Below are 72,089 nucleotides of genomic sequence, written 5' to 3'. Positions count from 1 at the left end.
TGTAAGCTTATTAAGCCTAGTGCTTAATCTCTTTATTTTCTTCTTCTTATAGTACTTATCTAGCCACTCGGGGATCGAAGGAAACGCGTCGGAGGCCGATCACACTATCAAAGAAATAACTCGGTATAATTAGACGTTTTGTTTTGTGTATGGCATGTATAGAAACTTAGCCACTTTTGGTATAATATGAACAATGAATGATGTGTAAATACTTGCTAGTGATTAGCTAATAAAATGGCCGATGATATGCATGTTTATTAATATGTATGATTGAATGGTGATTATCACATGAAAATTATGAAAAAGGTGAAAGTAACCTAAAACAGATTCAAGTAACAGCAATGACGTAACTTTGAAAAATCACTAAAATTTCATAAACATAGTTTGAATATGAATAATATATGAAATTAAATCTTATTATGTCTATTTTCTTATGGAATAATAAAAATAGGTAAAGGTATTATATTTCATGATATATCTGAGTTTTAGTGAAACAGGGTCAGAGCGATTTCTGGAACCCCTGTTTCAACTTTGGAAATTCACCATAAATTTTACAAAACTAATTAGAAGGTATAATTTATATGGTTATAATCCTTGTTGAGTCTAGTTTTAAGAGAAATAAACGGCTTAGTGATATGAATTTTGTACAGGAAGAAACATGGTTCGTAGTAACAAGAGGTTAGTGCAGTCGAGTTTTGAAACAGGGGAAACTTTAACTAATAAACTGTACTAATTGGCCAAGTCAAAAATCTATGAAAAAATTTAGTAGATATATATATGAGTCTAGTTTCAGGAAAAATTTACGGATCTTAATTTCGAGTTTGAACTCAAGATATGAATTTTAGACGACTCACGACGCAGAATGGCAGTACATTCGAAATGCTTAAATAAACAATTTAAACCTATTTAAGGGATAGAATAAGTTTAGTAATGCCTCGTGCTCGATTCGCAACAGTCTCGGGTAAGGAGTGTTACATTTATTGGTATCGAGCAGGTTTAGTCGGTTCTCAAACAGTTAGTGTGAGAAAAGTCTAGCTATACATGCCATACTTGTATTTTGATAGTGTGACGACTCTCGACGATTTTTTTAAATATTTTGTTTTATAGTAATGGATCCAAGCAGCCGGTGATGATGATGTAGAAAGTAATGCTTTGCTTCCACAGATGGGGCAGCGCCATCCGAGAATAGGCCAATAATAGTTGATCGGGAGGAGTGACTCGAGAAGCTCTCTTAGAGCTTTGAATGATTTGTTTGCCGAGTTCGTTCGCATTTAATCCGGCAGCTAGACCTCCACCCCTCATGATTCTCGGGCTACCCATGTAGCTCAAGCTTCCCGATCCAGTACAAAGGGTAAGAGAAAACCACCGGTTGATAGAATCAGAAACAAGGGCGAAGAGTTCCGAGCAACAAAAGATGATGATGCGAAAGAGCGAATTTTGGTTAGAAAATACTATCGAGTCTTTGACGAATTATCTTGTACACCCGAGGAATGTATGAAATGTGTAGTATCACTTCTTAGAGACTCAGCCTACTACTGGTGGAAGACACTTGTATCAGTTGTACCGAAAGAGAGGGTCACTTGGGATTTCTTTCAGGAAGAATTTCGTAAAAAGTACATCAGTCAGAGGTTTATTGACCAAAAGAGAAAGGAATTCCTGGAATTGAAACAAGGCAATATGACGGTGACCGATTATGAGCGTGAATTTGTCAGGCTCAGTAAATATGCTTAAGAATGTGTGTCCACAGAGGCTATCCTGTGTAAAAGGTTTGAGGATGGGTTAAATGATGATATCCGATTGTCGTGGGTGTCCTAGAAATAAAAGAGTTCGTTATTTTAGTTGAGAGAGCCTGTAAGCGAGGAGCTATTAAAAGAAAAGGCAAAGTTGAGACAGAGACACAAGATACAAAGAAGAGACAGATGAGCGAGATCATTTCGTGCTACATCCAAGAGGCCCAGAGAGTTTTCTACCGGATCTAGCTTTTCGGCAGGCAATCTAGTCGAGAATAGAGGTAGCAGATTTAAGGATCCGAAAGCTCGACCACCTCGACTACGAGTGTAGGTAATGTCGAACAGGGTAGATCGTGGTGTCCACGGTGTGGTAGACTTCATTATGGTCCTTGTCGGGCAAAGAAAATGTTTGCTATAAATGTGGTGCTCCAGATCATTTTGTACGAGAATGTCCGAAGTGGCTAGCCGAGAGGTAACACAGAGTGCTAGATCCTAAATGCTCCTACTAGAGGCGATCACCGAGGCAACCGGGAGTAGGAGCAAATGTGAGGTACCTCTAGAGATTCGGTGTGGGACCGGATGTTAGAGCCCTGCAAGGACTTATGCTATTCGTGCACGCGAAGAGGCATCCTCCCCCGATGTGATTACGGGTACATTTTCTCTACATGATATTAATGTCATTGCTCTGATTGATCCGGGTTCAACTCATTCTTATGTTTGTATGAAATTGATGCCTAGTATAAGTATGCCTATAGAATCTACAGAATTTGTGATTAAAGTATCGAATCCATTAGGCAAGCATGTATTAGTAGATAAGGTATGTAGAAATTGTCCTTTAATGATTAGAGGCTACTGTTTTTCGGCCGATCTCAATGCTATTACCATTTGATGAGTTTGATGTGATTCTTGGTATGGATTGGTTGACTACACATGATGTGATAGTGAATTGTGGAAAGAAATTCATTGAGTTGAAGTGTGAAAATGGTGAAATTCTTGGGTTAATTCGTAAGAGTCGATAGTTCATTTCCTATAATTTCGTTATGTCCTTTCGTAAATACTTGAGAAAAGGGTATGAAGCTTATCTTGCTTTTGTGTTGAACACTAAAGATCCAGAATTGAAAATTGAATCAGTGCCTGTGGTATGTGAGTTTCCCGATGTGTTTCCGGAAGAACTACCAGGTTTGCCTCTTGTTAGAGAAGTTGAGTTTGGTATTGAGTTGATTCCAGGTACCACGCCCATTTCTATTGCTCCTTATAGAATGGCTCTATTGGAATTGAAAGCTCGATTGCGAGAATTAATGATAAAGGCTTTGTAAGACCCAGAGTTCACCATGGGTGCACCAGTGCTATTTGTGAAAAAAAAGACGGATCGATGAGATTGTGCATAGATTATCGGCAACTTAACAAGGTAACAGTAAAGAACAAGTATCCATTGCCTAGAATTGGTGATTTGTTTGATCAATTGAAGGGAGCTACTGTGTTTTCCAAGATAGATTTGAGATCCGGATACTATCAGTTGTGAGTTAAAGAGTCAGATGTCCTGAAGACTGCTTTCCGGACTAGGTATGGTCATTATGAGTTCCTTGTGATGCCATTTGGCTTGACTAATGCTCCTGCCATTTTTATGGACTTAATGAACCGAATTTTTAGACCATACTTAGATAAGTTTGTAGTTGTGTTCATTGATGATATTTTGATTTATTCTCATGATGAGACTGAGCATGCAGAGCATTTGAGAACAGTTTTACAAATTCTGAGAGATAATCAGTTGTATGCCAAGTTCAGCAAAAGTGAGTTCTGGTTACGAGAAGTTGGTTTTCTTGGACATATTGTCTCAGGTGAAGGTATTAAGGTTGATACGTGTAAGATTTCAACCATTGTTGATTGGAAGCCTCCTAGAAATGTATCGGTTAGAAGTTTTCTTGGTCTTGCCGGATATTATAGACAATTTGTGGAGGGATTTTCCATGATAGCTACCCCGTTGACGAGACTGCTACGGAAGGATGTTAAGTTTGAATGGACTGAGAAGTGCCAACAAAGTTTTGACAAGTTAAAGGCATTGTTGACGGAAGCTCCTATCTTAGTACAGCCGGAACCGGGTAAAGAATTTGTGATTTACAGTGATGCATCCTTGAATGGGCTCGGTTGTGTACTCATGCAGGAAGGAAAGGTAATTGCTTATGCCTCTAGACAATTGAAGCCACATGAGAAAAATTATCCGACACATGATTTAGAGCTAGCTGCTATTGTATTTGCATTGAAGATTTGGAGACATTATTTGTATGGTGAAAGGTGCCGGATATTTACCGATCATAAAAGCTTGAAATACTTGATGACTCAAAAAGATTTGAATTTGAGGCAAAGAAGATGGTTGGAATTGCTTAAAGATTATGAGTTAGTGATTGATTATCACCTAGGTAAGGCAAATGTAGTTCTTGACGCTTTAAGCGAAACTTTTATTTACATTGCGAGCTTTGAATACCAATTTAGCTATGTCGATGATGGTTCTATTTTAGCTGAATTTAGAGCTAAACCGGTATTTCTTGAAGAGATTTGTGAAGCTCGAAAGATGATAATGAGTTACAAGCTAAAAGAGTTCAATGTGAGTCGCATAGAATCGATTTCGGATTGGTTCGATGGTTGTTTGATGTTTAGAGACGTAATTTGTGTACCAAAGAATGATGAGCTTATTCGGAAGATTTTACGGAAGCACATAGCGCTTCTTTATCTATTCATCCAGCAGTACAAAATGTATAATGATTTGAAGAAATTGTATTGGTGGGTAGGAATGAAAAGAGATATTTGAGTTTGTTTCTAGATGCTTGATTTGTCAACGGTAAAGGCCGAACATCGGTACCCTCGGGATTATTGCAACTTTGTGCTAGTTCCGAATGGAAATGGGACAGAGTTACTATGGATTTTGTGACGGATTACCGTTAACACTGAAAAAGAAAGATGCAATATGGGTTGTGATTGATAAGCTAACTAAGTCACTCATTTTATCCCAATCCGTATGGATTATTCACTTGACAAGTTGGCGAGTTATACATTTCGAGATAGTTAGACTACATGGAGTGCCATTATCGATCATTTCGCATGAGATCCAAGATTTACTTCACGGTTCGGAAGAAGTTACAAGAGGCTTTAGGTACGGTTGAGTTTTAGTACGGCTTTTCACCCTCAGACCGATGGTCAGTCAGAGAGAGTTATTCAGGTACTTGAAGATATGCTTAGATGTTGTGTATTAGAATTTCAAGGTAGTTGGGAAAAATACTTACCATTGGTAGAGTTTGCCTACAATAATAGTTATCAGTCAAGTTTGAAGATGGCACCTTATGAAGCTTTGTATGGACGTAAATGCCGCACACCTTTATATTGGACAGAGCTTAAAGAAAGCCAGATTTACGGGTTGATCTAGTTAAAGAAACGGAAGAAAAAGTGAAAGTTATCAGAAATTGTTTAAAAGCAGCTTCAGACAGGCAGAAGTCGTATGCAGATTTAAAAAGAAAAGAGATCGAATATCAAGTTGGTGACAAAGTTTTTTTGAAAGTATCCCCGTGGAAGAAAGTTCTCAGATTTGGCAAGAAAGGCAAACTAAGTCCACGTTTTATTGGACCGTTTGAAGTGATTGAGAGAGTCGGACCATTAGCATATCGGTTAGCTTTACCGATTGAGTTAGAGAAGATTCATAATGTATTTCATGTGTCTATGCTACGTCGTTATCGTTCAGATCCGTCACATGTGATTTCTCAAACAGAGGTTGAGATTCAGCCAGACATGACTTACGGTGAAGAACCCAGTAAAGATTCTAGCTCGAGAAGTAAAGCAATTAAGGAACAAAAGTATTGTACTTGTGAAAGTACTATGGAATAGACATGGGGTAGACGAGGCTACATGGGAACCCGAAGAGGCTATGCAAAAACAGTACCCATATCTCTTCACAGGTAAGATTTTCGGGACGAAAATCCCTAAAGGGGGGGAGAAATGTAACATTCCGAAATAGGGCCTAAACGGAACAGTGGTTGCGAAACCACAAATTCAGGGTAAAAAAAATATATATATATATATATATTATTATTTTGAGGTTCATGGTATGATTACATGATTGTGTGAAAATTTCGTGATAAAATTCTATGCATAAAGTGCTTAAATTGAGGTTAGGGACTAAATAGAATAATTTGCAAAACTTGCATTCTAGAAGTTTTAGTATGAAATTATTTTGGAATATTAATTAGGAGATCTTAAATGGTAATTTGACCAATTTTAAGTTCATGGACAAAATTAGGACATGGAAGGAATTTTGAAAGTTTAGTAAGGAGGGGCATTTTGGTCATTTGGTTATTAACATTAATAAAAAGTAAAAAAAAGATGATAAAATTGTATCATCTTCTTCAAGTTACCAGCAGAACCTTACCTCTCTCCATAGCTGGGGTTTCTTCAACTTTCAAGCTTCATAGTAAGTGATTCCAAGCCCGCTTTTAATGATCTTTACGTTTTGAAGTCCCTAGCTCGATAAAGCTTATGCTAGCAATAATTTAAGTTAGAATCAAATTTGGAAAAATACCCATAGGTGAAATTTGTGTATTTTGATGTTTTATGATGGAATATGAGGTTTTAAATTATGTTAGACAACTTGTGCTACTTGGTTTTAAGTGAAAACGAGTAAAAGGCTTAATCGGTAAAAATACCTAATAGTCATAAGTACATGTTAGTGTGTGAATTTGATGTTTCCATAGAAGGAAAAATGATCAGCATGTCATAAAACATAAGAAAATAGGATGAAGTTTAATTTACGAGCCTTGGGGCAAAAGTGCAAATATGTGAAAGTTTAGGGCAAAATGTAATTTTGCCAAAGTTTGAGTAAAGGGTTGTTTTGATAAATGTTGATATTAAATAAGCTAAATTTGCTATTATAGATCAAGAAGAGCGAAATTCGAGAGTAGATCGGGGAAAAGAAAAAGTAAAGGACTAAATTGTAAAGTTTAGTCACATTTTGTATCGAGGTAAGTTTACAGTAAATAAATGCAATATTCTTTTATTTTACATTATTATTGTCAATTTCAGCATTTATATATTTATGTTATAAAAATATTTAAAGTCGAATTTAAGGTGAAGTGACAGAGGAAAAGTGTTAGAAAGCCGGTTGAACCCTAGGAATGTTAGGATATTAGGGTTGACAGACGTAACGAAATGAACCATGTAAGTCCATATTAGAAATATGGCTTTGGAGACAGGATTGAGCCATGTAAGTCCATATTATATATGGCATTGGAGACAGAATAATTCATGTAAGTCCATGTCAAAGACATGGCATTGGCGAGATATTGATAGACAGGAACGACCCTAGTATCCTTAGTATTCCGAGTGGTTCAACGGGTCAGGATACGAGTTAAATTACAGTGAATTAACAGCAAAGGAAAAGTAGATTATACTTATGTAAAAGGAAAGGTCAGGTAAGAAAGAAGGTAAGGGAATAAAGAAGAAGATAGAAATTGAGAAGTAAAGAAATTTATGATGTTAGATGATATTATGCATAATTATCCATTATGTTGAATGTTGTGATTTATTTGCTTGTAAGCTTATTAAGCCTAGTGCTTAATCTCTTTATTTTCTTCTTCTTATAGTACTTATCTAGCCACTCGGGGATCGAAGGAAACGTCGGAGGCCGATCACACTATCAAAGAAATAACTCAAGATAATTAGACGTTTTGTTTTGTGTATGGCATGTATAGAAACTTAGCCACTTTTGGTATAATATGAACAATGAATGATGTGTAAATACTTGCTAGTGATTAGCTAATAAAATGGCCGATGATATGCATGTTTATTAATATGTATGATTGAATGGTGATTATCACATGAAAATTATGAAAAGGTGAAAGTAACCTAAAAACAGATTCAAGTAACAGCAATGACGTAACTTTGAAAAATCACTAAAAATTTCATAAACATAGTTTGAAGATGAATAATATATGAAATTAAATCTTATTATGTCTATTTTCTTATGGAATAAGAAAAATAGGTAAAGGTATTATATTTCATGATATATCTGAGTTTTAGTGAAACAGGGTTAGAGCAATTTCTGGAACCCCTGTTTCAACTTTGGAAATTCACCATAAATTGTACAAAACTAATTAGAAGGTATACTTTATATGGTTATAATCCTTGTTGAGTCTAGTTTTAATAGAAATAAACGGCTTAGTGATATGAATTTTGTACAGGAAGAAACATGGTTTGTAGTAACAAGAGGTTAGTGCAGTCGAGTTTTGAAACAGGGGAAACTTTAACTAATAAACTATACTAATTGGCCAAGTCAAAAATCTATGAAAAAATTTAGTAGATAGATATATGAGTCTAGTTTCAGGAAAAATTTACGGATCTTAATTTCGAGTTTCGGAACTCAAGATATGAATTTTTAGACGACTACGACGCAGAATGGCAGTACATTCCGAAATGCTTAAATAAACAATTTAAACCTATTTAAGGGATAGAATAAGTTTAGTAATGCCTCGTGCTCGATTCTGGCAACAGTCTCGGGTAAGGAGTGTTACATTTCTCAAATCCAAATTGAGCCAAACACACTCACCTACCGCAATCAGACCTGTTTAATCACACAAAGCAGACCGTTGAAGTGAAACTACTATTCACTATCGTCCTCTACATAACAAATTACAGAATTTCAATATTCAGAAATAAAAAACTAAACGAACACAATGATCCCACTTACCTGAATAGTGTGAAACACCAAAATAATAAGATGAAAGAACTACAATACGAAAGATCAAAATCGATGGAGGAAAAGGAAAAAAAAGTAGGAAGAGGGAGATGAAACGTCAGATTTTCAGAAGAAAAGAGAGAGAACCGAAGTTTTATAACTTCCTCCCCCCTAAATCCCTTAATTATATCCACTACTCAGAATTCCTATTTGACCGAAACTCTCTCGGTCAAATGAGCAAAAATAGACTCCCACGCTCGCATAGGGATTCAAACACAAGACCTCCAGCCAACTAACACTCCACTTACATACTCACCAGATCAGCAGACCCATTTTGATATGGTTTTATAAATAAATTAATATAAGCCCACTGCTCAAGTATAAAGCTTAAGTCAGAAAAATACCAAAATTTGCCAAATGCAAGGCTTGAACTTGGGACCTCACACACATACCTAAAACACTTAACCACTGAAGCAAATACCCAGTTGTGTCACATTTCCACAAAAGTCAAAATAGAAATTTTGGGGCATTACACGCCCCGAGGACTGCCACTACCAACTACTCTGCCACCACTGTTGACCTCACTCTATGCCACCATCACCTGCAAAGAAGAACAAACACGCAACAGCAAACAGTAGAGAAATAGATAAAAATAATATGTAAAAATTAGCTATAAATGCCGAATGAAAAATGTAATCTTTTTTTACAGAGAAATATACACAAAAAAAAATCAATCAGAAGAAATATAAAAAAAAACCTCTAGTTTTTAAGCGAAAGATTATTTTTCTGCATATTTATTTTTCAAATACATTATATATATTTAAAAGAGAGAAGAACACGAGAGGTTTTACCTTTGTTTCTGACATGGTAGAGATCAATTTAAAAATCAAAAGACTCTTCTTTCGTTGTCAGGTTTTGGCCGGATCTAGGAGTTTTTAACCCCATATCTGAATTCCCTATAGAGTGAAAAAAAAGCCTTTTTTACGATCTCCAGCCACCTAGAACGGCAGAGCTGTCGCCGATGACCAGTGGCTACCACGGCGAACGATCGACAGCCTTCATGGCCGGATTCTGGATTATACCCAGAGAGAAAATGAAAGAAAGAAAGAAATTTTTTTTAGAATGCTGTTGAAATCTTTTTTTGTTCTATTTTTTTTTTTTATTTATATAAGGTCCAATATGTCGTCGTTTTGGGCCTAAGCTTCAGGCGCCAAAACGGCGTCGTTTTAAAACTAACCCAAAAAACCGACTCGACCCAACTTAGGATCCATGTGTTTTTTAGCGGAATAGTCTATTTGCGCTTTTGGCCCTTCTGCTTTTTGAACGATTTACAATATAATCCTTTTTACTCTTTGTATTTTTACCACTTAATTTTATTTCTTCTTCATTTTGGTCCCTGGGCCATTTTTGGGAATAGGCTTCTGAAACGGCATCATTTTGACATTTTAGCCTAATAACCCGATCCGAACTGTGTGGGACCCGCGTGTTTAGATATGGGTGGGGTCTATTTATTTTCCTGTCCCTCTGTTTTTTAATTGTTTTCAAATCGAGACCTATTTCTTTTCCTTTTTTAATTTTTACCATGTAATTTTATTTTTATTTCATTTTAGTTCCTATGGAACGGTGTGTTTAAGGAATTTGGGATAATTTCATGTTTAGTCCCTATCTCTTTTCGCGCGTTTCATTTTAATCCTTTATTCTGTTTTGTGAATTATTTTTTATTATTTACAAATTATCCTTTTAATTTCATTCTGATTTCTATTTAACCCTTAAGCTATTTAATTTCGACCTTTGCACAATTTATTTTATTTTATTTATTTATTTATCTATTTACTTCTTATTATTTCTTTATCTTTTACAATTGAAAAGATAAATTATTCACTCTTTTACTTGTGCATTATTATTATTATCGTTATTATTTTATTTTAATGTTTTTCATTATTCTCATTACTTTATTATTTCTTTTATTATTTTGATACTTTCATGTCATGTTTACTTATCTTTATTATCATGCATTTTCCATTTTACTTTATTTTAAGATTACATTATTTATTTTATTAATATTATGATTTGATCACTAATATTATTATTATTAGAATTACATTTTTATTATTGTAGTAATCCTCTACTTGTTTATTCTAACGTTCTACCCATATAGCTATTATATATTATTCCATTTATCACTATATTATACATTAAGTTTAGATATATTTATCTATTGATGTATTGTATCCAAATAAGATAAATACACATCGTTTTAAATACTACTTTTATTAGTATTAAAAAAAAAAGAAATTTTTAAAAATAAGGCAATGTTCCGTATTTGGAGATTCGAGAAGTCATGTCCTAACTTACGGGGTTCGACTTTCTCGTTGAACCTAAATGACCGAACATCCTTTTAAAATTGAAATACATGAGGTTTAATTAAATAATAAAATAAAAAGCAAGCTTATTTTCAAGGATTCGAGATGTCGTGTCCTAATTTATGGGATGTGACATTTTATTACCTTGAGATAAAAGGCCCTTTTACATACATTTTGATTGAAAATAATATTATGCAAAGTGGGATCGTGTTTTAATCTCTTCAAATTTTCAATTTTCGACACTAAAGACATTAAGTAATCAACTAGGTACCAATTTTGGGCGTCGCGAGGGTGCTAATATTTTCTCGTGCTTAACTGACTCCCGAACCCATTTCTTGGATTTTGTAGACCAAAAATCATTGTTTTAGTAAATCAAACCTTTCATTAAAACAATCAAATTACAAGGTGATTCGATTACACCTCATAAAAAAGGATTGGTGGCGACTCCCAGCTTCGTTTTCAAAATAAAAAGTCGATTTTCAAAAAAAAAAAAAAAGGTTTCAACATAAAAAAATGAAATCCTAGCCAAGACTTTTCAGATGTCATGTCCAGTTCTTAACCTGGTAGGTTATCTGTAAAGATGGAAAAAAATGTGGGAGTGAGCTTAAGAAGCTTAATGTGAGTCCTATCACAAGTAAACTAGTGCAAACAGTAGATGACTCATATAACATAGTAATTCTCAGAAAAATCACACTCATATAGAGATTCAGAGTATTGATTCTTTAGATCAACACATTAATAACATAATATTTCAAAATTCACATTTATGTATGTACATGCTTATGAATGGTGATGCAATTTCAATTTATCAAAAAATATCCTACCCAACTCCGCTACACACCACAGTAGGAGTTCCTAGAACTCCTTTACCTTTACATCACATTGTGGATAAACCACTGATCGTTGCAGATGAACTGCTAACGATAAAAATATTGGTGGATGAACCATCCATCGATGTAGATAAAAGTTGCTAATAGGTATGGATAAACCACTACTCAGTGCAAACAAGCTGCTAATACGGTGTAGATAAACAACTAATCGGTGCAAGCAAGTTGCTAATACTTCCTTCATTTATATTGTCTCACCCCATGCAGTGCAATATGATATGCTTATAATAGACCAATAAGGTAGCAAGGAACATGCTTATTATAGATCAATACGATATCAATAGATATGCTATAACAGATCAGTATGGTAGCAAAATTCATGCTTATCGAGTATTTGGATTAATGGTATCATAAGATATGTCGAACATGCAATCAATAATATAGTGGTAGGAGTAATAGTAACAGTTCATCAGAAATACAGTGACAATAGACATGTAACATTCACAGATCATGCATATACAATAACAAGTCAATCAATCAGATCATGGATTCCAACATTATTCATATTATCAGGGACTCAATTGAATGAAATAAAACACTAAAAATAGTTTGGAGGCTATTTAAGGACTAAACTAAACAATTCATAAAATTCTGGGCAAAACTATAAAAAAAAGGACACACGGTCGTGTGGCTAGGCCTTATGGGATGCTATAAGCCATGTAACAGACTCTGATTGTGTGGCAAATGCAAAAATTAACCTACAAGAGAGACACGGTCGTGTGGCAGGCCGTGTAAAAGGTTCTTGGTCGTGTGGTTCACGAACTAGCCTAGGGTTTCCAGGGCACATGGCCGTGTAGAGGGTCATGTGGTCCACCTGTGTGGTCCATACACCTGTGTGGCCCTAATCCTAGACACGGTTTTGCCCCGATTCACTTGAAAAAGAACACACACCTTTCACTGGGAGTCTAATCGATGTTCCTCATGATCAATTAAATCCGATTCACCTAAATCAAGTCCTTTAACGACAAATTTGCATGAATTAACATTGGGTATCAAGATTAAACAAGATCAATGAAAGATTTTGACAAGAACAATAAAAGATCGTTTAATCGATTGCAAGATTAACGTTGGATAGGAATTCTACAAAGATTTAGGATCTAAGCTTCGAGATTTACTTACTATTTCTTGGAAAAGATCGGAATACTATTGATGGAAATTACGAAATCGGTTGAAAAATAACGATTGAATGGAGGATTGGTTTATTATGGGAAAGCAAAATATTTAGCAACAAAAAGATGTAAAATATGATGTAAATAAGAGGGAAGAAAAAAAAGGGGGAAGAAATAAAGAAGGTGAAGAGCAATTCTATTTAGGATTTGAAAAGATGGAAAGTAAAGACCAAATAAGAATTAAATTGATTAAATACCTATGGTTCCTAGGGCCAGCATGGCAATTTACCAAAAATTGGCCAGATTTGGAAAAAAATGAAAAAGGAAGAATATGGCTTGAACTTGGGTTAATGAGAAGGGCAGCAAATTCTTAACCCTTAAGCCTAAGGTCTATTTCTTATTTAATTTTTAATCCTAAAAGTCTTTATTTTAGTATGATTTTTATCCTAGGTTGTTGAAAATTAAAAGGGAGAGAAATCAGAGAGGTAGTTCAAACCTAGAATCTTTAAATAGGGCACTAAATACTTAACTATCAAGCATAATTCATTTATTGATTAATTATTTCAATTAACCCTCTATATTTTGAGGCATGACAAGCACCATAAAAAAAAAAAAAACAAAACAGAGAAAAAAATTTCAAATCTTTTGGCATATTTGAAAATTTTCATTAAAATAGAAAAAATAAACACACAAAACAAACAAAAGTAAAGTCTATGTACACCCCCACACTCACACTTAAGTTACATATTATCCTTAATATGTTCCCTAACTAAAGATAAGTTTGAGAAACTCCCTCGATACTTAGTGAGCACAACAAAACAGTGAAGTAATTCTCAAACTTCATTGAAGATCTTAATGTTGTGTAGCTTTCAGTGAATGGACCTATATAGAAAAACAAAACAAAAAAAAAAAAAAAAACCTCATCAACTTTTGCACAATCCGTATTGCCTCCATAGAAGAACTTTTAAACAATCATCGACACTTTGAATCGATATTTGTTCTTGATGACCAGAATAAAGACCCCACATTGCTTCCATCTTATTATCGATTAGCCACATTCACGTAATGAGCCACTTCTCTCTAAAATCTAACCAACTGCACAAATCATTTTGAGTTAGTATAGCTTCGGTAATATTTCATCATACAAGAATTAATGGAGATCAACGGCTTGAATCATTGCTTGCCACTAATGTAGGTTCTATCATGGCCTAATTTGCTTTATGGTCCTTTGTTATGTTGCATAATAAGGCCCTACTTAAAGCTTTAAATCTTATTTTCTTCATTTAATGTTCAATTTAATCCTTAAATATTAACTCAATTAATTTAATTATCAACTAATCCTATTTCTTAATTCAGTATTAGACTCGTAATTTCTTTGTTAAAATTTTCGAACAGATCAATTTAATAAATTCAATCACGAAATTAACTTTTTTCGATATCGAGCAAAAATCAGATCATTACACTATTATTATATGAATAAAAGTAGATAATATTGTTATTAATAATGGTTCAAATAGTATTATGAATTAAACCCTTATGAGCATAAATACTATTATTAATAATCTATAATGATATACGGGTTGTACTATATAATAGTTTTTATTTAAATAATATTAACACATTTTATGCTTGTTCAAACTTAACCCGCCCGGTATGAAATATAGACATAAGATTTTATTCAAGTCCACCCATATTTGTAAGTGACTAACCAAAGTCTATTTTAAGCCCACACATACTATTTTTTTAAAAATAAAAATATATTTATATTATTTTAATTTTATATTTAATAATTTAATATATTTTTTATTTATTAAAATTTTATATATAATTATCATAACATTTTTTTATGTTTAATATTACTATAAATTTAATATTTATGTGTTATAAATTACATAATATATAAAAAAAACATAATATAAAATATTACAAACATAAAAAAAGGGTCAAGTCGAATTCGGGCTTGAATTCAAGCCTAAGCTCGACCAATATTTTAAACGGTGTAAAAACTGAACTTCAATAATGATAATATAGAACGATCGCAAAACAAAAAGAAAAAAAAAAATAAGAACACACAGATTTTATGTAGAAACCTTTTCGAGAAAAATCATGGGTAGAGGAGAAGAAAATTTACTAATGTTGAAATTCGAATGATACAAGAGGAGTTTCGACTACTTCTATTTATAGGTTGAAAATACTTATTCTAATCAATGTCAAATAGAAAAAAAGAAGTTCTATGCGGATTTTACTTGTACAATCAATATTAAATAGAAGAAGTATACTTCTATACATATTCCACTTGTGCAGCCTGTACCATATTCGGCCCTTGACCTTTGCCTCCACATATCTCCCTATTTTGCCGTTGTATTTTATTTCTTTACTAGGAATTTGGGTCACACAACTCTAACAAACAGGCTTAATTTTGTTTGTCCAAATCTATTTTTCGCCTAATATTTTTTCCAACCCTTTCAATTTCGAGTAAACCTTCAAATTTTAGTGAGTAGCCCAACTCATAAATAAATCTAGTTGTAAGATTTTAAATTATTATATGGTTTCAATAATAATGCACATTATATTTCTAAATATTTAAATAAATATTATATATTACAAACCCGTATAAAAATAAAAATTTTATGATAAAAATATTTAATATTTTTGCAATTTATAATATATTACATTATAAAATATTCAAATTAATATTGTAAAAGAACATAACTCTAACATTTTAAAATTTTAGTAGAATTTCAAAGTAAAAATATAATAATATAATAATTTTATGTTTATATTGAAAACTTAATTTATCTTAATAATTTTCAAATTAAATTTAAAAATACTTGCATGCATTTTCTGTATTTTTCTAATTCGTGCATCAATTTTATTATTATATTTTATTTTTAAAATAATAATTTAAGTATTTAATAAATTATTTAATGAAATTAAAATAATTATAAAAATAAATAAAAATAAAATATCAATACTGTATTTTAGCATTCCAAAGTAACATTTAATATAATAATATTTATTTTCATTAACTAAAATAATATAATATTAAAATGTATAAACATATAAAATAAAATTTTATTATAAAAATTATTAAATAATTTTAATATATTTTAATGAATACAAACTAAGAAACCATGCAGTGAAACAAACTAATTTTTTAATTAATTCGAAAAAATAAACAACTCAATTCAATTAACTAAAAACCCAGAAAAAGTAAGAAGCTGGAATGTATAAAGTGAGGCATTCAATATAGTGTTGGCAATGGTGCATATGTTATGTTTCTTCTAGGCCCCTGTATAAGTAAACTTTTCACAGATGCACCCCATATTTTCTTCACATTCTCCCAATATTTAATTTTGATCCACCTCACTCACTGTTTTTGGATATTGCCACTAATTCCAGTACAAGTTGCTGACAATGAAAATATGCCAAAACAATCAAAATATAGTCCCAAACTGAAGGTTGCCTAAAACCCAAACTCTAGAGAAAATAGCAAACAATTAATAATCATGATTACTACACAAACTTACCCCATTATTCTTTGGTTAAATTCTACTACTAGTCCTTGTATTTTATGAACGTTGTAGGTTTAGTTTCTATATTTTAATTTTATCATTTTTAGTCTACACTTTTGATATGTTCAATTTTAATTTTTGTTTAAATTCAATTACTAATCATATATTATATGTACAGTTGTAGATTTAATTCATATTTTCAATTAAATCATTCTATGTCCTTATTTTTTTTGAATTTTGAAATCCCAATCTTGGCACAAAAGACAGTTTTTAATCCATTAAGTGAAATTTTAGTTAGTAATACTTGAAAATAACAATCTGATATGGCATTACACATATGTCTGTTGCATCAAATTTGAAATAATAGAACTTAACTTAAAGAATTTAACAATTCTCGTTTAGTGAGGACTGAAATTTCAAATTTTGAAAAGTATAAGGACTAAGAATGACCAAATTAAAGTATAAGAACTAAATCTACAACTTATACAAAGTACAATGACTAATATTAGAATTTAACCTTATTCTTTTTCTTCATATATACCCTTGTTTCTCTGCTTTTCCTACACTTAAACATCCTCCCCTCTATCTCACAGAACAAAACACCTTCCCTTTTGGCTTCACTGCCTTGGCCTTCTTTCTTTGTTTCTGCAATGCCTCTTGGTCCTTGTCCTTTTGTGACCTTTTAAACATAACACAAATTACCCCTTTTTAAACATCTAGCTTTGGAGAATTTCACTCACACTCCACCAGGAATCTATATATTTGGAGATCATCTTTTCTTTTTTTTCACAGCAGTCGATGCCAACTTTTCACCTTAAGGAGTTGATTTTGGAAGAATTTCAGCTGGTTGTGCCACCAATGGTAGAACAGCTGCGGGTTTTATTAGTACATTGGTGACTCAACCGGTTGGAACTCTTCCAAAATCAACTCCGGGCAAACAAGTTTGCCTTAGCTGTTGTAAAAAGATGGTTCCTTTTGGGGGTCTAGGTCCTCAAAATTTTGGGAAATCTTGAATTTTTTTTTTATCTCACAAAAATTTCAATTAAACCCCAAAGCTTTTTAAAAACTTAGTTCCAGAATCCACTACTGATTATTGTTACCAGCATCTATGAATGAGTTCCCATACACATAGATTGCTGGCAGACTATGGGTTAAATTCTCCAAAGCCAGATATTTAAGAAGGGCAGTTTCAATGGTGGGGTAGTAAAGGTTGAGAATTAAGATGAACCAAGGGACAGAGCAGAAACAAAGAAAGAAGGCAAAGGCAGTGTTTCCTTTCACTGCTGTGACATAATACCTTTGCCTCTTATTGCAGTACAAATATCTGCAAGTTTTGTGGTTTAAGCAATCATCAGTAGTTCTTTTTGAGACAAATGAGAGATTTGAGATTAGAGATTAATGTTAATTTGGTTTAATTACATTTCTGGTTAGCAATGTTAATGAAATCGAATAATTTGCTGGTTTTTTAATGCAGGTTTTACCAATGTCAATGGTTCTTGCTGCATTGATGAAGCTGATGGCTCACCTTGTTCCCCTTTTTACCTTAGCTCAATTAATTCATCTTTAAGCGTATATACAACTGTAAATAGAAAAATTAACTATCTATAAACTATATATAAAAGGAAGGATTTAATGACACCTACACACCCACTAATTTTTTTCTTTACCATTAAAGATAAATGGTCAAATTTCATTTTTAATCTCTATACTATGATGATATTTGAGATTTAATCCTTATATGTTATTTACATTTGAATTGGTTCTCTACTTTTACTATTTATACTACTATATATAAAAGGAAGGCTTTAAGGCCTTCCATGTTTGACACCTGTCTTGAAACAATCAGTTTTTTAGTGGTATTGAAAACAGTGGTTTCTAAACTCTTTTTTGATGACTAAGCTCATAAATATTATTAATTAATATAAGTTTTTCTATGAATTTTACTTATTATTTTAAATTGATACTTTATTCAATTATTTATATTTAAATAATTTAATAAAAAAATGTATATTAGTAAAAAAATATGTAATGGTAATCTAATATTAAAAGGATTATTAAATTAATTTATATGATACATGTAAAATTATCGGATCAAAGTTCAAAAAATGAGAATTTATTATTATTGTTGTTGAATCAATTAAACCGGTTGACTATAGTAGAAAAAGAACTTAATATTAAATAATTTTTAATTATAAATTAAATTTTTTACTAGTTTTTTCAAATTTTCTTTTTATTTTTTTAACAATTTTGACCAAATCAATGATTTTTTTTATTTAATTTGGATGACAATTTTCTCAACCTCCTCAGAGTGGGCTCTGGAATTTGGGCTTATCTACTAGGAATATATTAGAACCATTTGTGAATATTTTATTTAATGTTGACAATGATAGGAGATCTTTTTGGTAAGATGCACTTAATTATGAGGCTTTCATTCTCTGCTTTTAACTCATTTTCAAAACTACATCTATTTTCTTTTTATATTTTTTATTTTTTTTAATATTTTTCATGTCAGTTTTACGATTGAGTTGCCTTTTTCAAGAGCATCGCCTCCAAGATTTAAATTTGGATACTTACTTTAGAAATCTAATATATCTTATCGATACACTCAAACACTTACTAGTAAAACTACACCCACTTTTATCTTACAAATACATTTGTTCTTTTTAAACAAAAGAAATAATCACTCATTTAACCCTCTAATTTAAAAATATATATTTTAATCTTTTATTTAATTTTCACATCTTTTAATTTTTAAACTTGTGTTATTTGTCAAATTATCCAAAATAGATAAAAATGTTAATGTTTGTTAACGTGACATCCATATGATAAGCAATTAATTATTTTAAAAATTTTAAAAAATTCAAAAGCTATTTAAAATTATTAAAATTATCTAAAAATATTTTTAATACTTTTATTTTTTAAATAATTAATTACTAATGTTGCATGATGTAAATTGTCACGTCAAGAAAATTAACAGATATTAATTATTCTATCTATTTTAGAGTGATTTGATAAACAAGTGCAACTTTAAAAGCTAAAAGAGTGAGCGAACATACATTTATGCTTTAATAAACCAAATACAAATACATTTGTTGATTAGCATATGGATGGAACTTTTCATTTGGAAAAAGGCTATTGTGATTTGATTAACATTTATACTTTTTTAAATTAATATCATGAGTTAATAAAAAAAGTAGTAAATAATATATATTAAAATAATTTGTACAAATTTAAATTTAAATTTAAAATGGTAAATAAAAATTTTATAGAAAATAAGATTTCATCAAAATAAACGAAAAATGTATTTATCTTTTTTAATATAAGTTATTTGAGTGGCTAAGAATTATTAATTTAAATTAATTTATTGGTAAATCATATAGTAAAACATGAAGAAAAATAATACACGTACCAAATATAATTATATGAGTAATCTAATATTTATAAAAAAATTATATTATTTTTTTCAAGAATCATTATTTTTTAAGGGAAAATATTAATCACCCAATTAAATAGTTCAATTTAGTCCTTGGACTATTAAAATTGTCTAATAAGACTAAATTGGAATAGAGTTAGCATTTATTGTTTAAAAAATATCAATTATTGTTTAGCGAGTTAATATTTTTAAAGTTTTTTTATAGTTTTGTAAATGAAATCTTTTATTTGTAATTGAACTATAGTTGAAAAAAAATTCAAGATATTTCTTATACAATTTATGTTAACCTATTACAATTTGAACTTATTTGATTGTTTTAATAGTATAAGGACTAAATTGGTCCATTTAATGGCATAATAACTTATTTGACCTTCAAACTTTACAAAAAAAAAAAAGTCATTTTGGCCTTCCGTTTAATTTTTCACCATTTTTAGCTCTTAAACTTGTATTATTTGTCAAATTACCAAAAGATAGATAAAAAAATTTGTAACACCCCTAACCCGGCCTAGACGTTATGGCTGAATCCAGAGATGTTACAAAGAATGGGTTTTGAAAACGGAGTTGTCTTGTCAAATTGTTCACATTTCATAATTCACACATATTCACAATTTTGCTGGAAACACCATTTTATTAGTTCATTTGCCAAAAACTTATTACAGCGGAAGCCTTAAAATCGTTATATTTCAAAAATATTATCGTGTTTTTAGAAAACTTTTGTCTGCATAAAAACCTTCGTTTTAAAAAGAGATACGTTTTGTTGAAGCATGCACATTATCAAATGAACGAAGCCAAAACCAACAGTTAAAAATCCAATCAATCCAGAGAATCCAAAAAATTACAAACTCTCAATTGGAAACCAAAGAACTTAGAAAAACCGTAAATGAGCAAGTTTTAACAGTTTACAGTCGAGTAGTCACCGCTGAATCTCTGCCGCACTGATCCACCTAAGTCTATGGATTACCTGAACAGAACAGATAAGCATATGTGAGTTTTCATAACTCAGTGTGTAACCCAACAAAATTAAGCAGCAAACATACAGAAATCATATATATATATATACAATCAAATACAAATTCGGACTTGTGTCCATCCCAGGTACAGATACGGATATAGATATACAGATCAGAAAATCAGTGTCCTATTCCCCATCCTCTACACATCATCTCCGACCATCCCATCACACCATGTGGGGTTAAAACACCCACCCACCCAACCCTACACACCATATTGTGTCATTACGACACATATCAAATAATACGCAGCCAAGTTGCCAGAATATGGGCGATGACCGCCATACAGAACACTTCCTCCTCTTATTCAAATCTCACTCCAATAACAGATACAGAAAATTAAGGTTTAATTAGCCCTTACCGACCTTACAGCAGGCCCACAGTCGATCGGAGCGACGCGTGCTACCCTAAGAAAACTTACCGAAATATGGGCCCACATGCCCAAACACTACAGAATTCTATCTCTATCCAAACACTCTCAGACAATTGGAGCAAAATAAACTCCCTTGCTCACGCAGAGATTCAAACACAAGATCTCCAACACACTAACTCCCTTATCACTCGAACCACCAAGCTCATTCTAATATGACTTTACAGGTAATTAAATATAAACCCACTGAACAAAGGTAAGGCTTAGATCAAAAATAACAAAATTAACAAATCAGGGACTTGAACCCAAGATCTCATACACACCCCAAAACATTTAATCACTGAAGCAAATACACATTTATATAAGATATTTACTGAAATAGGAATAAATTATTTAGGTGTTACAAAATTAATATTTGTTAAATATTTAAATTTTAAAATTTCAAAAATTCTAAATTATTTTTAAAATTATTAAAATTATTTAAAATTATAAAATAATTTTAAATATATTTTAAATATTTTAGAATTTAAAAATTAATTAATTGATAATGTGTCATACACGGACAATCTATGTGTATGTCATATCAGCAAAGTGAATAAATATTAACTTTTTCATACAGTTTGAGATGATTTGATAAACAATGCAAATTCAAGGTCTAAAAAAGGCGAAAAATTAAATGAAAAGTTAAAATAATTTTTATAAAATTAAAGAACCAAAAAATCATTATAACTTTAATAATAGAGAGAATAATTTAATACAATTCCTATAATACAAGAATCTCTCGTATACTTCAACTTCAACGATCCAACTTTTATGACGTGTTTAAAAACAATTGCATCATCCAATTGGATTAAATATTTATGATTTGTGACAACAATAAGTTAAGATGAATTGGGTTGATGATTCAACGAAATGGTTGGCAAGAAAAGTTTGACTAAATTATTTGATAAAAATGAGAAACTTGACCATGAATCTAGTCCAAGTTCAAATCTCTTATCTTCAAGTCATTTCTTTCATCACTGATGTCAAATACGTCTAAGTATTTAGTTTATTGGTTCAATCAATTCGATTAAAAATCATTAAAATCATTAAAAAATGAATTTAATAGATTAATTTTTAACTAATTTAACCGAACAATATTGATTTTGTATCTAACCGATTCAAGATCATTCTTTAAACCGATATCATTATCTGTTTTCGGTCCAATTCAAATATCATTATTCATCCCTACCAGACCTAAAATTAAAATACAAATTGAAGTTGGGAAAGTCAAGGTCAACAATTTAACAGATTCAAACACTTCATTTCCAAGTCATCTTGGAATTCTATTCAATGCTGCTTCATTCCAAAGTTGCCTTCAAATTCTAGATATGATTAGTTTTAGCTTAATTTATAATTTAAAAACTTTGAATTAATTTTGTATTAAAATATCAATCCATGAACGAATAAAAGTATTATGTAAGTCCTTGTGTTAGAAGTTAGATTGCTTTTTGCCCTCTTTACTTAAAAATTTGGACGAATTAGCTTCTGTATATTAAATCAAAGAGCAAATTGGTCATTTCTTTTAAAAACTTCATCCATTTGTACTGTTAAAAATTGATGTGGTTAACAAAATAATCAAATAGTGACATGTGACGTGTTACATGTACAGGAACCAGTTTTTAACGGTAGAAATTGATGAAATTTTTAACAGTTTACTCTTTGGACTAATATATAAAGACTAATCTATCTATTTTTAAAGTAGAAAAGATAAAATATAATCTGACTGCTAATACAGAAACCTTCATTATCCAAATGATATAAAAATCTTAATGAGCTTTGAACTTCTCATAGAATATGTTTGATGTTACCATCATACTCCATTCTACCACTCAATGATCTGTTACCATAACTCACCCACATGGGTAAACAAATTATTCAAAAATAATTTAAATTTAACTTTATTATTATCAAGCTAGTTTAAACTCGAGAACAAATGATTTAGCTTGAAGTCGAATACGAAAATCGAACTTAAGTTTAAGTAGATAATTGAACCCAATACAACAATTCAATCTTTATCTCGAATTCAATTTGAATTTTAAAAAAAAAATTCAAACTCAAGTGGAGCTTTAAATCCTATATGTCAAAATTAAGTTCCAACTCCTTAGTAAAAGTACAATAGAAACCCTTATTTTAAGAATCGGATCGCGTTTTACCATAGGCAAAACAATCATTTTACTTTGGATCAAAGAGTAAACAAATCCTTATGTTAAAAATTCCATTTCTACTCTTAAAATTTGATCATTATACGTCAAAATGAGATGCATGTAACATACTACGTGTAACTGTTTAACTATTCTGTCAACAACCGCTTTGATCTAAGTTACAGGAACTAGTTTGCCCATTTTTAAGTAAAGAGAGCAAAAATATAATATAACTCTTAATAAAAGCGCATCCATGATACTTTTACCCAAACTCCCCACAATTCGATCATACCCCCAAGTGAATCCAACAAACATTTGCCAACCAAAAATAAAATCCAGCCATTAACACAGGGATGAGATTACAAACGGTAAAAATTCTGCTCTACTTAAGTCATCAGTTCATATATTTGGAAGCAAACAGGGAGACCCAAACTTCTAACAGGCGAGCATTGGCTTTAACCAATCCATTTATTCATCAAACTAAAGAGGGAAAAAAAGGGCTAAAAATACAACACAAATGCCCTTCATACATAGAAGATTACAAACATGTATATATATATATATATATAATATATATATATATATAACTACTCTGCTATCATACGTACATGCAGTATGAGAATATGACCTTCGGTAAAACTTTAAAAAAATCTAATCATACTCGAGTTCGTGTAACATAGTTTTTCAGATCATATCCATATCCGACACTAAAACCTGAGTTTGAGTATCATTGGTTTTTTTCACCTCCTATGGGGATTATGCAATGATTTTTGAGATCCCTCAAAGAGATCCAACAAGTAATCCTGCATTTCGTCAGCATTGTACCTGATATGTTTCTCACCGATGTGGTACATTTGTCTTCCAACGAATGTCCGATATGCTTGGATCACTTTCAGTGACGTAGAAATCCGTAAATCTTCTCGGAGCTGAACGTCCGGGATAAGCCATGCCGTCTGCATTCTATAGACTTCTTCGAAAGCAACGTAAAAGCTCCGCAATCTTTCCTTGAGAAGAGTCCTTGAGATTGAGCTGTTGCTGGAATTGCTCTCGTCTTTCAGGAATGAAAGAATAGTACTCCATGTAGCTCTCTCATAGTCCATCGCGTGTTGCTGGAATTTCCAGTTGTGTTTTCGGATCCATTTGTCTCCAAATATAACCCGGAGTTCCGAATTTTTAACCTTTTGAGCCATGTAATGGATGTTGTTCATCAAAAAGAAGTGTTGCAAGGAAGCGTCTCTATATAATTTGGATTTCTCATGGAGGTTGGCTTCTAGGATTGAAGTGAGTGACTGCAAATGCAGTGTCATTGCTGAAACACCACCTGAGAAATCATTACTCGTACTTTCATCCTCCGTGCTGGGACTCGAGTCAGGGGATAACAGCACTGGCACAGATCCGTCATTCTTGAGGAGTAGATTTAGGGTATCTTTATAGTCTACAAGAAGCCTTAGGTAATTCATAACATATCGGGTCAGATGGTGAATTCCCCCTCCTGCAAAAGGGTTTGTTGATGTGTTCGTTGCGACTGCGTTCTTGAATTCAACCAATGTTGCCCTTACGGAATCAGCCAATCTCTTCAAAACTTCGTGGTACTCAACTTTAACGGAAGAACCAGCTTCATCTGGAAACAGAGCATCAATGTCCAGAAGAAGATCTGCAAGCACCTCATACATGTCCAAAAATCGAACTAGCTTTTCAGGTTGATGAGGGCCAATCGAGATGGCCTCAGCAAAGTTTAGAAGCTGTAACATTGGAGCCTTTGCAGCCTCCACAAAACAAACAAAATTAGCCGATCCTAACTCCGAAAAAATCTGGTCGCAGAGCCATTTCTCGCTGGCGAGATAGCGCCGGACAAAGACCTTCATAGCTCGAACCCATCTCTTGATTTTCGAATTCAAGGTACCCCACTCCATCTTCAGCACATCTTCAATGCTAAATTTCTCGATCTCCAGATCGAAAAGGCACTCATCCAATGCATCCTTTCGAACTATGACATACGCTTGGCGACACTCATGATCATAATTCGACATGAACATTGAATTGGCAATGCATTTGAGGTCATGAATCACATCAGGATGAACCAAATCGATGATACACTCCTCTGATGTTCGGCTGACACTATCCCTACGTGCTGACTCCTCAAAGGACTCATCCCCAAACGAAACCATCGATCCCACATCAACACCATCATCCTCGCTCGATTGAAACGACATGTGCTCGGGCTCAAACGGTTGTCTATGCTGAACAAGCAAGTACTTAAACTCTTCCTCAAGCCTTTGCATTGCCAATTGAAGAACATCATGAGCCCTACGCAACAACTCTTTCTCGTCTTCGCCATTCAAGCACCGATTTTCCAGTCCTTGGATCAATTTCCGAGCCTCATCGACAGCACTCAGATATTCAAAAGCTTCATCAGGGCCTGAATCCCAAATCATTGACTCATCAGTCTCCCAACTCATAATCTTTTCCTCAACAACACTCAAATGTTCTTCAATCCCAGATTTCAATCCCTCAACACCTTCATCATCTATTGTAGCCATAGTAGATAATTGACTACCAAGATCTGCTAAGATCTTTTTCACATCTTTTGTAAGATTCTTATTTGAACCCAATGCTCTCACAATATGTTTTGCAGCAGCAATCAGATTTTCCTCTCCTTCTAATTGTGGAGCCATCGATTCACAATCCCCCATGGATAAGAAACCCTAACTTTTCCCCTAATTCAAACAAAAAACAATGATATGAACCCTCCCCAAATTGCTCAATTAGAAACTACCCATATGATTGAAAACCCACCACTAATCCAATGGCTAGACAAGAAGTTCAAGCTATCTAATCTATAAAATGATAAAAATGGAAACTTAAAAGAAAGTAATCACAATAGACCAAACTTGATCTAAGAAATAAGGCCAGAACAAGTAAAAATCAAAGAAACCCAGTTTTTTGAAAGGCTCAAAACACAATATTCAAACACAAAGAAGCTGAAGATATATATGTATATATATATATATAAAATAAAAAAGTACCAAAGAGAGAGACAGAGAAAGCTCTTTTTGTAGCAGAATGAGTCAAATGGAGAATCAAGTATTTTCTAGAGTACGGAAAGTACAAAAAGAAGATAAAACAGGAACGAACGTTAAATTTGGAGGTTTGAGTAGATTTTAATTTAAAGGAAATTGCAGCTTTAGTTAGAAGTTGGTAAGCTGGTTTTTGGGGTGTTGGAAGACTACTAACTTTTTCAAGTCTTTGATTACAGCTGTTGTGTTTTTCTTGCTTTCCAAACTTTTGTGCTTTGACTAGTTTTGTGTACGCGGGACTAAACCCCAATTTCTTATTATATTATCTAATCCCACCATGTACTATTTGGGTTATATTTTTGCTTGACCTGACCGAATTTTGTTTAATTTACTCCACTTTGATTTTTAAAGAAAATAATTTATCTCGAAATCGAAATTTAATAAAAAACAACACCTTAATTTAATTATTTTATTTTTATTTTGAAATAAAATTCACCTTAATTTAATTATTTTATTTTTAATTTTGAAATAAAATTATTTTTAATTATTTTATTCTTACTTTGAAGTAAATAAATTTTTTTAAGATAGACTTAAAACTTAATATATATATATATATATATCAGTGGCATTTTATAAATATCTCATGATAGAATGAGGTGGATTTACCTTAAACCCGACCTCAACTCGTCCTAAGCCAAATTTTAAAAAATTATTTAACTCTATTGAATTGGGTTGGGTCAAAACCCGTCAAAATTTTGATTTTTTATCATGCTTATATATAAATATAAAAAAGGGATGTATCTAGATTATTATTAAATTACTTTTTCATTATCATATTGTGGCTTTAGAAATTTCTAAGATAAAATGACAAAAGCACTTTGAAAATAATTAAAAAATTAATGAAAAGTGCATTCAATTGAATCCTTTGAGTCATGATTTGTATTCAATTAATGGTTGTTTACCATTGAGATTGAAAAATGCTTTTGGAAAGTGTTGTAAAAAAACAAGTTTTAAAAAAATTGATAGTGTTTATAATTGCTGTCAAAAAATATTTTAAGAAGATAAAATGACAATTTTAGACATTATGTTGTAAAGTGAAAGGTTTAATGGAGGATAAAAATATAATTTCATTGAAAATTACTTTTTCAAAAGCCAAAAATTAAAAATTTTAGATTTTTTGCTTGGGTTAAAATCCGAGGTTAAAATCAATACTTGGTTTAAAAGCTACTTTTTTATCAAATTTTTTAGTTTGATAAATGTTTTTCAACCTTAATGGTAAACAAAGCCTAAGTCACTGAATTGGTTTTTCCATTGAAGCCCTTGACAATTGTTAAGTACTGACGTGGCGGGTGACATGGAGAAAAGATGATGTGGTAGCTAACATGTTAAAATGATAACGTGGATAGCTTAATTGATTGTTTATTATTTTACGTTGGTTTAATTAGGTTTTTATTAATTTAGGACGTCTTAATCAATTATTTAAATAAAAAGTTATTAAAATTTAAAATAAATATAATTTTAAAAATATAAATTATTAAAATTTTGTTAGAAAATTATAAATAAATTATAAAATTATTAAAATGTAATAGAAAAATTATAGATTTTTTAAATGTTATAAAAATTATAATAATATTATAATAATTTTAGAAAAAATATTGAAACATCATCAATATTATAAATTATTAAAAAAAGTATAAATTTTAGAAACCATTAAAATTACAAAAAATAAATAAAAATAAATTGTAAAACATTATAGAAAAATTATTATTTTGTTGGTTTGGAGTCTTTGGTTCGGTAACAAGAAAATAGAGAGATAAAAATACGACGATTGGACTTATAAGAGGGTGTCAAGTGCGAGGTTCGAGTGGCGATGAGTTCAATGTTTGATGGCTTAAGGTGAGTGATAAGCATAAATGTGTTCATAGGCCAATTCGATTTACTATTCAAAAATAATATATATATATAACAATAAGTTTATATTAATATTTTATTATTAAATTTAAATAAAAGTATTTTATTATTTTTAAATAGTGAAATGAATCATTTTGACATGCTAGGTATAGTTGTACTCAAGCTTAAATTTTTTTTTTTGAAATCGAGCCTAAGCTTAACTTGGCCCATAAATACTTCTAATGATGAATAATGTTTTAGCTAAGAAAGGATGGTACGAAAGAGCTGATAAAGATGGATTGATATATGATATGGGATAGTGTACATATATTATATAATTATAATGGATTTAAATGGGATTTCAATAAGTTTTTCGAATTTAAAAATATAATTATTTAATTTTATATTTTAATTAAATAATAATCCAAGCTAATTAATCTGAGTGGATTACTAAATCCTATCTTTATGAATAGAATTAATTGGATAAAAAGTTGGTGGTTATTTTATACTATTAATAAAATTTTTAATTGAGTTTGTGTTAAGAGTCAATCGGACACCAACTCTATTAGAAAAATTACAAAATGACTTTTCGTATTTAAAATAAGTTATATTATTTGAGGGTAATTTAGTTTTTTTAATTTAAAAAAATAATATATATTTTTGGGATTTGAATCCATGCTAATTACAATGAAAAAACCTTAAATTTACCACTCAACTAAAGCTCTATTTTAATTTTATTATGCACGCTCTATTATCTCCATCAATTGTACATGTTGATAATATTGTTGATGGAGTTGGTGTCACAAGTTAACTCGATACCAACCTAGGATTATTTAGTATTCTTAATCTGATGTATTTTGTATTTAAATTTTGTTTTTCATGTGTTATTATTAATTAGTTTCAGATCATATGTTTTATTATTTATTGTATGTTATTTTTAAACACATCTCTATACTTTAAATATGTGGTTTCCACAGCATACACATAAAATAGATTTTCTAGTATTATTTGTATGCATGATTAATGGATTTATCATAATACAATTTATAAATATAATTTATATGTAACAAAAAAAAGAAAAAAAACAGTTTGCTCCTTGAAAAGAAAATAGTGAAAGGAAATTAGCAATATGAATCATTTGATAGATATAATGATAAATTTAGTCTTAATATTTATATTTTTGTCAATTTAATTCTTATTTTTAAACTAAATTTAGCCTCAATTTTTAAAAATAGTAGAATTTGACTATCAAACTTTCAAAAAAAAAAGCCCAAATTATTGTTTTTCAGTAGAAATATGAACTAAAACATTAAACTTTTAAGTATGGCAGCCCGCATGGCAATCCATATGCACTTCATTTTTTTTTAATTTATGAACTTTTTATAATTTTTATGAATTTTTATCCTTTTTTTTAAATTTTTTTTGAATATGTTGACTCGAACCTACAGTCAATAATTGCTTAAAAAAACAAAGTGCGCAAGTGGTGACCAAAGTATTAGCAAAAATGGGTACTCAGATGGTATTGTGATAGACAATAGAAAAAATAGAACACATAGGAATTATTTACGTAATTTAGTTTTCTTATATCTACGGAGTCTAACTTAATGAGTAAATCCACTATTTTTAATCCAATCCATTATTTTTGTACCTGATCACTCACTTCTAAGTTCTCTCCCCGAGAACTTAGGTTGTAAAACCACATAACAAACTTGTTTTACACTCTCAAATACAAGTTCCTCAGTGAACATATAAATGCTATCAACTCTCCTTAGTTCTAATTTACACAAACCTCTAATATATAAGAGTTCAAGACTTGTTAATATAAAAATCAATTACAATCATGATCCCACAAAAATAGCCTCGTAAAATGGCTTTACAATATTCTCATAAAGTCTAGAATAAATCAAAAGCTCACCAAAATAAGTTCTCAATGCAATCCTGATCTAATCTTCTTATTTCTAGGGATTCAATTGTTTGATCCGATTTGATCCAATCTTTAAATATTTGTTCCTCCATAAGAAGGATCTTATAGTCACTTCCATTGGCACATCAAGCCATTTACCTTAACAGAATTTTTTTGTAATTTTTAAATTATTTATTCATGTGACATATAAAATAGTTTCATATTAACGATGCAATGTATTATTTAAAAATATTTAAATTATAGTTGTTTAAAATATTTTGGATTCTTTATTGAAATTAGGGATAATGTCATATTTAGTGCATATACTTTTAAAAAAGTTCAATATGATACATGTACTTTGAAAATATCTAATGTAGTACCTAAATTATCAATATGTATTTTATTATGGTACTTATATTTTCATAAAATGTCTAATTTAGTACCTATTCATTGCACATTTTCAAAGTATTTGCTAACAAGACGAAATGTTACATCTACATGAGGTACATGCAGCACAGCACGTGTCGTGTAGTTACTTTATCAATCATGTCATTACTTAACAATAGAAATGGATAGAGTTTTTGACGAAAAGATTAATTTTCTCTTTGATTTAATGTAAAGAAACTAATTTATCTATTTTTTGAGTAGGACAAAATGTAACCCGATTTTTAGCACAACGGGGTTTGTGATATTTTTACTACCTAAATTCAGAAATTTAAATTTAAATCTCAACGGATAGTGGAAATTTGGGCGTTAGAATCCCACTTCTTCAAAAGAAAAAGTCTTCCGATGCACACATAAAATTCACTCCAAATATTTTAAATTTACATCAACCCTCGCTCAATTTTGAAGCTTTGTTAATAATCATACTTATTTTGCAATGGAGAAAGTAATGGGAAACCCTAATTTCAACAATTCAATCCAATCTGAAACTGCTGAATTGAAGAAAATTGATGACAAAGTTCTTCAAGAATCTGGCAATGATTTACCAAAAACATGCACCCCACGTCGGCTTAATCTCCCCAACGCTTTCAATTTCCCTGAAAGGTAGGTAGTAAATTGTAACTTTTTACCATTAAAAAGATTTTTTTTTAAAAAAAAAAAATCTAATTAGGGTTTTTGCTGCCAACCATGAATTTGTACACATATAATTCTCAATTTTTTTTTTTTATTTGTTTAAGGTATAGAAGTCCAACAGATTCAGTGGTGTCGCCTGTTACAAGAGGTCTTCTTGCAAGAGACAGGAAAGCTGGCGGTTCTCTCTTGCCACCTAGTATTAATCAAGCCAAGGTTAATTCTAATGTTTAATGAACATTGTGTTCTGCTTCTCAGAAACCTCTTTTTTTAGGAAAAAAAAATTCCTTCATGTTCTTTGAATTTAGACAGTAATAATCATAAAAAAAATAAAGAGTTTTATATGGGTAAAAGTACATGGAGACCCCTATACTAATGGTCCCATTGTTTCTTTTCCCTTCTACTAAAAAATTAATAAATTAGTTCATGTATATTAGATAAGAGTACAAACTAATCATTTTGTTAAAAATTTTATCCAATTCAACGGTTAAAAATTAGTTCATGTGCATTAGAATGAACTACACATGACACACTAGATTTTACTGTAAAAATAGATGAAATTTTTAATTAAAAAAAAGACTAATTTGCTATTTGATCTAACGTTAAGGGATTAATTTGTATATTTTTTTAACAAAGAGAGCAAAATGCATTCTAACTCCTAGCAAAATGCAATCTAACTCCTAATATAAGAACCTCCAAATACTTTTACCATTTTATATGCTACATGAATGTTAGATTGAATATATCAGTTTTCTTCTGTAAATGTTTCAGATTCATGAATTGCGAGTTGAAGAAATAGGTCTTTTTTCAGAGTTGAAGAAGTGATCTGTGGTATGGATTGAAAAAGCAAAAATCATGTAGATTCTTAAACCTATTCCTTTGTATTTCTTTTGATCCATTTTATTGTAGTTTTTGAAATGTAATTTGAACATATTTGTTTCATGCGAGACTATCGAAATTGGTGAAAATACCGTGAATGTCTTTTATTAAAAGTTAAATTATATTTTGTCCATTATATTAAAAAAATAAACAAATTAATTCTGAAAGGAATAATCAAACATTTACATGTGACATATCTTGTATACTTCATGCTGATATACATGAACTAATTTTTAACAATAAAAATAGATAAAATTTTTAACAAAAAAAATTGTTTACTCTTTGATCAAACATATAATGATTAATTTACTCATTTTTTGAGTAGAGGAAGTAAAACACAATCCGACCCCTAATACAAGGTCCTCCATGATACTTTTACTGTCACTGTCTGAAATAGAAAATATAGAAGGAATCGTAGATGCTGCACGAAAAAACTAGGCCAAACCTGAGATTCGTAAATGGTGTTAGGATCAAGTTGCTCATCATCACTTCTTAAAATTGATTGCACGAACAAACTAGGCTAAAATCCTATATTCGATAAATATGCATTCAATGGTGTTTGAGGATCAAGTTGCTCACTCATCATCTTAATTCCGAAGAGAGCAACACTTGATGAACTAAGCCAAGCTATAGATTCAATAAATATGAATTTAATGGTGTTAGTACTAACCTACCATTCTACTATGGCAAATGAATTTAATAGTGTATGCCTTTAAATAAATGGCAAGCTTTGAATTTATAACTGAAAATATGTGTAGCTTTCTATTAACAAGAATAATAGTAGTCATTTACATAATTGCTAGACTGTCAAGACTTATGATTGCTCTTCTCACTCTAGTCGAACTTCATACCATTGAATCGAACCAACATCTCCATCTATTTCCAGTTCACAAACAGACCTTACCAAATAAGAAACAGCATCATCAATGGCCTCGAATCTTGCAAGGTCCAGTGGAAGGTTCTTACCAGGCCAATTTTCGAGCCACCCCTTTAACTTGGCTTTCAACTCTTCTTCGCTGACAAACTTCTCATCTTCTCCGGGTTCTAATAGAACATAGGTTTCAGTCCTTGAATATGCTGCCCTTCTCCTCCGGGTTGCACAAACCTAACAAAAAATAAATCGAGTAAAGATACCTAGGGACCGGAAAGAAAGAAGCAGTAAGAAGGCAAGTCTTAAGAGATTCAGGTGCTGCCTCTTAATCACACTTAATTACCGTGATGACATTTACGAACATATACTAGAGAAGCTTTGAAGTGACAGTCTTAAAATGAAAATTCGCAAGAAGAATCGTTTACCTTCACCGCATTGCAATGCTGACTCCCAATTTTAAGCTGTTTCACATGAACGGTACTAAAATTCTCGGATCTGCATACTGGACTTGCTTGAACAAATGGTGTTAGAGTGTAACTTGATAAGAAATTGCCTGCAAAAAAGGGGACATTATGATATCATTAGCTTCATAATATAACCGTATCTCGTACAACAGAAGTCATACTCTTTGCCATGTGATTATCTATTGGAAGATTGTTTGTTCCGGATAAGATTTAATGGTTATTTAGACAATTTTCAGGTCAACAATTTATGGATGTAATAATAATCATCATAATAGCCAACAAATCAGTAAAGTCCATATCGGTTCCACAGACGGCTAGCTTACCAGTCCCCACTGCCTATACTTTTGTTCTTTTTGTTCTATGTAGAGTCCAACTACATTGAAAAAAGTTGACACCGCAATAACTGAACAGTCAACTCAAATTGTAGCTAATTTATTGTTAATAATGAGTTCAAACTCCAATTTACGGGTTACATCATGTCATACCAAGCTGTACAAAATGCGAGAATCCAATGCTATAAGCAGACAGTTTCATACTACATTCTGAGCCTTTAACCAAATGGCAAATAGTATGGCGAGAACTCAATATCAACAGGGATATTATACAGGCTTCTGATAACAGAAGAGAGTAAAATGACAGATAGATCCTCAAGATGATCCTCAGACAGAGCTTCATAATGAGAGCTACGAATTCTCTCCATCAGGCTTCCCTATTTCGGGATTTCCATAAAGTAAGCAGGTGTCAAGGTTGTCATGGGTAACTCGAGGGCAGCTAGCAAGCAGTAAAACCATCATCTTCATCAGGAAACAAAGTACCATCTCTGAGGGGTATGAACCCAACATCCTTCATATGATCTACTAGTATGATGATTACTTCAGCTATCTTTTCTATCTGAGCATGGCCCTCGCCTTTCGCCACAAACTCATGCCGTACATTCCTCACATCAATCCAACTATAAGCAACTTCTTTTCTTAGACCTCTCTCCTCCATGAGCCTTCTCACTGCTCGGGAATCTTCCCATTTTCTAGCAGCCGCATAGACATTCGATAACATTACATATCTGGCAGCATTGTTTGGTTCCAGTTCAAACAGAGCCTCCGCTGCCTGCCTAGCAATAGCCAAGTTACCATGGACACGACAAGCACCCAAAAGCGCACCCCACATGCCTACACGATTCGGTCCATTAGGAGTTCTCTTAATCATATGGATTGCCTCCTCAAGGTTGTTTTTCCTTCCAAGCAAATCAATCAAGATTGCATAATGATCAGACCTCGGGGTCACTCCAAAACCCTTTTCCATTAGGTTCAAAATCCTCATTCCTTCAGTGACTAGACCAGCATGACTACAAGCTGATAATGCCCCAAGAAATGTTACATGATTAGGCCTTATGTTCGCTTTTATCATCATTCTGAACACATTCAGTGAGTCCTCTCCATGCCCATTTTGAGCAAGTCCGGTTATTAATGAGTTCCATGAAACAACATCCTTCTCATGTATCCTCTCAAACAGTAATTTAGCTGAGTTCATGTCTCCACACTTACAGTACATGTCAATTAAAGCATTAAATATAAACTGATTCAGTAAATCATGTATACTGCCAACTCTAACTACGTGCGCATGGATCTGTTTACCTTTTTCAATAAGTGCTAAATCAGCACAAACACTTAAAACAGAAACAAACGTGTAAGCATTTGGCTGCACTCCTTCCTCCAGCATCTGCCGAAAGAGATTCAACGCTTCATTTCCACAACTATTTTGTGCAAAACCCGTGATTAAACTAGTCCAAGATACTGTGTTCTTAACAGGCATTTCCTTAAATACCCGAATAGCATTCTCCAGTCTAGACACTTTAGCATAAGCAACCACCATAGAAGTCCATGAAACAACATCCCTTTCACTCATTCGATTAAAAATCCTATGAGCGCTATCCACTTCCCCACATTTCCCATAAGCATCAATCAAAGCATTATAAACAATCAAATTCAAATCCAAACCATAAACTACCATAAAGCCATGAACTTGACTCAAAAATCTCAAAGCACCTAAGCTACCACAAGCGCCAACAACACCAACACCCGTACAGCTATCAATAATCATACTTTCCTTTAGCATTTTTTTGAATACGAGTACCGATTCCTTATAAAACCCATGCTGGGAAAACCCAGAAATCAGTGAATTATAACTAACAAGATTTCTCCCTGGCATTTGATCAAACAACTTACAAGCACTATCAAAGTGCCCATTTTGTGAATACCCAGAAATAAGAATGTTCCAAGAATGGCTGTTTTTCACATGAAGTTCATCAAAGGCCTTTTGGGCACTTTTTATTTCATTGAATTTTGAGTACATGGCTATAAGATGGTTGGTTATAAAGGGTCTAAGAGTTAAAGCTTTTTTGATAAACTGTGAATGCAAAAGTAAGCCTAGATTCAAGTTCTTGCTTTTTATGGATTTTGAGATAAGAAAGGTGAAAAAGTAATCAAGACCCAGATCTTCCTTCATTTTCTTTTTCTTTCTTGTTTTTGGGTTGTCTTCTAGCTGCTGAAATTCATGAATTTGGAAAGTACATTTATAGCTTAAAGATTAGTTCTTCCAGAAAAGCTTAAATGGCGAAAGCTTACAGTTATAGAGCTGATGAAACCCATTGTTGAACAGCTTTCTCTCCGTTGAAAAACCGTTGCCCGCAAAACTCAGCATTTTTCTTTTCTGGGAAAATTCTTTTTGAAGATTTTTCTATGCTTTGTTTAACACATATTTTAGGTTTTGGAGATAAAAATTGTATGAATTTTGCTAATTTACATCTATGATCCTCACTTTCTGGTATATTTCCTTAATTTCCCACTTTTCTTTCCCAAGCACTATTATTTTATAAAAGTAAAATTATATTATTTTAAGATTGTTTTGTTGTTTTTATATTTTTACATAAATTTAATAAAAATTGTACATGATAAGATTTGAACTTAAAAACTATAATTCCTTTAGGTTTTATCTATTCACCAACTTCGATTATTTCTTCTTAAAATTTTATTATATATACTATGATGTAAATTAATCATTTACTTGCTAAATGATTTAAGCCACTATGACATAACCACTAAACAAGTTTCATTTAGATCGATTATATAATGCCTTTAAGACGGGATGAAGCTAGATATTTATCTTTAGGGATAAATTATATTATAAAATTTTAAAAGGGTTAAAGTATAATTTTATCTTTATACATGTTTGTTATTATAGAATTTTAAAGGGATTAAATATAAAACTTTTCATCTTTGAGGGCCAAAGTGTATTTTTACCATAAAACTAACTTATAATTTTAAAAACTTCTAATAACTAATATAATAATTTACTTTTTTTTTAGGGGGAACGTACCTATCTGCCCCCTTGACCCGTCCCTACTTTAAGAGGATATCATTAACTCTTAATAAGAGTTATGATTCCATATCTATAACTAAGTCACACCATGCTTAAGTTTTATACCCCACGTATTAACTTATTTGCTTACTAATTTTATTATACTTTAATCTACAGTACACCAAAGCATATAAGTTATACAAGTGTAGGCATATACTTACTCATGATTAAAGTTAAACACACAATAAATGTCACAAAGTGAATTAACAAACGGATTCAAGATTATTCAACTTGGATACAGTCCAAGCTAATGCATATATGTCTCCATTTAAAAGGAGCTCTTACTCTAATATCCATGACAAACTATGAGCTCTTACTATAATATCCACAACAAACTATCTCCCTTTAAAGACTTTAGACAATATTATAGTTCTCACATAAGTTACTTACTACTTATAACCCCATAAACAACAGACATGTTTTGATTACTAATTATGGAAAGTTGTCTTCTACATACAAAAGCTCTTTATGTATGCTACTTTTTAATAGTTCAGCAAAGATGATACATGTACGAATTGAATGAAATTTATTAAATTCAATTTATTAAAGCTGTCAATTTTTAAGTTTGAAAAATTAGTAGCTTGTAATGCATTTTTTTATGGGATTTGGGTTTTTTGGGATCGAGATGTCTTCTAATCAATGAAAGAGCTACATCTTAACTTTGAAATGCACTTTGAATCACCTAATTTCGAGTTTGGGAGATCAAATTATGGTCGTTTTAGTGAAAACTGTGTTAGTAGAATTTATGAATATGGGATTATTACAGGAGTTACGAGTTCTGGACTTTGATTCGAGTTTAAACCATATTAGATTAGATTTTAAGGCTTAATTTTGATTATATATTAGCCCAATATGGTACTTATTAAGTTTTATATTTTAGGTATACATTTATGTTAAATTTTAGGATATTTTTAAGTATTTTAAGCGATTTAGAAGTTTTATATTTCTTAGTTGGCAAGAAAAATTAGTTCAACTAGAATTACTTCTTATTTAGTCAAATTAAATTTTAATTAAACTAATAGTTTCTTTTTAATTCGATTTGTAGCCTATCTAAAGGCACTATCGTTATTCATTATGTAAGACAATTTTGATTATTTGATTAATAAAAGCAATATTTGGAGTATTTTATTTTACAAGATTCAATTGTTGACTTCATTCAAAAGATTCTTCTTATTTTATCTTGTTCAAAATTTTGGGGGAAGTTTTACATATTCTGAGGGTCAGTTAGAGCCATTGATTGAGTTTTTCATGAAATTGAATGGTTCAATTGGACACTTATCCTTTTATTCATTTCCATCGGTTTATCTAATTCATCTTCCACTTTTACTTTCATTTTTCTTTCTTTATTTGCCTTTTAGTGTCACTTTTAGTTTTCATGTTCTTAGGTTTCAAGAAAGCATATTCTAAGGTCGTTTTCTTCCTTTGGCGCTTTTAAGCATTAGGTCATTTTTCTCGCCTTAAATTTGCCTCTATTCTTTCTTTTTCTTTACCCTTCTTAGTTTTTTCTTTGCTTCAATTGTTGATCTTAATTATCATTTTTTTTTGTTGTTATTTTCATGCTTAAAAACTCACCTCACCTTGCTTGCTGCCCAAGGCACTAAGATTCAGTCTAGAGCCATTGAGTCAAAATCGAGTCATTCTCTCTTGGAACAATTTCAAATTAACTTGGGATTTTGTGGACGGAAGAACTATGGACTAACTTGGGACTTTGTGAGTGTTGTCCTATTATTAATAGGTAATTAATGAGTTATGTTTGCTTATACAATTTGTTTTACATGCAAACTATTTGAGGGCAATATATCATAAAGATAATTAAATAACACTCCATTAACAACCAATTTGAATGTTTAAAGTAATTTACATTAAACATAATGAAATTACAACACTTTGGGCATAAAAGCCTAACAACATTGTAACCAAAGACAATTGAGCTATAGGACACTTTCGCCTCGACGTCATGGATGATTGTATAGCTTTTTACTCTTTAATTTATTTAGATAAATCTTATGTAATTTTAAATTAGATTTTATGCAATTTATTTGTTTTATTGAATTAACTTTTATTTCTTCAATGTGCCATGTCAAACATTAGAAAAGTTACTAAAAATTCAAAAAAAATTAACATAATATTTAAATTACAACACATTACATTTTATGAACAACAAATTTTCTTCTATTAAATTTAATTTCATAAAATCATTTTCAATTACTTTAATTCCTTCTAAAATGCTAATGTTTTTTTTCTTTTCACTTTTCCTTGGACCTCATAAATAACTTTTGTTTTGTTTTCTTCAAGAAATTCTCGTCCATTGTTTTTACAATATCATATTTGGCCCTTTTAATAAGTTAGAATTTTATTTTTCATATATATATATATATATATATATATTTTTTTTTGTTTTACTGAAGTCTTCTACAATCTGAGTTTACATTTTAAGCAAATCATTTATAAAAATTTTCTATCTTGTACTAGTTGTGGTAGGTAACTTACCCAAAATTTTCAAAGTCTTAAGGGTAAGTTCACTAAATTATTTGCCACAACTTGTACAAGTTGAGTTTAAGGTTAAGAGTTTAGTGTTTACTCGTGCCATTTGATAAACATTCAACAAGTTGTTTTCCTCCACCATCTTTGATCTCTCGTAATTTGATATGTCAAATTAGACTCTCTTGAATACTTGATGAGTTTATTCTCAAGCAATTTACAAGTCTTTTCTATATTTTTTGTTGGTTTTTAGTTTTTAGTGTTAATGATGGTTTTTCTTTCATTTTAATCCTTTTAAGACCCAAATTGGCAAAACTATGCCATTGGAAGTCTAATGGTTTATTTGAGTGTGTGTAGAAAATGACGATAGTCAAACCCTGAAGAAAACATCAACTGTTTTGGGTGTCATGAAACTGATGCATGTTTTTCACAACACCATTCCTCCATCACATCAAAGGAGCAAAACTTCAATAAGAAACCAACCTAAAGCAATTTATCAATGATGTCACGACATTAGGTGAGTTGTGTCGCGACAAAGAGCTTTGAGGTGTCGACCCTAAACCTTCGAGGTTGCGACTTCACTGCTGATGGTTAAAGTGAATGAGTTAGGGCCATTGTCGAGGATGTCGTAACATCAGCTAGGCTGTCTTGCGACATCAAACACCCCCAAGCTAAGATTGTGCCTACTAACTAGTGTGTTACAACATTGAAGTCTAACTCATGCACTCCAAGGGTATTTTTGTCAAATATTAGGCTTGTAAAATTGGTTGTATTAAAGGCACACTTGATGCAAAACTAAAAAGAGTCTCGTTTATCATCTTTTTAGCTTCGCTTTTATTTTTTTCCACCATTTTTAGGTTTTCAGTTTTTCCTTTCTTAGCTTAGTTAATTGTTAGCTTTTAGTTCTTCATTTTTACTGTAGCTTGGACCTTCTTACAACTAGATATAATGTAACACCCAAATTTCTAATGACCTAGAAACTTGAAATAATTAGAGGACTAAATTGAAAGAGACCGCAAGTTGGCGGCCTCTACTAAATGGAATAAGAAAGTTAGAAATCGAACTGGACATGGTTGAGATCCAATTATGGTTCAGTTAGAAAGGAACAAGTCAGTTCCATTGTGCAAGACACAATGATTGTGAACACATGATAATCATAAGGTTGGTAATAGAGTAGGAAGGACTATAAATAGTTGGGACATGACTTTCCAGGGATAATTTTTCTTCCAGGCTCAGTTTTATTTTCTCTTCTTCACCTTCTTCGGTAGCTTGAAGAAGGAATAGCCATGGAAGGTCTTGCATGGAGCAGACTTCATGAGGATAGAAATGGAAAAAATAAGGAAACCAACAAGCTGGTAAGGTTCTTAACCCTTCATATACATAAAACAAAGTTAAGGACTTGGAACCATTTTGAAGGTTTTGCATTTATGCGGTTAAGCTGAGAATATTGAGTATAACCAATAATTTTGGTTGAAATGCTTAGTTTTCAGGAGAATGGAAGTTCTGGCGTTTGAGGAAGTTAGGATGTGGAGACAATGAAGCTTCAGGCAAGTTCCAAACTCCAAACCCGCTATTATGATCTATTTTGTTGAGTATGTCATGTTTGCATAAACATGAATATTCATAGATGCATGACAGTAAGCATGAAATGGTCATAGTATGGGATGTGTATGCTTTGCATGAAAACTTTTGGAAAAACCTCTATGGGATAGACGAAGTTAAAAAGGGAAATGGAAAGTGATCATGTTAGTTATTGCCTCGAGCGAAGCTCCGGGCCTTGCAGAGGGAAAACTGTAGTGTTTGAGCATCAATATTAGGTGGTGTAAAGGAGGTTTTGAGAAATAAGAATCATAAAAAGGTATTTACTGCGATGATGATACCAACAATCCTTCGGGGCGACAGCGTGACGACAGTATATGGCGTAAGACCATAGATAAAAGACATTATGGTAGTCTAGCATGAGGTAAGTAGTGTAAGACCATGGATAAAAGACATCATGGCAGCATGGTACAAGGTTTAAGGTATACAGTGTAAGACCATTGATAAAAGATGCTATGGCGGCCAGGTATAATGAGTAAGACCATGGATGAAAGACTTCATAGCATCATAAGATAGTACGCCAGGATGGAGAATTGGTGTAAAAACATAGATGAAATACTTCATGAAATCCATAGAGAATGTTTATTGGGACAATAAACACAGAATAGAGAAAGTCTGCTAGGACAATAAACACAAAGATAGTTCATTGGGACAGAAAACACGGGTAAGTCTAACAGGAAAAAAAGAAAACGAGATAAAAAGGGTGTAAAACTATATCTCAGCTATGGCAACCCATAAAGTCTGCTTAGACCACAAGTGCAAGGTATACTACTAGTACGCCAAGAATGAGAAACCATGTAGGTGAAAAAGAGTTAAAAGAAAACATATGTATGACAAGTTGATCATAAAGAATCCACCAAAAATGATGAATATGGTAAGGATAGAGGTGAAAATTGCCAATGCATGGGCGAAGACCCAACAAGAGTTAGAAAAAGTTAGGCAGTCCGGGAACTAGCCCAATTATAACCCGAGGATCGCAAGAAAAGATCCATCATAAAGAGTCACTAGGGGTAGCTCAAAAAAGTTGTACGCGAGAGTCAAATCTCATGTAAAGGATGGAAGTTTCACTTCCAGGATAAGGATTCTGTCATAGGGATAGAATGTCTGTCAAGACTATTCATTTATGAAGAAAGTCTATCGTGGTATATTGCTATAGTGATTGTAACACCTATAACTCATTTTCATCGTTAGAATAGGGTTACAGAATATTACCATACAAAATAGAACATTTTATAGCCAATGGAAATTAAATTTCAAATTAATTTGATAAATACATAAGAAACTCAAAATGGAATAAATCACGTATTTACGGGCCTTAAATTGAGCCTACATGGCCTTAAAAATAACTTTCGAGCAACCAAGGACCAAATCAAAAAAATTTAAAACATTTCTGGAAAAACTAAAAAATTTCACCTATAGGGGTTACACGGCTGTGTGGCAAAGCCTAGACCATGTGGCTCTAAACATGGCTGTGTGGCTATACAACACGCCCATGTAGCCAACCGTGTGCTCGCCTGTGTAACTCACTAACTTGGTTCACACGCCCGTGCATCAGCCCATGTACTAGCCCGTGTACATCATGTACCTAACACACTTAGGGCACATGCTCGTGTGTGACACACAGCCATGTGATAACTCGTGCCCCAGGCCGTGTGTGTCCAAAAATGACTAAGATCTTGCTATTTCCTCACCCAATTCATAATACATGTTCACAAGTCTATAAACACACCTTTAAACAACCAAAACATGCCATTTTCAAACACTTAACACCATACCAAGTCTCATATACTAAAACACACTATAATGCTCATGAAATATAGCATAATAATCATTTTCCCTATTACATGCCATATAAGTCAAATGTTTACAAAATTTACCAATGATCCAACCTCTCTACCAAAAAATATAGTCTATAAACCAAGGATAAAACACGAGTAAGCTTACTTGAAGCTTAGTAAATTCATTAAATCAAATGATAAATTTTACCAAATTTAACATACAAATCGAATTATAAAATCAAATAACAAAGTTCTTGTCATCACAGCTCACAGCAAGTGAGTATTGTACAGTACATTAATTCAAATCATATTTCAAAGTCGTCATTTAGTAAGATCTCATTTCAGGTAATTTCAAGGTATCACCCATTCGAGTTAACTTTATAACTTTGACCGGCTCACGATGTTGCTTACACAAGCTGCAGAGAATCCGCAACAGATGCATGATCTCAAGCCTTTGTTACGGTCTTTACCACCAGTACATAGTACCTACTAAATAATAACTGACGTATGATGTTACTTATACAAGCTTTAGAGAATTCGCAACAAATGCAGGATCTCAACCATCGCTACGGTCTGTATCACCAACTCAAGGTCTGATAGACAACACCAGCACAAGGCATGCTAGGCACAAAGCCCAATAAACACACTAGCATAAAGCCTACTAGGCACAAAGCCCAATAAACACACCAGCACAAAGTCTGCTAAGCACAAAGCCCGATAAATATACTAGCACAAAGCCTGTTATTTAGGTATATCACATACTCACGATATTCACTTATTATTATTCTCAAATTATTCAATAGTTAAGTACAAAATTAGATCTAATTTTAATAAACATGTAATACATAAGAATCCTTATAAACATAAAATTATAGTACGAAGTTACAGGATTGATTTACAGTAACGGTTTAGAGTATCTCAATCAGCGATCGACGTTGTATTAATTCAGTATTTCCATTTTTATTTATAGATATCAATATAATCCAACAGTATGTAATTAGAGTCATATAATACATTTATAAATGTACTAAAATTAAACCGAACGAACTTACTTAACAAAATTACAACAATGACAAAGGTATAGGGACTATTTGGTAATTTTATCTTTTCCTTAGTTTTCCACTCGTTCTTGATCTAAAATAATAATTTTATTCAATTCACTAATTCCAACAGCAAAATTAACTCATTTTATGCAATTAAGTATTTTTTACATTTTTACAAAATTACCTCTAACATTCACTTTTATACAATTTAGTCCTTAGGTCAACATCATACAATTTAATAATTTTCTATTAAATCCAAGCTTAGTCGATCATTAACCCCTTCATTAAAGCCCATACTTGCTGTTATTTTGCATCAAGTCCTTGTACTTTTACTATTTTCACATTTCAATCATTAAACATTAAAATCAACAAAAACTACTTTACAAACTAGTCCTATGTAGCAACCAAGCTTAATATTCTATCATAAAACTTTAATAATATACTAAAATCATCAACGACACAATCCAAAACATTTAAATATTACAAATTAGTCCTCGAGTTAGTTAGATTAAGCTAATACGAGCTCAAAAACATAAAAATTACTTAAAATGGGCAAGATTTACTCACCCAATTGAAGAATTCAATCTTGGTCGAAGCTTTCAACACCTTATCTATGGAGTTTGGCTTGCTTAACAAGAAGAAGAAAACAAAATGTGATAATATTAACTTTTAACTTATTAATTTAATTTACTTAGTTACCAAATTAACATTTATTTTAACGTATAAAATCATCAAAACATGCATAAAAATGTCCATAATTTAAATATATGGTACAATTACCAACCAAGAAAGGTTTAATTGCACAATTGGTCTTTCAATTATTTTAAATTTTAACTAAATAAGTTTATTTTCAATTTAACCCTAAACTAATTAGGACACAATGAGCAAATAGCCCAAAAGTTAGTGGATTTAATCATATCCATCACCGCTTGGCCTTTTTAACCATGGTTTAATTACCATTTTGGTCACTTTACTATTTTAAATAAAAAACAATTAACTTTTACTTATTTTACAATTTAATCATTTTACCGTAATTAAGCAATAAATCATCAAAATTACCAAATCAAACTTCAATTCACATATAATGCGACTCTGTAAATATTTAATAAAAAATATTTAACGCTTTAAATTATGGAAACGAGGTCCTAATACCTCATTTTCAATAACCACTTGATTTTTGAACCGAACCACTTATACTAACTTTTAATTCAATTGGTTAAAATTCCTCAAATCAAAATTCATTATAAAATTACTATTAACTCGTATGATTTAAATATTAATTATACGAGCTTACTCGTCGGATTTGTGGTCCCGAAACTACTATTTCTGACACCATTAAAAAACTGATTGTTATAGTGATAGTCCCGTAGGGAGGAAACGAGCAAGAGAGATAACAAGCTCGCATAATCGCATAGAAGATAACATGTTGGTTTGGCAAGTCAAATTGGTCTTCACTTATGGGACAGGTGAGTCCCAAAAAAAAAGTCTAAATCATAGTTGGGTTATTGGAATTAATCCACCACTGTGAACAATAAGGTGGAAAGAGCATGGGTTCATTAGAATAGTAAAGTTTGCTACAATACAACACAATATGAAAACATTAATGAGTCTTTCAGGATTATTGCATGGGAAGTTGGCATACAACCGAGTCAGCTTAAGGTCAATGAACACCGCGTGTGGGGGGAAAGTAAAAGGGAGGGAAGACGAAAATGATAAGATTCGCTGATATGGTGAGGTGCCTGGATTACTGTTAAATAGAGAGTTCAACCAGAGGAAGGTCTCATAGAGAGTCAAGTAACTCGAAGGATCAGTTGGAGTCTGCCACCCTGATAAAGAACGCCCACCTTGAGCAAACAGAGAGTTAATTTAAGTTTAATTTATTTTACATTTGTTATCTTTGTGCAATAGGGTTTATTTATGTGTGACCTAATGAAGGAACTCATTAAGTTCATTTGAACTTATAGAAGTATGGTTGATGTTTGCAAGATTTTCGAGGTTGATTAAGGACTTAGAGGAGGGACCCAGCCAAACAATGATGAGATAGAAGTTGGCAAGCAATTAGAGTCATGCACATGGGAATGGGGTACCATTGAAGGCTCCACCTTAAGATCAATAATAACGAAGTCAGATATCATCCCTAGAATTTGGATTTTTAGGATAGATGGTCCTTAGCTAAAATTTAATAGTTTTATTGTAAAGAAAGAGTTTGATTAAATATAGAAATTTCATGGACTAAATAATTAGTGGCTTAAGGCTTTTGTTGTAAGATTTACTATTCGTTTGATCTTTAGTCTGTTTTATAACAATTTAGGCGAATAAAAAATTAAGTATAGGTGAAATCGGTCCATTGTGACGTTTCATACCTGAATTCAACGGACGTGTAAGGCTTAGGGTGTCACATATAAAATTTTATCCTATTATTTTATTTCACTTTAAAGTATCCAATAAGATTTCATCTCTTTGAACTTTCAAAAGTATAAAAATCTCAATTTTGGTTGTGTTTCCATCACCTTTAATATTGCTAGATCTTCAATAAAGACTCATTCACTAGTCACTAAGCACTTCTCAACTTTGCCTTTTTATGTTTTCTTTGATGATTCATTTAAGCATGAACTTAGTTGATATTTTCATGTTGATGATGGATAGTCACTAAATCTTAGGGTGGTTGGTTGATTGAAATGATGCATGGTTAGTTATTAGGTAGAGACTAAATCATAAAATTTGAACTATAGCGAATAAACTTCAAAACCTATAATTGACACCTTTAGGTGAACATTTAGATAGGTGAGACCGAGAAGAGAACATATTGCTAACCAATTTGATTGTCCTGATTTATTTTAGTGAGGTTGAGAGATAAACCAGACTAAGTTGTCTAATTGGGTAAAATGGTGATCGAAAGGTAAAACTGAACCAATTAGGAGTTTAAGCAATTTAGACCCCTAATCCAAGAATTGACTAGCAACATGGATATCAACCAACCACTTTATCCCATTGAATTGATATTTGTGCACTTTTGACTGTTATGCAATTTAGTGTAGTTAGCATTTGATGATGACTTGTCGTAATATGATACTTAGTAATTAGCTAGCTAGACTTCTTAGTTGTTTGCATTATCGTTGTTAATTACCTTATCACTCAATCTCTCTTGGGTTCGGTCTTTTGAATACTCAAAGTGTTCCGTTATAACATTTACAAATATTACAATTGACTTGTCACACTTGCAGTTAAGCCGCCTTAATTCTTGATATTTTGTACTCGACGTTCGTACATCATGTTGTGGTCAATCGTCAAACTTTAGTCCATTGTGAGGTTGAGGATTTCAATTCAACTTTATCTCTTGATTTAGATGCTTTTTTTTGCTAGTATCATAGATAGTTAAATTCATTTTTAAGCATGAGCTTTTGTATGTGTTTAAAAATTGTACCGATATAAAAACATTAAGAGAATTTAAATTAGAAGATTTTCTTTATCCAACAAAATTCTTAAACATTTGTTAGAGACTATGCTAAAAAAAACAAACATTTAAAATAGGAAAATCATGTATAGCTTCAGTTGAAATTAAGTCAAAATCTTTCATCTGACAAGGGATTGAAGCTTGAATAGATTGGAGAAAAATAATTTGATAAGCGTTTATTAAATGTATTAATTGAAAGGCTTTAACGTTAGTGGAGTTTAGAAATAGAGGAAGGGTTGGGTGTATTTATAGGTGATGAGGTGCTGGTTAATTCATAAGAGATTTCGTTAAGAACCTCGGAAGAAAATGTTTAATTTCGACACTCATAGATGTCAAGGTTAATAAAATATCATATTATTATGACCAACTATGATAATTAATTTTTAATAATCTCTAAAAGAAAGTTTTGAACTCAACACTAAAGTTTCTTTTTCATTATAAATATAAATGATTAAATTTCAATTTTGATCCTTATAATACATTTAAATTTAAGATTTATTACTCAAACTTTATTTTATATATAATTTGTTACATCAATATTTATAATTTTATTAGTTATTTTACCTACTTAATTTTTTAAAAGAAAATTATAGAATACTTTACAAATATATTTATTCCATTCATACACACAAACAATATTTTAAAAAAAGTATACATCTTTTGCCTATTAATTTAATAAAACTTTAACCTCATCAACCCTGAATTAAGGTAATCCCTAAAAAGTACAATGGGCCCACTTTTACCTTCTGGAATGGTGATTCACGTGGAATCATCTAAGCGATGCCACGCGAGAAACTTAAAGTTGAAATTAAAACCTATCAAATCAAAGGAATAAAAATCATTAAACCCTTAAATTGACGGTGCTGATGCATTTAATTGACCGCTTTGTAGGACCCACTTGAATTTTTTTTCTTCTTAAAATCCACACCCGCTAAATATAATTTTTTTTTATAAACATAGGAAACGAATTCAGGTTTTTTTGTTTTTAATTATAGATTTTATTCTTTTACTACTTGTCAAAATACAAGGTAAAAATATGTTATTAATGTCACGCCAATAAATTTTAAGATATTAATTATATTTAGATATTTTCGTATATATTAACTTTTAAAAATTAAATAAATAAATTTTTTCTATAATTAACATTTTCATTGAAGATACAATTTTTAATGGAATGATGAATAAATATTTAACATTTGATAATATGCAAATGATTAGAAAATATGTTCTGCATTTATTATTTAACATTTTAAGGAAATTCGATTATCATAATAGCATGTAAATTATAATATTTTAGTATAATTTTGAAAAGCCCTATAAATTTAATAAATTAATAATTTCATTTACATTACAATTTATATTATATAAATTTTGAAATATTTATATTTAGAAGGGTTTTTTAAATAACTTTGAAAAATTAATTAAATTACGAAAATAGGTTGGAAGAAAAATTATATACAAAAATGACCCGTCCGCTACAATATCTATCGGTGTCGTATAACACACCAACGGTACTCGTTTTCTATAAAGAATTTTAAAGAACTCATTAAAGGAAATATGAAAAAACAAAAAGTCTAAACTTTTTCAATCTACTGATGGTGGCATTAGTAAGCCAAGAAGACAATAATCACCTATAAAGCAAGCATCAATCTCGAACTCTCTTTTTATTTTTTTTGGGTTTTTTTCTATTTCACTTATAAAGATTTAAAAATACAAAGTTCTCTATATTTATGAGTAAATTATATAAATGGTCACCCAATTATGCTTGTGTTCTTATTTTGCCTACCTAACTTTAAAAATTTTCAATTTAGGCACTAATATTTGAATTTGTTCCTATTTTGGTCACCTGCCTTTAAATTGATAATGGAAAGACTTTTTCTATCTGGTATAATAACACACATATTCTATCAATTTGATCTTAATTTTAAATAATTCATCAATAAATTTAACCGTTCACATTTACAAATTTTATCAATTTGATCCTCAAATTTTCTAACCAAAACTTTCAACTTTTAAAACAAAATCGTTCCACATCTATAAATTTACAACCCTCCTAAAAAACTTCTCCAATAAGATATGAATTTTGATTCAACTATTCTCCCAACCTTTCAAGTTCATACCCATGAAAGAAAGAAAGACAATATAATTGTGTTCAAAGAATAACATCCCAATCCCCTAATTAATTCATGCTCTAACCACATAGAATGTCCCCAATTTACATCATACATGGATACAAAGAAGTAAGATATATAACACTTCAACTCAATTTCCACTCAACCTAGCAAATGATCATAAAACTTTCATTGCTAATTTTTTCCCCAAACTTAACCATTCCACTTTATCATCAACAAATAATTAATACAAAATCAAATCAAATGCAACAACAAAAAGAAAAAAAAATTAAACTAATTGAACAAAAACTTGCATGAATTTTAGGTGCATTTACTCAAATATTTATATGGAAACAAAAAATATAAATTTTTAGACGCGGAATGACTCTGTTTTAAAATTAAAACTTTTAGTTAGGAAGTTTGAAGATTAAATTAATAGAATTTGTAAATATGAAGGGTTAAATTTATTGAATTGTTTAGAATTAGGATCAAAATGAAATAATATGTAAGTATTGGAGGCTAAATGTGTTATTATACTATTAGAAAAATATTTTTGTTATTAATTTACCATCCAGTGACCAAAATAGGAACAAATTCAAACGTTAGTGCCTAAACTGAAAATTTATAAAGTTGAATGACCGAAATAAGAATACGGGCATAGTTGGGTGATCATTTGTGTAGTTTACCTTATATTTATTTATAGAAAGATGATATAAATAATAAATAACATTTAAGTTGAATGATAAAATATAAATGTTGGAAATTATTAAGGCTTGAATTTAAATCGTATTATGGTAGTGCAGGGAATACTTTATATATATATATATATATATATATATAATCATAAAAATGATAAAATATTCTTAAAGTAATAACATATCTTCAAAATGATACAATCTTACTTGAAAAATATTTTTCGTTATTTACTCAATTGAATTGACGCGTGATACTCTCTTTGATATAATGACTAGTCCTCCCCCAACTCATAAATAAGAGGTTAATGTGTTTTAATGCACTCATACCCATGTCCTCTTGCATTAGGTACAATGTCTGTACTCGAACCCATATCCTCTTATAGTAGGAACAATGTCCATACCATCGAATTAATACTCAATTCTTAATAAAAAATGTGGTTTTTTAATTAATATTATTTTAAATATTTAATCAATATTTATACCAAACTTTTTTTTAAATTTTAAGAGTTATATTTTAATTTATTTTAAAGGTTACAATAGGTTTTAAAGTTCCTAATAACCAATTACTTTTAAATTTTTTATTTAATTTTATATAAATTCTTTTTCTTTATTTCACACTTACCTACTTACTTTTGTATATAATAAGACCTTCAAACCTTTAAAAATTCCAACATTCTCATGTTCTGAATATTTAAATTTTAGGTATTACACTTTTTTTAATATATTAGATGAAGTTTTATATATATTTTTAAAATTTTATAGTAGTAATTATTATATTATTTTTATAATTATTTTAGAAATGTGAGATTCATTTACACTTTTTAAGATTTTGTTAATTTAATATTATTTTTCCTTCATCTTAATTACAAAGAGGATAAGAAATTATTTTACCGGAGATAGAAAAAGTATGGCTAACTCGGATTAGGTAATGTGATCCATCGCAATACTTCCGTTAAAGTTATGACGAAGGGTTTATGCTATTGGTGCACACCCCACTTTCGGCTAAGTCAACCACTTGAATATCTAGACTTAAAAGGTCAAACTTTGAGACAATTCTGTTAAGTTAGTATTTCTTTTGTGTTGATGTAACATTTAAGCTAATATATAATTGTAACTCATACTTATATGTGTGTGCGCATCACTCGCATACGTGTATACTTTGATTCTTTTAAATTTGAGATCCATCGTGATTAAGTTAAATTTTAAATTTTAAATGGAACACCATAATTATATATATTACCTATTTTAAATATTTTAATATCAATCCTACAAGGATCAATTCTTAAGAACCTTTCTTTTTGAAATAAATAGAGTTAAAATGGACATTTCTCTTTTGCATTTAAAGTTTTATATGTTTATAATTATATTTTAAATTATTATTTAAATTATAATATATTATTATTCTCATTATACATGAATTTAAATTCAATTAAAATTTATTTTTTATTTAAAATGAAACTTTTAATTCATTAAAATTTCAAATTTTTATTCAATATTAAAATTTCTTTTTATCTTAGTTATATTTCTAACTATTCTTTTAATTTGTTAAATGTTAACAAGTAATTGCATGATCCTCACAAAAGATTATTAGTATTTTCATCTAAGCAAAAATAGATAATATTATGAAATTTGAGAAAATAAAATTATATATATTTTAAAAAATACTCTTAAAAATATATGTTTATGTTTTAGTACAGGATTCAATTAATTAATTAAAATAAAATATTTTTATATTTATATATTAAATTAATAAAAATAAAATCCCTGTATTCTTTGTATTGAAAAATAAATAAATATTTTTACAAAATGATTTGACAGTTTCCACCAAAAGCGCACCGAAAATTTTCTTTAAAATTCCAATAAGTTAGGAGGACTCAATTAAAAATGAAAAATAAAAGTTTCGGATGTGTACATAAATAACAAAAGTTTTCCATACCTTTTAATAATTTTCCATTAACTAAAAAATAAAAAAGAAAGTTCTAAAGAAACATTGAAAGACGAAAGAAGAAAGAAAAGGAAAGTAAACGAGTCCATTCATTGTTGAAATTTTCTCTCTCCCCAAATAGCCCGAAAAATTAGGGTTAGGGTTTTTAAAAAAACCCAAACCAGAAGACGAAGAAGAAAACCCAGATTCACCTCTTCAAATTCTTGTAAAAAGGGAGCCTTTTTTTTTTTTTAAGTTGTTCATTTAGAAAAAAAAAAGTTCAACTTGAAAGATGGCTTCGTTTTCAGCTCCAGTTATCAAGTGGCAGCCATTTTTCTTACTCTTCTGTGCGTTGAACTGTGTCGTTTGGAGTGATGATTCTTCAAACAAAGCTGTTCTTCTTGAATTTAAGGAGTCTGTTTCAGATCCCTCGGGGCTTTTATCCACTTGGTCCAAGAATTCCCATCACTGTTCATGGTCTGGTGTTACATGTGACAAAGACTTCAAGGTTCTGTCTCTTAACATAACTGGTTTTGGGAAAGGTCCAAAAGGTAACAATAGTCTCAACAAAACAGCTGTTTCTGCTTCGTTTTCTTGTTCTAACTACAGTTTATACCCATTTTATGGATTTGGTATTAGAAGGAATTGTGGGGTAAGTAATGGGAGTTTGTCTGGTAAATTGTTGCCTTCCATTGGGAAATTGAGTGAACTTAAGATTTTATCACTTCCTTTTCATAGATTTCATGGTGAAATCCCTTCTGAAATTTGGGGGTTGGAAAAGTTGGAAGTACTTGATTTAGAGAACTGTTTGTTATCTGGGAAATTGCCTGTTACGGTTTCCGGGTTAAAGAATTTGAGAGTTCTTAATTTGGGGTTTAATAATATCAGAGGAGAGATACCAAGTTGGCTTTCGAGTTTGGACCGAATGGAGATGTTAAACTTGGCTGGTAATCTTGTGAATGGAACCGTTCCAGCATTTGTGGGAAGGTTTAGAGATGTTTATTTGTCGTTTACGTGGCTAGGGGGGTCATTACCGGCTGATATTGGTGAAGATTGTAGGCTTGAGCATTTGGATTTATCGGGGAACTACTTTGTTGGGGAGATTCCTGCTAGTTTGGGGAAGTGTAGTCATTTGAGGTCGTTGTTGTTATATACAAATATGTTTGAAGAAGGCATTCCACGTGAACTCGGTCAGCTTCAGAATCTTGAAGTGTTGGATGTTTCAAGGAATAGTTTGAGTGGTCCGGTACCTGTTGAGCTCGGGAACTGTTCTGCTTTGACAGTGCTTGTTCTTTCAAATATGTTTAATCCGTATGATAACCTTGCTATGGTTAAAGGGGATGCAAACTATGTAAGTGATGATTTTAATTTTTATCAAGGTGCGATCCCGAGTGAGATTACAAAGCTTTCAAAGCTGAGGGTATTATGGGCTCCAAGAGCAACGTTAGAGGGCAACTTGCCAAAAGATTGGGGTTCTTGTGATAACTTGGAGATGGTGAATTTGGCGCAGAATTTCTTTGCCGGTGAAATTCCGTTCGGTCTCACGCTCTGCAAGAAGCTGCGGTATCTTGACTTAAGCTCGAATAAGCGCCTTACTGGAGAGCTTAAAAAGGAACTTGCAGTTCCTTGTATGAGTGTCTTCGATATCAGTGAAAATTCCTTGTCAGGTAATATCCCAAGATTCGACAACAGTAGATGTCCCGATGTTCTTACATCGGATTCCTATTCTTTTGAACCCTTCAACCCAACATCTGCATATTTATCATTTTTGGCAAGTAAAGTTCAGGTTGGAACATCTATCAATTTTTTGGACAGAGATGGGGGTCCTGCTGTGTTTCACAAATTTGCTGGTAACAACTTCAGTGGCAGTGTCTTATCAATGCCGGTCTCACCCCAAAGATTGGAGAAACATATTTCTTATGCATTTTATGCCGGAGAGAACTTTCTCAGTGGACCATTTCCTGGGAATTTGTTCGAGAACTGCAATGGATTGGATGCACTGTTTGTTAATGTCAGCTACAACAGAATGTCTGGTCCAATTCCGGAGGACATCAGTAAAGTTTGCAAGTCTCTCAAATTTCTGGATGTCTCTATGAATCAAATAACTGGGCCGATTCCCCCGAGCATGGCAGACTTAGTTTCACTTGTTTCTCTTAATTTGAGTTGGAACCTGTTACAAGGTCAGATTCCGAGCAGTTTTGGGCAGATGAAGGATCTCCGGTTTCTTTCTTTGGCTGGTAACAATCTGACTGGTTCTATTCCTTCCACGTTCGGGCTGTTGCGATCTTTAGAGAAGTTGGAGCTGTCGTCAAATTCACTTTCTGGTGAAATTCCTGAAAGCCTGGTTAACTTGAAAAATCTGACTGTTCTTCTGCTCAATAACAACAAATTGTCCGGGCAAATTCCCTCTGGTTTGGCGAATGTGACTATGCTCTCTTCTTTCAATGTGTCCTTCAATAACTTGTCGGGGCCACTGCCGTCGAGTAATAATTTGATGAAATGCAGCAGCCTTCTCGGAAACCCTCTTCTACAACCGTGCCGTTCATACACCTTAATGCCATCTTCAGATCAAGCTAGAGCAGGTGATTCACAAAATGATGCTGCATCACCTCCGGGACCTGCAACTCAAAAGAATAGAAATAGTGGTTTCCGTTCAATCGAGATAGCATCGATAACATCTGCTTCAGCCATTGTTTCCGTTCTTCTGGCTCTTGTTATTTTATTCCTATTTACGAGGAAGTGGAATTCAAGATCCAAAATCAGCACCACCAAAAAAGAAGTGACTATTTTCACAGAAATCCCGGTGCCATTGACATTTGACATTGTTGTGCAAGCCACAGGGAATTTCAATGCCAGCAACTGTATTGGGAATGGAGGTTTCGGGTCAACTTATAAAGCCGAGATCTCTCCTGGAGTTTTAGTTGCAATAAAGCGGCTTGCTATTGGACGGTTACAAGGCTTTCAACAGTTTGATGCTGAAATTAAAATTCTCGGGAGGTTACGCCACCCGAATCTTGTCACTTTAATCGGGTACCACGCCAGTGAAACTGAGACATTCCTTATATACAATTATTTGCCCGGTGGTAACTTGGAAAAGTTTATTCAAGAGAGGTCGACGAGAGCTGTGGAATGGAGGGTACTTCACAAGATTGCTTTAGACATAGCCCGAGCTCTCGCCTACCTACATGATCAATGTGTACCACGTATTCTCCATCGTGATGTCAAACCAAGCAATATCTTGTTAGATGATGATCACAATGCTTATTTATCGGATTTCGGTTTGGCCAGACTTTTGGGAACTTCAGAAACTCACGCTACCACAGGTGTTGCTGGAACGTTCGGGTATGTTGCTCCGGAATATGCAATGACTTGCCGTGTTTCTGATAAAGCTGATGTTTACAGTTATGGGGTGGTACTCCTCGAGCTGCTCTCTGATAAGAAAGCTTTAGATCCTTCATTTTCTCCTTACGGAAATGGTTTCAACATAGTTCAATGGTCTTGCATGCTCTTACGACAAGGCCAAGCCAAAGAGTTCTTCACTGCAGGTTTATGGGATGCAGGTCCCCAAAACGACCTGGTCGAAGTTCTACACTTGGCAGTTGTGTGTACTGTCGATTCACTCTCGACTAGACCTACAATGAAACAAGTAGTACGACGGCTAAAGCAACTTGAGCCACCGTCATTTTAGGACCTGATAAAGCTTCTGTCGATTAACATAGTGCTCATAGGAGGTAATCCCCCACTCACTGTATGATCGTTGTCGCCGGCTGCCTTTAGGTAGAGTTCTGAACTGTAGTTATTGCCACTTGTAAATTGTAATTACAGTTTTGCCCCCATTTTTCGATGCTATTTCTCGGATAAAAGGGGTTCACTGATGACTGCAGATGAATACAGATAAATTTTTTTTCTTAATCCAAGTTCTAGAGTTGTAAGTTACATTTGATGTCTAAATAAAAGAATAGAATAGTTTTTTCACTCTATAAAGTACAATGATTAACAACGACTTTGATTTGTTCCATTCATCAAAAGGATTCTGCAAATGCTTCCACTAGATTTTCTTGTTTTGTGTCATTGTCTAGTGGTATGATTCTGTTCCCAAAGTGACAATAAAGTAGTGTTCAGTACTTCAACTTGCCTTTTTTATAGGACAATCTTCAACTTGCCTGTTTGGGACAAGATTCCGAAATAAATACTATGGTAGTTGAACTCACAACTTGGTTTAATTAGTTCAGCAACACATTCCATTAGCTGTTGTCTGACATGGTAGAGTTCTAAAACACTGATTACGGTGGATCATATTTTTCCATAATACTAAAGCAGTCACTCCTACACTTAAAAGATGCTAATTATCCTATTTAGATATATGTATATATGTATGGCGAGGATCTATTTATACTAGTGTAAAACCCGTTTTACATTGATCTATTTATACTAGTGTAAAACCCATTTTACATTATCTATGTAAATGGAGTATTAAACATAGCTGTTGGATTCGTATATATGTATATACACACACGTATACTATTTCAAACTAAAATGGTTTGAACTCCAATTTGGACCCATTGGTCACGGTGTTCAACTCATCCCCGATATGTGAGATTAATTTGTAGCATAATGTGTATAGGGACTAAAATTCAAAATTTTCGAAAAATACAAACTTATAATATATTTTAACCAAATAATTTTACATATTTATATAATTTTTTATACAACTAATATTTCAGTAATCCAAAAATTAAAGTTATTAATATAAATTTACTTATCATGCAAGTGTCACGGGCCAAAGTACAAAGCCTGTGACCATGGCACAAGATGCGCCCCATGGAGGTTGATCTATTAGATGGGGATCATTTAGCACATGAGAACTGGCCTGATTCCAAGAACTGTTGGAGAAACCTGTCAGATTGAAGCCTGATTGGCCCGATAATAAAGATATGACAACATAGGCTATTTTTAGTAAGCAGGGGAATCATATATTGTAGATTTGATATGATATGATGTAATCTTGTAAATCTTCAAAATTAAAAGGTAAACTAATCTCGTCCGTCATGTAATTGGATCTTGACTGTTGGTTTTGAGAGAGTTCAACTATAAATAAAGAGCCTCCCCCTCACTTGAAAATCATCCATTGTATGTTGAATTCTTAAGAATAATAGAATTCTTTGAGCATTTACTCAAACACTTTGTGTTTATTCTTTCTTTGGCTTTCTGTTGTTCATTTGTAACTTCTTTTGGCATAATCACTTCCGCTATACAAATTGGTGCCTTAGAAGAATTCTAAAGGAATTCTCACTTTTGAGAGTAAAGGTTGACTTAAGCGTGTTTGGAGTGAACGGATCGCGTAAGGCCGCACGGATCACGAGACGAAAGATCTAGCCTCGTGACAAGTGGTATCCGGGCTATTAGTTCGAAGGCACCGTTGGGATGTCGAAAGAAGTTGTTGATCAGAATGAGCCAGTGTAGACCTGTAAGAGGGCCAGAAAAAGCAAGTCGTTCGAGGGACATGCTGGCAGCTTTGGAAAATCGAGTGGGTAATCTCGAAGAGCCCGTAGGGAACATGAATGAGACGCTTGAGTTGGTCGAGGGATGCACAAATGGGTTTGACTCAATGGAATAGCAACTCAGAGAATTTGTGTTGGATTATCTTGGTGCCAATACGGAAAAGATGAATGAATTAGTCAATTCCACTACAGAAAAGCTGGCAAGAGGGATGAGACTCTCGAGGATATGGTGTCAGCCATGAAGAAGGAAATTGAAGAGCTTAAAGGGGAGCTCACAATTTACAAAGCTGCTTTGAGTAATGGAATGTTGTCTTCAAGGCCAAAGCAACAAGTAATGGATGTTCCCAAATCAGAGAAGGTCAATGGTGCAAGGTCCACAAGGGATGTGGACAACTTCTTGTGGGAAATAGAGCAATACTTGAGCAAAAAAGAAGCGTTTTATTGGTTCGAGGATGGGTTAAAGCTGTGGGCAAAACATGAGTTGCATAGGCAAGGAATCACTGAACTTACTGTAGTCATGGTCGAAGTAGAGTCCTTTGTTGAGCTTGGTTCAATGAAAGACAAGTTTGAGTCGTCTAAGCCCAATGGAAAGGGCAATGGTGAGAGAAAACATGAGGAAGATGAAGAGAGACATACCGATGATGGCAACAGTATCGATAGCACAAGTGACAATGGGAAACCACGAGATGCGAAGCAGGGATCCAACAACCCAAGGGACAAGGGGAAGAGGATAAAATGCTTCCTTTGTCAAGGACCACACATGGCGCGAAAATGTCCAAAGAAATTAATGATTTCGACTATAAAAAGAATGGTGAGCTAAAGGAAGAGGCTAAGCCTATTGAAAAAAAGACATCAATGGTCAATTCGATAGTGCTCATTCCTAAGAAAAGGAATGGTGGAGAAGGGTTTATGTTTGTAGACATCAACATCGTAGGTCAAAAGAGGAGTGCTTTTGTCGATGCGGGAGCATCGGACTTGTTCATATCGAAAAAGGTAGAGGAGAAACTTGGTCTCTCAATTAAAAAATCAAATAGAAAGATCAAGACGGTAAATTCTGAGGAAGCCCTAATTGTGGGAGTAGTTCGTAATGTGGAGCTACAAATCAGCGAATGGAATGGGAAGAAAAACTTTGAGGTAATCTAATTAGATGATTACGATTATGTACTTGGCTTAAACTTCCTTGACAGGATCCAGATAACTCTGTATTCATAGGCCGATCAAATTCATATTGTCACTGGTCCGTTATCAAAGATTATTGTGCCGGTACATCGGGATATGAAGGTTGGGACCAATGTGTTGTCATCAATCCAACTAGTAGAAGATGTTTCGTATGGGAGAAACATTAACTCAAATAGAATTGAATCCTACGAAAGCCCCTTCAAAAAAGTTAGTGGAGCATGAGACCGATATGAAACCTGTGGAGTCGATTGTGGAACTGTCACCTTTAGGAAAATGTAGGTTATGTATCGGAATTCGAGAGGAAAGAAGTAATATAAAAATAGTCGAAACTAGTAAATGCTACAGGAAAGGTACATTGCGAACACTTTGATATGGTTTTGAATTCTGACTTGTTGACTTGGCATGGTCGTAGGGGCCCTTTCAAAGCTCTTAAGCAAGAAGGCCGAGGGACTGTTGGCGGTACGAAGCCAAGATGTAAGAATCCAGGGGATTCCAATGGGAACAAGTCAAAATTAGGGTAAGTTAGAGCGAAGACTTCTTGCCAACGAGATGTACCAACGAGTGCAACTATTCAAGTTAAGAGGAGACGAAAGTCAAGGCAAAGCTTCCGAAGGAAGGGACGACTTGATCATAAGACAAGTCGGGGAGAGGCTAAGGCAATGAGAGAGTTTCAAGGTGAATCAAGTTAGTGCCATTTGAAAGCCGCAACGAGGGCGTAACGAGAATGGGTAGAGGAAAATGTCATGGGCCAAAGTACAAAGCCTGTGACCATGGAACAAGATACGCCCCATGGAGGTCGATTGATCAGATGGGGATCATTTAGCCCACGAGAACTGACCCGATTTTAAGAACTGTTGGCAAAGCCTGTCAGATTGAAGTCTGGTTGGCCTAATAATAAAGATACGACAACATAGGCTATTTTTAGAAATAAGGGGAATCATATCTTATAGATTTGATATGATATAATGTAATCTTGTAAATCTTCAAAATTAAGGGATGAGATAATATCGTCTGTCAATGTAATTGGATCTTGACCGTCAATTTTGGGAGAGCTTAACTATAAATAGAGAGCCTCTCCCTCACTTGTAAATCATCAATTGTATGTTAAATTCTTAAGAGTAATAGAATTCTCTGAGCATTTACTCAAACACTTTGTGTGCATTCTTTCTTTGACTTTCTGTTGTTCATTTGTAGCTTCTTTTGGCAGAATCGCTTCCGCTAAACAAATTGGTGCCTTAGAGGAATTCTAAAGGAATTCTCTCTTTTGGGAATAAAGACTGACTTAGGCGAGTTTGGAGCGAATGAATCACTTAAAGACGCACGGATCGTGAGACATAAGATCTAACCCCGTGACACAAGTACATTCTCAAATCGGTTTGATATTTATACTCATATCAACCTAAAATATATTTTCAAGTAAAACAAATAGTCCATGTTTAATTTCTTCAAAACTTGACATATATAATATATATACATAAAGGAGCATAAAATATAATAGTTGATCTGATTGTTAAGATAATAAAATAAATTACAATAGCAGTTATACAACTATTAGTAGATTTCTTCTTTGGTCACCCAATAATTAGGTTTCCTAAATAGTGGTATTGTTTCCGATGTGTTTATGCTCAATTTTAGCTCTGAAATTTTATCTCTCTACTCTGAGAAGAACCTAAAAAGGTTCATTGAGTTTTGACGGAAGAGCCTAAATCCACCAAGAAAATGTTTAATTACTTGACCTTGGTGGAGCTCGAATCCATACTCTTAAAGGATCTTAGGAAGAGCTAGTCAAGTGATACCCTGAATGAAAAGATAAGACATTTAAGCCTTATATGATAGTTTGAATCCTCTTAAGCACAATGGCTAAGTGGCACCATTAATACAATAGTAAGATCTTTAAGCTTTGATTAATGGTTTCACAAGCACAATCTGCATATTTCACACAATACTGATATACTGATATTTTTTTCGTGAGCTATTGATGGTTAAAATTGCTAATAATAATTTTAAAGAAGGTCCAAAATCATTTAATACAGTCGGGATATTTTGAGAATATGAGGTTGAGGATTGATGTTGTATCATGTATATACGGCCTCATATCATACTGCATGAAATGGACCAATCAAACTCAGCATCCCACGACTGCCATTTTCAGTGATTGTTTGTAATAACTATAATTGTTCCTTTAAGACACTTAGAACATGGTCACTCCTCGTTTACACTCAAGGCCTGCATTTCTTTTTCTTTTAGTTCTTCAATTCCCATTGATAATTGAATTACTAAAATGAAAATGCTAACATCATCCAACATGTAATTCCTCAAAAGAGAAACTTGATTCAATAAAATCGTCAATAAACCCTAAGTCCAAATTCATTCATTGAGAGCCATTTTCATGGCATCCATTAGTATTCTAGAAAATGAAAGAAGGGCTAACAACTATATGCTTTAACGGATGTTCTACGTCGCCACCGCCGGCATGTTTGACAAACTCGGCCGGAGAAAGGAAACTGCCATGACAAACACATACTATTCTCACTTCTTCACCTTTTCTATATCTGTAAAGAAACCCTTCTATTCTTTTCCCATTAGGACCATCTCCTGTTGTTGACACACATGGCATGTCTTCCATTATGTTCCTCACACTTGCCTTAACTCTTTTTTCATCTACTCCTGGTTGATTATGTTGATTCTTAGCTGTGATTCCGGCTAACTTTTCGGATTTCTGAATTGATATCTTTCCGGGGTTGATGATGTTTGGTTTTTGCTCGGTTTGTGTTGTAGATTGCACACTCGTAGGGCTTCTTGACCCTTGGCATTTGTAAGTTCCTGTAGTTTGATACATGCAAAAAGATTAAGTTGACAAGAAAATCAACAATGTCTGCCAACAATCGGGGATTTCGGTTTTCATGAACATACAACAGAAACTACAACTTCATTTTAGTACAAACTTCAAACCCGAAGTCAGTTTTTTCACCTAGAAGGATAAAAGGATAGGCACATCAATGCCGGCAAGTCAGAAGTGATGACAAATTTCAGACACAAGCTTAAAGCTATTCACTCTTGTTTGCTAAAACTAATGCATTAGTGAAAAGGATATACTAAATAGATCACCGTCACTTATTACATGATTAACTAGGATATCCTTGATTAAACTACAACACAACTGTAGGTAAAAGTACCATGGAGGCCAGACTGCATTTTACTCATTTACTAGAAAAATAACAAATTAGTCCCTATATATAAGATTAAAGAGCAAACTGGTCTTTCTGTTGAAAATTTAATTCATTCCTACTGTTAAAAACTGGTGTAATTGAGAGAATAACCAGACAATTACATAAAGCATGAGGTACAAGGACCTATTTTTATTTGGACTAATTTATCAATTTTTGGAGTATTAGAGTCAGAGTACAATCTAACTACTAATAGAGGGACAAGATAATAACTCATCTCAAGTAAAGAAAGCATCTAAAAGAAGGACCTTTTGCAGATTCTCTATGAACTGAATTACTTTCATAGCATTTTCACTTGGAAAAAAATCAAAATCTTGGATAGTTTCATAACATAAAACAAAAATGATACCTAAATTTAGTTCCTAGCAACCCCACACCTTTGAAAGCAAGTTTTTGTATGCCATACACACATATATACATACATACAATTAAAAGATGTCATCTAAATCAAGCCTAAAGGCTAAAAGTTATGGTGAAATACTGAGAATCTCAGTTTCCTACTCCTTTTTCATAATACTAGTGTTTTAGAAGGTAATAAAAAGATAAAAACAAAAGCTAATCTGAACAGTTTCATGATCAAATGCCAAATAATATGATATGTAAGAAAAAGAAAAAGGAATTTTAACCTTGAGGTGGTTGGCTGTCAAGTTCAGATATGCCTGAAGAACCACTTCCTTGAGAACCAATTGAACCTTGTGAAGCAGCCATTAATGGTCCACGACCACCATTAACCCAACCCTCTTCTTTCTTATCTTCTTCACAATTCTCTTCACCTAAACCTTCTCTATTCTTATCTTTTAAAGCTTTCAAATTCTTTTGTTTCTCAGACCTTTTCCTCTTAGCTGCCAACCTCCTTAAACTCTGTATCTCCTTCCTTTTCCTCCATTCTTCTTCAGTTTCAACAGGTAAAGAACATGTTCTAACAAGTGAACCACAAGCCATGGGGAATAATGATGACGGAGAAGAAGATGATTCATTAGTGTTGTTGATGAAATCAGGTATTGATGATGATCTAGTGAGTTTTTTGGCTTTTGGGTCAACCCCAAAACGACCATTCAATGAAAGTCCTAAACTTAACTCAATCTCTTCTTCTTGTTCTTCTTCCTCTGTTTCACCATTTTGGGAAAAATGATAGCTTGATGACATGAATCTTTGAAGTAAATCCCTCGGTAGATTCGTAACTTGCATGGATATGCTTTGTTGGGTTTCTTTCCTTCCAATTTCTTCAGCTTTTCCCATTGAAAATAAAAAACCAAAATTGTCAAAGAAAAAAATTAAAATCTTGACCCCAAATTAAAAGTTCCCATTTTTTTTCTCATTCAAACAAACAGAGGGAAAAGAAAAGAAAAGGAAAAAATATTAGAGGAAAGTGAAGAGAAAAGGATGGAAGAAAAAGAAAAGAGGAGAAAAGGAATGGGCGAATTTACAATAGTACCCTTGAAAAATTGAGAGTGATTTAAAAGAGACACGTGGCGGACATGAAGGACACCCAACAAAAATTTAAAAGAAAAAAAAAACCCTCAGATTCCTAGATGACTTAAAACGAGCTGTCGCCACGTCGTTGGTTTTAGCTTTTAAACATGAGACTGTGTTGTGTTTTGGCTTATTACACGTGTCGTAGACTTAATTGTGGGGGCTTTGGCATTGACTGACACGTGTCTTTAGATAAAGCAAATAAACAGATAAATATCTGTCCTTGCCTTTTTATCTTCGTTTATCTACGTTTCTTTTTCTGGGTTAATTGCAATTAAAGCGGTTTTCACATTTTTTATTTAGTCCCTATAACTTTTTTTTCTTTCCTTTTGATCCACAAGCTTGTAATTATTAAATAATTTTTCAAATAAGATTGAAGTGGATAAAAATAGTATAGAGATTTTTATACTAAGAGTCGAATTATATTTTACTCATTGTATTTAAAATATGGACAAATTAATCCTTATACATTAGATCAAAGAACAAACCGATTTTATTGTGGAAAATTTTATTCATTTTCACTATTAAAAATCGATCATTGTATGCTAGAAAAGAATGATTATATCAATCACGATATAATTGTAGTTTTCTTTAGTACTTAATTAAGTTTTGTATGCATCCCTAAATAAATTAATTGAAGATTTGGATTGCAAATCAAGATAAATCTGTGATTATATTCTCTCTCTAAAAATAAATTATATTTAATGATTAATTAATTTTTTATGCGTGGCTAATTAAATCAATTGAAGATTTATCAAATTATTTATAAGCTAATCAAACTAAAGATTTGATCGAATTATTGGTACATCAAGAGAAAATCTTAAAGGTTGAGTCATCCTTTAATTAAAATAAAAATAATTTTGAAGAATCAAAGTTTGCAAAACCCAAATCTCTCTCCAATAATTTTAAAAATATTAAATTGTGTTGAATTCTATCAAATAATAATTTCTTTCCTGCCTAGATTTTAGTTTAGTTTAAAATAAAAAGGGACAAGTTTGCAAACTATTAAAAGTATAAGGGGGTATGAATGTATAAGACCCTTTCCTTCCATTGGGGCTAGACATTAGGTGATAATGAGAAAGGAGAAAGAGACACGTGGAAGCCAAAATTGGGATTCGTGTTGCAGATTTCCGATCGTACGTCTCTTCTTTCTGAAGTTTTTGTCTGAACGTGTATGCTTTATGGATATATACTCGCTACCTTAATTTGACACGTAAGCAAGTGTGATTTAACGTAACATCCATGGGTTTTTGTGAGAAAAAGGAATACATCTACATTACATTTTAGTGAGAATGTTGTTAAAAATAGTTTAAAAATAAATATTTTTGGTAGTTCAAATTAATTCAAAAATATTTGCTTTTTTAAATTTGTTTTTAATTAAAAAAAGATAAATTATAAAAATAGTCATTTTTGTTTACCTCAAATTACATTTTAGTCACTTATGTTTGAAATATTTCGTTTTAGTCACTTATGTTATCATTTTGTTACGAAGTGGTCAATCTACCTTTAAGCTTCGTTGCCTCCCTAACAACGGTCCTATGTGACAATCCAAATGGATTTTAAATGTCAACTTGAATGTCCAGTTGCTGGGATGAAAATAGGTTTTTAATTAAATAAATTTAATTTGGACTGCTACGTATGACATCTAAGTTGACATTTAAAACCCATTTGGATTACCACATAGGACTGTCGTTAGGGAGGTAACATAGTTTAACGATAGAGTGACCACTTCGTAACAAAACGACAACGTAAGTGACTAAAATATAATCTGAGGTAAACAAAAGTGATTATTTTTATAGTTTACCTTTTAAAAAATATTATTTTATTTTACAATAAATATTTCCTTTTTCTTTTTTACTTTGAATATTTTATTTCTCGATTAATCCGTGATTCTAAAATTCAACTTCAAGTTAATGAGAACATAGATATAGATTGAATAATATTTTTTTCGTCTTATAAATTTTATTTTTGAGAGTATGAAATTAAACTTTTTCTTTAATTATAAGGTGTGGTGGTTGTTCAGTTCGTCTTTTAATCATATGATTGGGTTTGATCCCAATAATAGAATACATTTTATGGCTAATTGTTTACCTTTTTGGAGAGTGCCCGTGACGAGAAAATTAATCATTATTGACAATACATACCTCAATTACTTTTAAAATTTTACTTTATTTAAAAATTATTAAAAATAACTATTATATAAATCATATCATATAATGATGGAGAAAATTATAAAATCCACCAATTAAGAATTAGAATTTAAATTCATATCTCGTTTGATAAATAATTTATAAATATCATTATTAACTTTATTTAAAACTTAAAATCCATTTAATGTTCTCTCATCCTAAATTTTTGGTACTTATTCCTATAGTAAGCTTCAGTTGATTGCCCGATGATTTTAGGAATATAATAAAATTCAGTTTTATGATTTCTTCAAGAGAATAGTTCCTGTCTTAAGAATGTTTGACCTAAACATCATGTCACACTAGGTGAGTCCACATGATCTTTAAAAGATACATTTGGAAGAGTTCTTGACAACACCTATCAATCCGTCATATCCTCAACCTAACAAACGCCTCGTCTAGTTCCATCGAGTTTACTCTAACAATGCCCTTGGTTGACATCTGCTACTCTACCACTCGCACATAAGGAGTAAAAAACTTAGTGGTTGGGACCTAAGCCCAACCAATCTTCATATTAGATTCCCCCTTTTAGCACCAAGGCAAAGTAGAGAAGGAGTATTCACATAAGCTACATAGCAAACACTTTGCTCAAACACAGGCTCAACACCTCTATGCCATCATTTCAATGGCTCTCGTGCCATCTACAGTATGAACCACCTTTGTTTTAGTAGCTCTCCACACTCTCTATTCCGTGAACTGCCACCATTATACTATTTTACATTTGGTATAACTTAATTACTATAATAATTGTCACCGTCTGTGGGAAGTAAACAAAAAAGTTATCTTTACCATTTAAAGGCTATCATCACCAGTAGCAAGAAGACCAAGATGATCTCATCAACACCAAGGTAGATCTAGATGTTGGGATCAAAATGATGTGGTAAATGCTTACCATCCTTATTATCCATAATTTCAACAATGGAGCAATAAGCACACCTATCCATTTTCTTTTAACCCCTAATATATCACTAGGAGGAGGAACATTATTCAAGTCCAAGAGAGAAAAAAGGCTTTTTAGCCTAACATCCAAAAAATTTGAGAATTACAATCCAAAAAAATAAAATTTTTGAAAGTATCAAAATATTGGTGCAAAACAATGGATGGTCTAGGATGCTGGCACACAACGACCAACCCCTTAAAATAACAAAGATAAAAGAGGAAAAATGACTAGGTTCCTCTAGATCTATCACTCAGTGAAGTCAACCTACCAACTTATTCACATGAGCTGAAATAATATGCAGACCCACAAGTGAAGGAATTTGTCAACAAAAGTGTAAGTGGCATAATGTTAAGACAAAGGGCTCACAAGCTTTATAGGAAGAAAAAGACTTAGAGTACCTTGACGCACCCTTTTTTAAAGGCAAATGAAGAAAATCTTTTCGCGTTAAGCGAAATAACATTATGAATAAGCCAAGGCACATAAAGGGAATAATTGCCTTAATAAAACCCCTCCTCAAATATCCTTACTAGATCAAGGACATTTGATAGCGCCTTTAAAAGTGGTTTGATGAGATAAAAAAAATGAAGCTAACTTTCTAAATGCATAAAGTCTATATCTTTCCTTCAAGGGGAAACGATGAGGGAATCTTATGGCTGTTCTCTTCATCTAAGAAATGTGGCTTCTCAAATTCCTCTATTGGATATAAGTGTAGCAAAGACCATATCCTATCATTACCAAATAAAATGACATGAGGAGAACCGCCTAGGTAAATGCTAGAAAGGAGTTGAAAAAAAAAAACTTGTATTCCTGACTCTTTCGTCTTAACAAGAACTTGCCTTTTACCAAGAACTGTAAGGTCAACTAAAGAAGTTCTAGAATGCTAGCACATGATATAAGGAAGTCTCAAAATATTGATGCACACCCGATACCTTTCTTCACAAGCATCATATAAATGAGGAGAAAGATGAATAAACTCTTTAGAAGATTACTTGTGGAAAACTGGGGCATTATCTTTTTCTTTTGCACAAATCAAGACAAGGCTCTCTTTTCCATTTGCAAAAAGTAACTAGAGGAGGTAAAATACTATGCATGAACTAAAGGGGATACATGTAATTGGTTTGCGATCTTATCCCTCGAAATGGTCAAAGGAAGGACACTCTACCAAACTAAGAGAATATATCGCAAGGGTAGAAATAGAAGGCCTATGTAAGCTCAATAACAAGGCAATCAACTTCTTCAAGTCTTTTTATTAAAATCTTTACATATGTGACTCCTAGGAAGTGGCACAAAGGAAATAGAAGATTGTCAAAGTTTGAGTTACTTGCCAAGTCTCTTTATTAAAATCTTTACATATGTGACTCCTAAGAAGTGGCACAAAGGAAATAGAAGATTTTCAAAGTTTGAGTTACTTGCCAAGGGTAAAGAAGTGTTTAGACTTCATGACAGACTACAATAGAACATAGGCCCTTTTAGATTGCTCATCAAATCTCTTTATTGGATGAGGACATAAGGTGAAGGCACAAAATACTTGATCAACATTGATTGAGCTACAAAAAGAGAAAAACCAGTTAAAAAGAAAGGGGATGAAGAAGACAAGCAACGCTATACCCCACTAGATCCCCTAACCTTCACGAGTAATATAGATAAAAAAAAAAATTAGAATATTCGTACAAAAAGGGTTTGTGCATATGCATAATCACACTTCTACCTATAAAAGGGATATTTAAAAGTCAAAATATGAGAGGTTTTTCATCAAGAAGATAGGCTCCAAAAAGAAGTAGAAGGGAATTTATTGCCAAAGGAGGAAGTTCGCCCTACCAAACTGAAATATGACTAAGGCACAATTATATGCAACAATAGCCTTGGTTTCATTTAGTAAAGGCAACCTCATATATAGGTGAGTGATGAGTTCTTAAGATAAAAAGATGTTGAAGTGCTTGAATTAGCAAGCTCTTTTGGGAACAGTGTGGCCTTAGATCTTCTGGCCAACCAACTTTGGAAAAGAAGATCCAAGCAAAATGGATAGGCTAGAATCAAGGTCACATGGAAGATCACTACCATATTCTACCCTAAGCACGTAATGGTGGCCACTAGACATTATTCAATTTCTTTCAAAAGTTACCCTTATAGTTGCAATTGTGAGAAGAAAAAGTCCTATTGATCGGATAGTTTGATGAACTGACATGATAAAGAAATTCCCATTGGAAAAGCTAGTATCGTCAAAAAAGTAAAACCTAAAGCAACAAAAGATGAACTAGCCAATTGTATAAGGTAAAGCATCTGACATCAAGGAAGTAGAAAGAAGGAGTTTCATCTATAAACATTCTATTTGGGGCATTGGTATGCCCAATAAGGAAAAGATTAGTGACATCTTACTATGAGAAATCAGTTTTAAAATTCTAATGACAAAGAGTGATTATGAGAGTACCAAATCTAATTGCTAGGAAACTACTTGTGTCCACCACTGTCTAGCTCCATTAAAAGGTATCCTAGAAAGGTCATTACTAGACATCTTGTTTAACTTCCTTCAACTTATCACCATCACCATTTCTTGAAAATAAGGAAAGTCATTGAGGGAACCTACAAAAGAAAATGTTAGTGGAGGCAACAATAATGATTAGTTAAAGCTTAAAGGGCATGCCACAACATAAGCATCGAGATCATGTTCGAACTCTTTAGAAAAATGGGAATACTCGCAAGGATTTTTTGTGTCATAGAGCAAACATCACCAAAAGAATGACGATATCCCTTTTGAGCAACCAACAAGAATGATGAAAGTTCAACCTTGCTAGAGGAGAAAAAAAGGCCAATATCAGAGGTCTTATCCCCTTGGATGAATTGGCTTAGGTGAAAGGTCTCCTTTAACACCAAAGAAGACCAAGGTGAGAGGTATTATTCCTTTGATGAATTAGATAAAATAAGAGGTCCTGTGCCTCTTAATGCCAAAGAAGATCAAGTATAAAGTATCATTCCTCTTGAAAGAATCTATTAAAGGCTAATATGAGAGGCTTCGTCTCCTTTTATGAAAATGTCCAAGGCAAGAGGACTTGTGCCTTTTCGAAATCAAAATCAAACCAAGGCATTAAGGTTGATCACCCTTTTTATGACAAAAATGTCTCTTAAGGTAAAAAATTGTTTGCGCAAATATTATCTTTTATTTAGTTAAAAAAGATGCATATTTAGACAAATAGCATTTACATTCTTCTAAAATAATAAAACATATTCATTTGATGAATATCAAAGCTTACGCATATATACAGGAAGTAATAAAAGCAAAGAAGAAATCTCAATACGGAAGAAAGTGATTTCATTAATGTTAACAAAATTTACAAATTAAAATATGTATTATAAGAAAAAGAAATGTGGTAATCATCTTCCAGTACATTGCCTTTGTTTTCAGTAGAAAGGAGGCAGATGGTTCATCAACCACCCCTCTTCCCTCAAGAGCAACCCATATTTCCCTATGCCATTTATTGCCATTTATCCTACCTAAGTCTTGAAGGGAAAAAATGTTGAATGATGTAAGGATGTCTTACTCCATGCTCAAGCTAACCTTACACAAGTCAAGAGATATGTGAGCTATATGAATTTACCTATAACAACATCACTTGCATCACGTACGCTATTAAAAAAAAGTTTCTTCAACCTTTACATATACCTTGTTGATGACTACTTGATACTTGGGCTCCAAAAATTCAATATTAAATTTGGCTTGTAACTCATTCACCATAAACTTATCCTACAATTGTTTGAGGTTTTCCTTCAACTTTCTGAACTCAGCTTCTAGTTTAGAAGTTCGAGATCCAAATTAGCGAGCCTTCTAAATACATATAGAGTTACGGATATTAACCTCAACTGTCTTAAAGAACTAATCTGGCTAGACGATAACTATTTTCTCCTAGATACCTATTTTTTGGTTCCAAAAAGTAATATCTTTTTTCTCTCTCTCTAGCTTCAAGGAGAATTGTTAGTTGAATCGCTTCAGCTGATCATTTTCCCCCGGTAAGTGATTAAGATTCAAAGATAGTCTTGAAGAATGCGACTCTTTGACCAATGTGCCATCCAAATCTTTTCCTTCTTCTAGGAGGTGGAAGAAGGGTATTGCCTTGAACATCACTTATGAAAAGAAAACAAATTTAAGAGAAAGCATAGCCAAGATTAAGGTGTAGTTTCATATATAGAAGCCATATACAAAAAAAAAAAAAGAAGAAGAAGAAGAAAGAATTTGATAAGTATGTGAAAAGCATAAGGTTCTATGAGAAATGATTTAGATTGTAAAAACTAGTGTAAAGTGCCTCCATAGATTTATCTACATGGTTTCAAGTAGAGTTTTTGGTGATGGGGAGCTCGACATTCAAATGCTCACCCATATATTAACAATAAAAATCAACAAATTTCTTCTCTTCTCTAAGAATCAACTTCACCAAAAGGTTTTTTCCATGCCATGGTCGTGTCACATGTGACATGAGTGGAATAGTACTATTTGGCACATTAAAAAGTTCTACCAATCCTCTAGGGTTGTACCATCTACACTCATTGAAACAAAATCTCTAGAAGTTACTTAGATACTATATCTCACTAAACACAACTTCCTCGATTCTTAGGCAATGATATTGATCTCGAGTAAAGGATCCATAAAAAAAAATGAGAGAAGAAAACCTTTGGTACACCTTATGGTTATGAATATCTCATGGTTGAAACTAATCCATGTAAAGAGTGTTGGATCTAATTCCCTAAGTGTAGTATATTCATTTTACATACTTTTATTTTTCGAATAAATTGGTTTAATAATATCCATTAATTATATTAATACCCATTGTATATTGTCTTTTAAGTTTTTACTCACAAAGAAAAATGAAAGTAAATATTGGCTCACTAATTAAATAATGTTTAACTGATACTAAGCGGTATTACATGTTCAGATCGTAATATAGAATGAAAACTTGTATTAGTAGATAAAAACTAAATATGTCTTTAGTCTAATCTGAAATGAGCAAATCAATTGAAAGACTAATATGTTGTCTATCAAGTCCAATTGGGGAGTTGCTTTGTCTTGAGCTTTGAAGCAAATGACTCCTAGAAGATAGAGTTATAGATGTGACTGATAGGACTGACAATACATTGGACGGGACTCAAGTAGAATAGATCTTAGATCCGTTTATGAATTTATTCACTTGTCAAGTTCATAGTGTGACATACCTTAATCCTAAATGGATGACGAACTATGTATGCGTGACTCGTATAAGTAAAATCCTGACTTCAAATAGATAAGAAATCGAAAGCTGGTGTATTGGGTATGTGACTTCTACAATCTGTAGTGTCATTCACAATAGTGAAATTCAAGGCCCAACTAATGAGTAAATGATATCCTCTCATCAGAATTACATGATAGATAAAAAGTAAACATGGTCATGAGTCATTTGTTTTTGTGATAAACGACGTCATTACTATTTGATAGTAATTGACTTTTCAAGAAGGAAGATTTAATAATTACTATGAGATAAAATATGATTATATTAGGAGAACGAATTTATCCCAAAGAGATTGGTGATATCCTATGAGGGTAACACACTTTTTACAAAGTCGATGAGCACTGATTGAGTAGATTTTGTAATGATATGTAACTAGGGAAAGCTCAGTCACGATAATATAGTTAAATGAATTCGTGACT

General features: G+C 32.3%; 6 protein-coding genes across 7 annotated transcripts; 2 read left to right on the top strand and 4 right to left on the bottom strand.

Moving 5' to 3' along the window:
* Nucleotides 1-23,629: 23,629 nt before the first annotated feature.
* Nucleotides 23,630-26,630, bottom strand: LOC108457523 (exocyst complex component EXO70E2-like). 2 transcript variants are annotated; one of them, XM_053019448.1, is made up of 2 exons: nucleotides 26,550-26,630; nucleotides 23,630-26,032 (listed from the first exon to the last, which is right to left on the bottom strand). In XM_053019448.1, the coding sequence occupies exon 2, from the start codon at nucleotides 26,006-26,008 to the stop codon at nucleotides 24,056-24,058; it is 1,953 nt and encodes a 650-aa protein (XP_052875408.1). In that variant the 5' UTR covers nucleotides 26,009-26,032; nucleotides 26,550-26,630; the 3' UTR covers nucleotides 23,630-24,055. The 2 variants fall into 2 exon arrangements, with proteins under 2 accessions (XP_052875408.1, XP_017612132.1); XM_017756643.1 differs by having other exon boundaries at nucleotides 26,451-26,627.
* Nucleotides 26,631-30,879: 4,249 nt separating this feature from the next.
* LOC108456500 (uncharacterized) lies at nucleotides 30,880-32,167 on the top strand. The gene is made up of 3 exons (XM_017755062.2): nucleotides 30,880-31,172; nucleotides 31,307-31,415; nucleotides 31,971-32,167. The coding sequence occupies exons 1-3, from the start codon at nucleotides 31,006-31,008 to the stop codon at nucleotides 32,022-32,024; spliced, it is 330 nt and encodes a 109-aa protein (XP_017610551.1). The 5' UTR covers nucleotides 30,880-31,005; the 3' UTR covers nucleotides 32,025-32,167.
* A 646-nt stretch (nucleotides 32,168-32,813) lies between these two features.
* LOC108454603 (protein CHLORORESPIRATORY REDUCTION 7, chloroplastic) lies at nucleotides 32,814-36,187 on the bottom strand. Its single transcript, XM_017753116.2, has 3 exons — nucleotides 36,035-36,187; nucleotides 33,375-33,502; nucleotides 32,814-33,183 (listed from the first exon to the last, which is right to left on the bottom strand). The coding sequence occupies exons 1-3, from the start codon at nucleotides 36,108-36,110 to the stop codon at nucleotides 32,908-32,910; spliced, it is 480 nt and encodes a 159-aa protein (XP_017608605.1). The 5' UTR covers nucleotides 36,111-36,187; the 3' UTR covers nucleotides 32,814-32,907.
* LOC108454602 (pentatricopeptide repeat-containing protein At2g22070-like) lies at nucleotides 33,823-36,026 on the bottom strand. The gene has a single exon (XM_017753115.2). The coding sequence runs from the start codon at nucleotides 35,913-35,915 to the stop codon at nucleotides 34,185-34,187; it is 1,731 nt and encodes a 576-aa protein (XP_017608604.1). The 5' UTR covers nucleotides 35,916-36,026; the 3' UTR covers nucleotides 33,823-34,184.
* A 15,791-nt stretch (nucleotides 36,188-51,978) lies between the features above and the next one.
* On the top strand, nucleotides 51,979-55,896 carry LOC108457509 (LRR receptor-like serine/threonine-protein kinase RPK2). The gene has a single exon (XM_017756625.2). The coding sequence runs from the start codon at nucleotides 52,205-52,207 to the stop codon at nucleotides 55,598-55,600; it is 3,396 nt and encodes a 1,131-aa protein (XP_017612114.1). The 5' UTR covers nucleotides 51,979-52,204; the 3' UTR covers nucleotides 55,601-55,896.
* Nucleotides 55,897-60,823: 4,927 nt separating this feature from the next.
* LOC108454101 (ninja-family protein AFP3-like) lies at nucleotides 60,824-63,353 on the bottom strand. Its single transcript, XM_017752425.2, has 2 exons — nucleotides 62,446-63,353; nucleotides 60,824-61,415 (listed from the first exon to the last, which is right to left on the bottom strand). The coding sequence occupies exons 1-2, from the start codon at nucleotides 63,056-63,058 to the stop codon at nucleotides 61,000-61,002; spliced, it is 1,029 nt and encodes a 342-aa protein (XP_017607914.1). The 5' UTR covers nucleotides 63,059-63,353; the 3' UTR covers nucleotides 60,824-60,999.
* Nucleotides 63,354-72,089: the final 8,736 nt, after the last annotated feature.

This window comes from Gossypium arboreum, chromosome 9, assembly GCF_025698485.1.
Source record: "Gossypium arboreum isolate Shixiya-1 chromosome 9, ASM2569848v2, whole genome shotgun sequence".
NCBI classification, from domain to species: domain Eukaryota; kingdom Viridiplantae; phylum Streptophyta; class Magnoliopsida; order Malvales; family Malvaceae; genus Gossypium; species Gossypium arboreum.
Note: the sequence above shows the minus strand (reverse complement) of the source record. Positions and strands in the feature narration are given on the sequence as shown.

What these genes read in the sequence shown, in the direction of transcription:
- LOC108457523 (XM_053019448.1), bottom strand. Translation starts at nt 26,008, where the DNA reads ATGGGGGATTGTGAATCGATGGCTCCACAATTAGAAGGAGAGGAAAAT.
- LOC108456500 (XM_017755062.2), top strand. Translation starts at nt 31,006, where the DNA reads ATGGAGAAAGTAATGGGAAACCCTAATTTCAACAATTCAATCCAATCT. An exon ending in GCTTTCAATTTCCCTGAAAG is followed by an intron (nt 31,173 to 31,306) that starts GTAGGTAGTAAA and finishes TATTTGTTTAAG; the next exon opens with GTATAGAAGTCCAACAGATT. An exon ending in CTAGTATTAATCAAGCCAAG is followed by an intron (nt 31,416 to 31,970) that starts GTTAATTCTAAT and finishes TAAATGTTTCAG; the next exon opens with ATTCATGAATTGCGAGTTGA.
- LOC108454602 (XM_017753115.2), bottom strand. Translation starts at nt 35,915, where the DNA reads ATGAAGGAAGATCTGGGTCTTGATTACTTTTTCACCTTTCTTATCTCA.
- LOC108454603 (XM_017753116.2), bottom strand. Translation starts at nt 36,110, where the DNA reads ATGCTGAGTTTTGCGGGCAACGGTTTTTCAACGGAGAGAAAGCTGTTC. An exon ending in GTTTCATCAGCTCTATAACT is followed by an intron (nt 33,503 to 36,034) that starts GTAAGCTTTCGC and finishes CCTTTTTTGCAG; the next exon opens with GCAATTTCTTATCAAGTTAC. An exon ending in AGCATTGCAATGCGGTGAAG is followed by an intron (nt 33,184 to 33,374) that starts GTAAACGATTCT and finishes ATTTTTTGTTAG; the next exon opens with GTTTGTGCAACCCGGAGGAG.
- LOC108457509 (XM_017756625.2), top strand. Translation starts at nt 52,205, where the DNA reads ATGGCTTCGTTTTCAGCTCCAGTTATCAAGTGGCAGCCATTTTTCTTA.
- LOC108454101 (XM_017752425.2), bottom strand. Translation starts at nt 63,058, where the DNA reads ATGGGAAAAGCTGAAGAAATTGGAAGGAAAGAAACCCAACAAAGCATA. An exon ending in TGACAGCCAACCACCTCAAG is followed by an intron (nt 61,416 to 62,445) that starts GTTAAAATTCCT and finishes ATCAAACTACAG; the next exon opens with GAACTTACAAATGCCAAGGG.